At 43.6% G+C, this 71806-nt stretch overlaps 1 protein-coding gene across 4 annotated transcripts; it reads left to right on the top strand.

Moving 5' to 3' along the window:
• Positions 1-13631: 13631 nt before the first annotated feature.
• On the top strand, positions 13632-51958 carry SLC18A1 (solute carrier family 18 member A1). Of its 4 annotated transcripts, XM_054498846.2 has the most exons (17): positions 13632-13705; positions 14815-15018; positions 15679-15925; positions 17336-17699; positions 18325-18383; positions 22396-22479; positions 23725-23817; positions 25337-25426; positions 25685-25728; positions 31738-31798; positions 31881-31976; positions 46117-46195; positions 47135-47186; positions 48740-48803; positions 49087-49206; positions 49418-49551; positions 50947-51958. In XM_054498846.2, exons 3-17 carry the CDS (start codon positions 15802-15804, stop codon positions 51058-51060), a joined length of 1578 nt encoding a protein of 525 aa, XP_054354821.1. In that variant the 5' UTR covers positions 13632-13705; positions 14815-15018; positions 15679-15801; the 3' UTR covers positions 51061-51958. The 4 variants fall into 4 exon arrangements, with proteins under 4 accessions (XP_054354821.1, XP_054354820.1, XP_054354822.1 ...); XM_054498845.2 differs by lacking the exon at positions 14815-15018; XM_054498847.2 differs by lacking the exon at positions 31881-31976.
• The last annotated feature ends 19848 nt before the right edge of the window (positions 51959-71806 follow it).

Below are 71806 nucleotides of genomic sequence, written 5' to 3'. Positions count from 1 at the left end.
TGAAAAATAAGAGCAGATTTGGAAGCTGTCTAAGGAGTGGGACTAGTGCTGGATGACAGCCCAGGCTGTAGGCCGGAGCAACGGAATGGATTATTATTATTATTATTATTATTATCATTATTATTATTATTTTGAGAGGGAGTCTCATTCTGTCGTCCAGGCTGGAGTGCAGTGGCGTAATCACGGCTTACTGCAACTTCCGCCTCCCGGGTTCAAGCGATTCTCCTGCTTCAGCCTCATAAGTAGCTGGGATTACAGGTGCCCGCCACCACGCCCAGCTAATTTTTGTTTTTAGTAGAGACGGGGTTCTACCATGTTGGCCAGGCTGGTCGCGAACTCCTGACATCAAGTGATCCTGCCGTCTTGGCATCCCAAAATGTTGGGATTACAGGCGTTAGCCACTGCACCCAGAAGATTATAATTTTTAAGTTTAACTAATATCCAAAGTTGGCACGAGTAAAATTAAACAGGAATTGTAATACTTTACTGATAGGAGCACAATTGGTGTGATATTTAGAAGAACAATTTGGTGATATCTCATTCAAATATTTTGGTACTAGCAACTTATAATTCTCTCTCTCTGTAGATATATCTGTATCTATCTATCCACTCAGCATATATGACAAATATTTTCCATTATATATAATACATTACATCATACACCATATGGTATATATTATTATATATGGTCTACAGACTTATACATGTATATATACATACACAGATTTTTAAAAAAATTTTGTAATAGCATAAACCTAGAAACAGTCTAAATGCCCATTCATAAATTATAGCCTATTAAGTCAAAGGTATTTCTCAAACTTTTGAAAATAATTCAGTGGAGCCTCAAGTGTTGAGTTTTTTTTTAAAAAAAGTCCAGGACACATTATTAGGTTTAAAATAAAAAAGCAATTGCAAAATGCCATGTAAAGTAGATTAATATGTTAACGGTAGGAGAAATTTTATTTTTAATTTAATAATCTTTCTGTGTAGTTTCACTCCTTTAACATGTGTTTGTACTGATTTTTTCAAATACAATGCATGACAACTTTTTTAATAAAAATTACAAATCTAGTCTTCTCATGCCAGTTTTTCACAATGGTAGGTAAATTTCATAGGTGAATATCAGACTGTTATTACAATTTTTATGTTATTATTTTAGGAGTAGTTCATGGCTTTTACTTTAAAAAAAACTTTTTTTAACTTTTTACTCTGGTAATAGAAATTAGTTGTGGTCTAATGTGTATAAGGAGAGTGGTAACCCCAACATTTATTTAACAAACATCTGTTGAGAAAATGCACATGTGTATTGGGTGCTGATCTAAGTCCTGGAGATATATTTGTAAATAAACAAAGACTGTCATCATGATACCTGTTGCAGGGAGAAAGTCAGAAAACAAACATGTAAATAAAGTGCCTGGTAGTGACAAGTATGATGAAAAATAATAAAACAAGATAAAGAGAAAAGAGTGATCAAGATGAAGATAAGATTTTAGATGATGTGATCAGGGAATGCACTTCTCAGTCATCCGAGATCTGAATGGAGAGAGAAAGCATATCATGGGAAGCTCTAAGAGATGTGTGGCGCAGGCAGAGGGTTTTGCAAGCGCGAAGGTCCTGAGGCACAAGAAGGAAAGTGGGGCTAGAATGGACACAGCTAAGCAGAGAGCAGCAGGAGAGAGGGCAGAGCCAGGTCATGTACAGCTTTGGAGGCTATGCAGATAGGAGTTCGAATTATATTCTTAGAGTGATTGTAGAATTTTATGAAGGAGGAATATGATCTGATTAGGCTTTAAAGAGACATGTTCTACTGGGCAAAATATGAACTGGTGAAGAAGGCAAGAGAAAAATGGAGAGACCAGTTAGGAAGCTATTGTGATTGTCCGGGTGAGCAACACAGACTGAAACCAGATGATGGCTTTCCTACATAGCACTCTGGCCTTAGCTCTGTCACAGAACTCATCGCAATAATGATATCATTAAAAAGTGGCCATTTATATCTTTCTCCTCCACTTTTCCGTTCTGTAACCTCAGATATGGAATGGGGGATTGGCAAGGAGGATGTGGAGCACAGTGCAGCTGGGAGAAACATGTCAAATGAAAAAAACAATGATAGAAATAAGTCCAAGATTGCTGTAAAACAGGGATTATTAACTTGGCACCCTTGGAAGTCTGTGAAACCTTGTGCAAAATGTGTGCATATGGATATTTTCCTTGGAAATAACCCACAGATTTCTATCAGATTGTCAAAGGAGCCTGAAACTCTTAAAGAAAACCACCAAGTAAGCATCACTGACAAATTGGGAGAGTGGTATTGCCATTTATGGAATCACAAGTGTTTAATCAAATTGCCACATGGTTGTACCAGATAGTTGGTATTACTTGACACCGTCTCTAACTTCTCAGACAACTACATTTTTAAAAATTGTGTAATTTATTTGGATCTTATGATGGTACCTGTGCAAAGTGCAGGTAACCCAAAACTGTTAGTCAACTGAAATTGAGAGTTTCTTAGAATTATTTACAGCAATATTATATAAACGCTTTTCCTTGGGTTTAAAAAAATTATCCCCTTAATATGTAAGAAGGAAAAGGATAAATGAAGTGTTATATACATAGAAAAATACATTTAGGAAAATATAGAAAAGTTTTAGTTTCTCTAGTAATGAAGAAATTCAAACTAAGCATCACTGTTCCACCTTATCTGTTAAATTAAGAAAACTAAATGATTTTTTTAAGTGTTGGCAGGATTCAGGGCTAAGTGTTGCACCAGCTCATTTCTGATGGCTTTGGAAATTGGCCAGGCCTTCTGGAAAGCAACCTGGTATAGGTTAGGGATCATAAACTTGTTCACACAGTTTGGATCCAATAATTTGATTCCATGATCTCAATGATATGATTATTAACCAAAGGAATAAATGTTTATAGCTTGTTATGGCAATGCTATTCATCAGAGTGAAAATGAAATAGTAACCTCAACATCCCATAATAGTAAACTGCACCAGTAGTGTATATTTAATAGATACTGACATGAATATGATATATAGCTGGTGGAATTCAAGTATTTGAAACTATTTATATAAAATAATATTGAGTGAAAGCTTAGCACAGATATAGACCAGTTGCAATAGTGTAGAACATGTTTGTACATTGGCAAAAAGCAGGAAATTGTGCATTGATGTCAATGATTGGTGCTGCAATTTGGAGAGAAAAATCTTTTTCTCTTCTGAAATGTGTATTAAATATCCAAAAGTCACATATACTCACACAGAGAGAGTATCACCTGGAGGTGGGGCGGGGGGGGGGGGGGCTTGCACAATATTAAGGGTAAGAGGTGCTAAAACAAACTAAATATGGCCCGAGAAGGACTCTCTACTTCCATATTTGAGTCCTTGTGGATGAACTGCAACCTAACTTGATAGGTAGACAAAATTGAAAACGTAATGTAGGAGTTTGCGCCTGTAACAGTAGCTGAGTCTTGGCCAATCCCAGCAGTGGTACTTCAGCTACTCATACACTACTGAGTGTTCAAACTGTGTTCAAATAAGGCAAACACTGAGCTGTAACCAATCTAGCTCTATCTGTACCTCACTTCTGATTTCTGTAGGCCACTTCCCTATTTTATCTATAAATTTGTTCTGACGACGAGGCATCCCTGGAGTCTCTCTGAATCTGCAGTGATTCTGGGGGCTGCCTGATTCACAAATCGTTCACTGCTCAATTAAACACCTTTAAATTTAATTCAGCTGAAGTTTTTCTTCTGTCAGGGGCTTGGGGCATGGACTCTGAAGTCAGACAGACTTAGTTTAAGTCCTGAGTTGATTAGTTCTATGACTTTGAACAAAATTTATTCTCTCTAGGCCTCACTTTTCTAGTTTATAAAATGAGAATAATAATATCTTCATAAAATTGTTGTATTAAAAGAGATAATGCAAAGTATTTGGCAAATAGCAAAGGATAGATATGTCTTAGCTAACATTATTATTACATGCTTTGATTTATTGATTAGTAGAATATTTATGTGTTAATTAATATGTGTCAGGCTCTTCTTTTTTTTTTTTTTTAGACGTATTCTTGCTCTTGTCAGCCAGGATGGAGTACAATGGCACGATCTCGGCTCACTGCTACCTGCGCCTCCTGGGTTCAAGTGATTCTCCTGCCTCAGCCTGCCGAGTAGCTGGGATTACAGGTGCCTGCCACCGCCCAGCTAATTTTTGTATTTTTAGTAGAGATGGGGTTTCACCATGTTGGCCAGGCTGGCCTTGAACTCCTGACCTCTCGATCCGCTCACCTCAGCCTCCCAAAGTGCTGGGATTACAGGTGTGAGCTACCATGCCTGGCCGTGTGAGACTCTTTTCTAAGAAAGAAATGATATGTCTCCTGGACTAGTTGAGTAGTTTGTATTAAGCAGGGACTGTATCTTATCATTTTCTTGTCTTCTATCTAAAGTACCTAGCAAGGTAACTTACACATAGTACTTAGTAAATATCTATTAGATAAATGAAAATGTGTTGCTTTTTTCTTAAAAATGAACAGTTGTCCACCAATCTTATTCTTCCTTACAGAGGGTTCCCCGCCCCCACCAAGGAAGAGTCACCCTACGAGTATTGTATACTGACTATTACCCTCCTGTTATTTGCTGAAACCATATCCTTGTTTTACTCCCAAGGAATGCAAAAATCCCAGGAATTCCCCAGGAGTAGGGAATGTGGTCAAAACATGAGACTCAGAATCACCAGCCCAGTTTCAGTGCTGACTGTCTCCTTACGCACAGTGTAACCTTGGGCCAATCCTCAATTCCTTCTGTCTTTGAATCTCCATCTGTGAGTTGGGAAGATTTCATGTCATGCCTGCTTCTCAAGAACTTAAAAAGAAGCTTCCAGAAATCAACACCTTAGCTAGAAAGGCAAACTCTTATTCTTTTATTATAAATGATTATTGGGGAAGAAAAATAGAGAAGAGAGGGGTAAGAAAATCTCATGCCAGTGACTGATTTTTTCCCATATAATGTGTATCTCTCTGTATTTGCTGGAAAATTCTAATCAAGGAAAATACTGTGAAGACAAACCACAACAGATTAAATAAATAGACCTATGTGTTTCTATGTAACAAGGCATATGCCAATATAAAATCATCAATACAACATTTTCAGCATAAGATGGGAGAGGAAGCTAATTAATTATTTATATATTTTGTTGTTGGTTTTTTTTGTTTCTGTTTTTTGTTTTTTTTTTTTTTGAGTCAGAGTCTTGCTCTGTTGCCCAGGCTGGAGTGCAGTGGCATGATCTCGGCTCACTGCAACCTCTACCTCCCAGGTTGAAGCAATTTTCATGCCTCAGTCTCCTTAGTAGCTGGGATTACAGGTGCCCACCACCACACCCAGCTAATTTTTGTATTTTTAGTAGAGACAGGGTTTCTCCCTGTTGGCCGGGCTGGTCTCCAAATGCTGATCTCAGGTGATCCACCCACCTCAGCCTCCCAAAGTGCTAGGAATACAGACATCAGTCACTGCACCTGGCCGTGTTGGCTGTTTTAAATTCTGACCATCCAATGCAGAGTGAGGTGTATAGGCTGGAAACTGTACTTTGACCTCCTAAAACTGAGATCTCTGGTTTTCTTCCATATCCCATATTACTTTCCTTGTCACTGGGGTCACAGATGTGTTGTACAATAGAGAGGAAAGAGCAAAGGGTGCCCTATGATCAGAAGAATGGCTACTTAAGAAGGTGAGGCAAATGTTTAAATATACAGACCAAGAAAAAGCTGATGGATGGAAGGTCTCTTACTGAGTACTGCTTTCCTGTCGCCTGGCTGTCTGAAAAGGGGACACCTGTCCTTGAAACTCCAAGTATCCTTTGTCAAAGACCCTCTTTTGTTGCCAGATCATGAGAGTCTTTTCACATCCCAAATGTTCCAACAAAAAGGAATCAGATACTTTGATTTGATGAAAAATTATTCAGACATTAAGATGGAAGCCTGGGAAAATTTTCATAACACAGTACTGAGTAAAGCATTCTATATGAAGTGGCATACACTATATAATTTGTATTATCTATTTGTGTACACATACACTTGGAAAATATTGTAAAGAAATATATACTGATATTAACAGTGACTACTCTGAGTTATGAGATGTTTTGCTTTCTTTTTTAATTTGTCACATTTTGGCATGAACATTCATTATGCATTTGAATCAAAAGTACAAAGAGAAATAATAAGGTGCTTCTGTTTAAAATGGTATAATTTTCACTTTAACAGGGAGCAGGTTTTAATGGCTAGTGGTAAAACAAGCATGCAATCAGGTAAGTTAAAAGTTCTATATTAGAGAGACCTGATAGAAATCAGGTCAAAGGGGTTAGTAACAGATGACATAGAGTCAATGTTAGATAAGAATTCATTGTTCTACTTCTAAGACAAGAATGATTGTAAAACCTAGAATAGATCTTAGCACTCAGCTAGACTTAACTCCCTAATTTACAGATGAGGAAACTGAATCTTAGGGAAGTAAAGTGATTTTCCTAAGTTCTGGAAGTGAGATACTAGCAGTCTACGCTTTCTAGACAGTCATTCCTTTTTTACTCCCTGGCTTCTGAAGCCACCTAGTTTTGGCTCTGTTGCTTGTTTACAAATCTGGGTAAGTCTGAGAAATCCTTTCTGATGCAGAGTAATTGTAGAGGGTTTATTCCAACCCCATCTAAGGGAACTTCGGAAAGCCAAATTAGTTCTAAGACAATTGTGGGTGTCTGATCCTCTGAAATAAAAATCTAAGACCCAGGATCTGACCTGGCATCTGCCTGAAGCCTCTTTTCTGTGTCAAAGATGACCTGGGGATCAACTGGACTGATAACATCAGACAGTATCTGGAAAAATTTTAGGGACATATTCTAATTTGGATCATTTCCACCAGTTGTCATGGCAATGCGGCAGCACTGTCTCAAAGTCTGAATCTGACCATTGCCAGAAAAGGCCTTAATTCTTGGCTTATTTATGATGTGTTCATCAGAGAAGTCAAAGCACTTGAATGACATTTTCTATCAACAAGTACATACCGAGTGAGCACTGCTCATGAACTCAACATGATGCTGAAAACTGCAGAACCGCAGAAGGACCGTAGGACATGTTTCTGCTCTCATTGATGAGTACATTGGACTGAGAGTTGGAGGAGCAGCCTCAGGTTTGCTCCTAACTAGTTCTGTGCCTCTGGGCTTGGGTTGCATCTTTAAAGCAAAGGCGACATTACTATATAATACATTATTTCAAAGCAGCTAAAGGCTGAATTGTAGAGATAAGATTAACACACATGGTTTTTCATCCAAAACAGTGTGGAAGAGCATGCTGGGTTGTCTACCTGGTAAGAGAAAGGTCAGAGAGTAGTGGCTTAGGTCAGGTGGTTCTCCACGGGGGCGCCGGTGAGGGAAAGTGGGTTTTTTCAGTTAGACATACCTTGGGAAGGATTTGGTTTTGAGGAACAATGTTGGGTAGAAGTCAGTGTTGAGCAAGGTTTAAGCATTCTCATGGTTAGCATGAGATAAGAGTTCTGAAGCAGTTCATGGTGAATGCTGCATTTAGAAGAGGAATTTATTTTAGGGAACTTAATGTTTAGAAATTCCCGCAACAAAAAGAAGAGTTCAGTGAGAGCAGAGTTAGTGGTTTACTGTTTTTCTGATAAGTAAGTGCATAGGATAAATATTATGTGCCTACTGTGTGCCAGGCACTCTTCTAAGTGTTTATTGTTCATTTATTTTTTTGAATCTTCACAAGAATTCTCTAAGTCAGCAAGTGGAAGTATCAAGCAATCAGGTAGTTTGTCCAAAGTCTCACAGCTAAGTGAATGGCAGACCCAGGACTGAAAGTGATCATTCAGATGCTTCTCTTCTGTGTCCTAGTATTTCTAAAAAGATATTTGTAGAAAACATGGCATTTGTCTCTAAGAGACATTAACACTGGCCCTTCCTGCTCCATTGAAATTGTGGATATTTCCACAGACTCCCTGGTCACCCACAATGATTTTGGGGATGGTAGATTTTTTTCTATATCTTGCATATAAATTAAACTTAACAAGGAGCCATTGCCAAGGCTAAGATCTCAAGAATCTGTGGTGGGTTTTAAACGCGTCAGCTCTGCCTGTGAAATTCTGCTCACACAGTCAAGGACAGGTGGGGTCGACAGCTGAATTGCAAGTGAAAACTGGAATGTCCTTATTCCCATTCTGAAGCACCAGGGCTCTGGGAGGTGCATGTCTCCTTCAAAGCTTCCAATACCTTGCCAGTCTTATGTGATACTGAGAGAAGCGAAAATGACTCCTCCTCATCATTACCAACAACAACCATCAATAGTTATTGATCACCTCTACTGGGCCAGATGCCTGGTGCTGGGTGGAATACCAAGACGGGTAGGATAAAACCCCTGCTCTTAAAGTTTAGGCTCTAGAGACAGATAACTATAATCCAGGGCAACATCTCCCACGTGTCCCAGAACTTGATATCTTTGCTTCTGGATCTGGCCAGTCTGCTTCTTAAGCATCTCCTGCATAGTTCCAAGACGAAACAAAGGGAAGGAGGCAGAAGTTCTGGCCAGTCAATGTAACTGTGGCTGCATTTTCCATGCAAAGCAGGTTTGAGTCAAACTAGGCAGAGTTAATCCACCCTGACAATCGGGGAAAGTGGCCAGGCTGACACTGGATAGTTAAAGAGGGTTTCTGAAATGGGATATAATCATCTCTCAGTATCTGTGGGGTATTGGTTCCAGGACGTCCTGCAGAAACCAAAATCCATGAATGCTCAAATCTCTGATATAAAATGGTGTGGTATTTGCACATAACCTATGCACATCCTCCTGTATACTTTAAGTCATCTCTGGATTACTCTTAATACCTGATACAAGGTAAATGCTATAGAAGTAGTTATTGTACTTTGTTTTCTACTTGTGTTTTTTTTATGGCTGCATTGGTTTTGTTTGTTTGTTTGTTGGTTGGTTGATTGGACTTTTGTTGTTGTTGTTGTTTTCAGACATGGGTCTCGCTCTGTCACCCAGGAGTGCAGTGGCGCGATCATGGCTCACTGCAGCCTCGACCTCCTGGGTTCAAGCAGTCCTCCTGCTTTGGCCTCCCAAAGCACTGGGATTACAGATGTCAGCCACCACACCCAGCCTGTATTGTTATTTTTTATTGTTTTATTTTCCAAATATTTTTGATGTTGTGAAGGGATGCCAGTTTTGATGGTTGGTTGGGGGTAGGGCCTGAATTTTCCTAACTGAATTTTCCTATCACTTATTTATTGCTGAGCTTGCTACCACTGTCCCTACAATAGAACTGTTCAGTGGGGTTCCAGCTGATGTTGATTTTACTTTTTTAGAGCCTCCTATTCCCTTGGACCTGAAACCAGAACTTCCCTTGGTTTACAGACATGCAGTCCCCTATCTTTATGGACACATATCCACTCCTACAGGGTCCACAGTGCCCTGTAGATCATGGCCGTAAAGTATCAGCTCTTGGCTTTGTTTTCAGAAGCCTGTGACTTCTGAACCAAAGTCAGCCTCCAATCTGAGGCTGGGATAATGACATATGCTGAATGGAAGGAGCTGGAACTGATTGTTAAATATTTGAACAGCACAGGAAACAGGAAGCAATGAGAAACAAAAGCACTCTCCAGCTCTGAGTCACAGGACCGTCTCCTCTGCCAGGCCATGTCAGCCACAGCCAAGGGTACATGTAATTGAGTTATAGATATTATTTGGCCCGGAGAAAAAACTGTCTGTCTGAGGATGTTGTATGCCAACCACTTTAACTAGAAAGATAACAGAGCCACTATCAAAGAGCCTCAAACTTCAATTTCAGTCTCAGAGAGTTCTCAACAGGATGCTCTGGCTAGAAATTATTATTTCTTTGCAAGGGCTCGGAGTCCACTAGTATAGACTGAGCTGTTACTTTTTACTGGCAATGCTTCATTTTTAAGTTTTGCTCACTATTATTTAAATAATAAATTAAAAATCTTCCATAATTTTGCCATTGGGCCTAACCACTTATATAATCACAGTGTACATAAAGTATCGTTTTTATGTTTTTAATTGTGGCAAAATATACATGACATAAAATTTACCATTTTAACCATTTTTAAGTGTATGGCTCAGTCGTGTTAAGTATACCCACATTATTGTGCAACTGACCAGTCTCCAGAAGTTTTCATCTTGCAAAACTGAAACTCTGCACCCATTAAACAATCACTTCCCATTTCTCTCTTCCCTCGGACCCTGGAAACCACCATCGTATTTTCTATTTCTATGAAATTGACTGTTATACTTACGTCATATAAATGGAATTACATAGTATTTGTCCTGTGGTGACTGGCTTATTTCACTTAGCATAATGCCCTCAAGATTCATCCATGTTACAGCGTGGGTCATAATTTCCTTTATTCATCCATTGACGGACATGCAGGTTTCTTTCACCTTTTACCTATTGTGCATAATGCTACCCTGAATTTACATAAAGGTTTTTTTGTTTGTTTGTTTTTTGAGACAGAGTCTCACTCTATCGCCCAGGCTGGAGTGCAGTGGCGCGATCTTGGCTTACTGCAACCTCTGCCTCCGGGTTCAAATGATTCTTGTGCCTCAGCCCCTCAAGTAGTTGGGACTACAGGTGTGCAGCACCACGCCTGGCTAACTTTTGTATTTTTAGTAGAGACAAGGTTTTGTCATGTTGGCCAGGCTGGTCTTGAACTCCTGACCTCATGTAATCCACCTGACTCAGCCTCCCAAAGTGGTGGGATTACAGGCATGAGCCACCACGCCCAGCCCCAATTTACATAAAGTTTTATATTCTACCTTTTTACTTTCTGTCATAATATCTGTGTGTATATACATATAATATAAATTACATATATTATGTATAACATATTATAGAATATAAATTACATGTTATATGTGTAATCTATAAATATAAATTATAGATTTATTTTTATATATAAAATTTTTTCCAGCTTGATATATAGTCTTCATTATAACCTTTTTTAAATCTGTTTTAAGGGCAACATGACAGTCCTTCAAGGTCATGCACTTAAATAATTTCTACAGTTGGACATTTGAGATGTTTCTAGTTTTTCTCTAAATCCTGTGATAAAAATTTTGTACCTATGATTTCCCTCCCTTCCCCCATATTTTAGCATACCTTTTTAGATAGATTCCTAAGAAGTGAAATTACTGGGTCAAAAGCAACATGCATTTTATAACTTAAAAGACAAAAGATAGAAAGCCGCATTTCTTTCTAAAAGAATGGTATTTGCCTAGCTACTAATGGTGTATGTGAATTTCCATTCCACCATCCTCACAGCTTTTTTTTTAATTCTATGATTGAAGGGAGGAAGATGAGTGCTCATTCATTTTCAATGGACAACAATTTGATTATTAATAGTGATGGGCATTTGTGAGGAGACCCCAGACTTGGCCAGCCTGTGAACACTAGCATGGTTTCAGTAAACTGAAAAAATATATCTATTTGAACTAATACGTATTATCCATATAATATATGAGTATGTGTTATAAACATGCCCAAATAGTAGGTAATCCATAAATGATAGCTACTGTTATTGTTGCTGTTATTCTTATTATTGGCCAACATATGATGATTCTTAGTCTATACCTGCTTTCCCAGGCCCTCAGTTTCCCAAAATCATGATTTCCCAATTTTTGGGGGCATCCCCAGTTAGGTGGTGTCTCGGAACATCCCTGTGAGGCTGCTCTACCCAAGCCCTCTGCCTCTATCGCCCTCTATTGGACACAGCTATGCTATGCCGGAGGCTGTCAACCCTCAGAGTTCTAACACTGTACTTAGGGTAGACGGCATGGTGGCAGAATTGTCACCTGGACTCCAAAAAGGATGCTGCCTTATGCCCAGAGTCTTGCAATTATCTTTATTAATACAGCTCCTCCATCTTTTGGCCCTAACCCCCTTATTCCCTAGAGGTTCAGGCCACAGGCCCTGCATGTAAGTGGTGGGCAGTGTGTCATGCTCCCTGCAGGGAGTGGACAGTGGCACCCCAGAGATGTCCACCTCCTAATCCTGGAACCTGTGAGTATGTTGCCTTACATGGTAAAAGGGACTTTGCAGATATGACTAAGGATCTTGAGATGGAGAGGTGATCTTGGAATATCTGGGTGGGCCCAGGGTCATCCCGTGAGTCCTTACAAGTGAAAGAGGGAGGCAGAAGGCTCAGAGTCAGAGGGAGAGTTGAATATGCACTGCTACTAGCTTTGAGGGTAAAAGTGGCCAGGAGCCAAGAAACGCAGGAGACCTCTGGAAACTGGAAAAGGCAAGGAAACAACCCTCCCCCAGAATCTCCAGAAGGAATGCAGCCCTGCCGACACCTTCATTTTAACCCGGTATGACGTATTTTGGACTTCTGACCTCCAGAACTGCAAGATACTAAATACGTGTTGTTTTAAGCCACCAGATTGTAGTAATTTGTTACAGCAGCAAACTATAGCAATGAATACACTGTTGATGTCTTTGTTTCCTATCCCTATTTCTCGCTCTAGGTTTACATTTTAAAACTCTTTCCATCTAGGCCGGGCGCTGTGGCTCACGTCTGTAATTACAGCACTTTGAGAGGCCAAGGCATGAGGATCACTTGAGGTCAAGAGTTCGAGACCAGCCTGGCCAACATGGTGAAACCCTGTCTCTACTAAAAATACAAAAATTAGCTGAGCATGGTGGCATGCACCTGTAATCCCAGCTACTCAGGAGGCTGAGATTAGAGGATTGCTTGAATCCAGGTGGTGGAGGTTGCAGTGAGCCAAGATCATTCCACTGCACTCTAGCCTGGGTGACAGAGAGAGAATCTGTCTCAAAAATAAAAAAATAAAAAATTTAAAAACTATTTTCTTTTTTTTTAAGCGTTAAATCAAAAGTTCCCTAGTTAATTCCCACAATTAGGAGGGGCCCACCAGTTCCACAAATAGGAAACCTCTGCGCTGCTCTTGCTCATGAAGTGTATTTGCTTTCTCGTAAATTGTTTATGTTCTTTGAGCCACCAATGGTTTAATGTCAGAATAATATAGATCATTAGAGCCTCTCAAGATCCCACAGTGAACTGCACTTTCTCCTGTAGTTAACCATCCAGTCGTCCATGCAAGAAATATTTATTGGATGCTACCATGTATCAGGCACTGAGCCAGTATTGAGATGTGAAGACACAGTGCACAATCTAAGCCTTTACAGAGGCCATAGATGTTGGGTTTTTATGGCTTGAGAACAACATGCATTGTTTCTTTCCAGGAAGCTAATTGGGGTACGTGGAGCCACTTTGACTAGGTAGCAAGGAACAGGAACTGCACGCTGGTTCCATCTTGGCTTGCAGTTTGTATTCAGACCCAGGCAAGAGTTAAAGACTTCGATGATAGATAAAAGCACAGATGCAAAACAGTGCAGTCCAGTGCCTCTTTGCTTAGGATAATATCTGCCCTCTCTTTATCCTCTCCAGCCCTGCCTTCCTGCCTTTGACGCAGGGAGCTAAGGGTCTGAATGAACGCTGTTGGAGGTTGCAATTAAATCTTTGTGGACAAAGGCACACACACGCACACATACACAGCATCCTCAGATAACAGGAGGCAATAAATCCATCAGCACATCCACGTTCAGAGAACAGTGTCCCTGCTGTCTTGCTAACAGCTGCCAATACCTCACTGAGTGCCTCACACCAAGATGGGCTCCAAGGTAAGATTTTTCTCTCTCCGGACAAATTTAATCTTTCCTTGTGATTTGTGTCTCTGTCAGAGGATTTCGACTGTTGAGTAAAGTTTACTATTGATTTGTTGGCAAATTCCTGGTTTTGTTTGTTTTTGTTTTGGGAGTTTGGTGTGTGTGTTTCTCTCTCTTTGTAGTACTTACTTCATTCACTATGTTTTTTAATTTTCCATGGCTTGTCTTTTATTCTTATCCATACATATCCTAAGTCAATTTGTATTCAGAAATACCTCATTTATACAGAAAAATGAAGGATCTTAAGTAATTGCACGCATTTACTGGTTAAAACTTAACTGAGAATTTGGTTCACTTAGGACTTTGGTCACATTAATCTGTAGTAGTGAGAGGGTTCTTCTAGCCCTGGGCTTACAACACAGTAGCTCAGTGTTTGGGATACTCCCAACACCTGAGGCTGACTATTGAATTTCAGCGATCATCATTTAAAATTATTTACTTCTTTAATTACAAAAGTAGCTCATTATTGAATATTTAGAAATACACAGAAGATAACTGAAGTCATTGATTGTAAATAACTGGTACTTGAGTATCTCTCTACTCTTTCAAAAATGTACCCATATATTTACATTTAGACAATTGAGATAAAGCTGAAAATACAGTTTAATTTCCCTTTTTTACTTAACATTATAGTAATAGCATTTTCTATATCATTAAAATTATTTGAAAATATAATTTTTAAGAGCTGCTTAATAATCCACCATTAACATGTTTGACTTTTTTCACTAAGAAAAATAATTCTGCAATTGATCATTTTGAGTATAAGTCTCTGGCTGCATCTCTGACCTTTTTTTTTTTTAGGATGGGTTCCTTGAAGTAGAGTTACTAAGTCAAAGAGTATACAATTTTTAGGGCCCGATAGATTTCATGACGGTAATCTACTTTAAAATTTAAATGACTGATGCTGTTGATACCACAACAGAAGCCACGTCAAAGAAAATGAAATTCACCCCAGAAACTCTTATTACTTGAAGCTTAACAAGGTACTGTGACTTAATGCTGACTAATGATATGAAATCCTAAATAGAAAACTAATCATGAAAGTCAATATTTTATTTTCACAGATGAAGGCATCTTTCTGATCAGGGGTTTGTAGCTCAAACAAAAGAATGAGCATGCTTCTAGAACCACGGAGCAAGGGAACATGGTAGAGGATAAGCTTGCAAGTTGAAAAGCTTGGGGTTTCATCCCAGTTTGACACTAATTGTGCAACCCCAAACAAATCTCCTAATCTCTAGAGGCTCAGGTTTCTTGTCTATGAGATGAAGGTTGGTCTACACCAGTGTTTCTCAGTGGGCAGCCCAAGTGACACTGTGCCACATGAAATATTTTGGGGTAGCACCTAGAACATAGACCATACTTTTTTTGCATGCCACATAAAATAACTTTTTGAAACATGATATCAATATCTATGTTGGTTTTAAAATTTTTTTGAGAGTTAGGGGTCTTGCTATGTTGTCCAGGCTGGACTCAAGCTCCTGGGCTCAAGATATCCTCCCACCTCAGCCTCCCAAGTAACTGAGACTCCAGCCACATGCCACCATACCTGGCAGTATCTCAATATTTTAAAAGAGTAGATTTAGAGGAAAAGATGAAGTAAATGATAGTACACGTAGTCCTCAGATATGACATAAACTATCAAAGTGATAGGCAAATAAATGTCGGATGTTTGAAAAACACAAGGTTAAGTGATCTGTAGAGCATCTATTTTTATCTGGATTTATATCTAGCCATTAAATTCAAGGGAAATTAATGGCTAGATATAAATCCACACATAAATAGCTAGTAAGCAATGCTTACCAGGAAGGCATTCTGCGAACCAGGTAGAGTTATTGAGATTTATAAGAAGTGAACAGTGATACAGACATGGAGATGTTTCCAAATATCATCCTACTACTTGCAACCCTTTGCACTTTTCGTTTTAATAGTGAGTTTCATTCATCTGGGCGGACTCCCTCCCCTCTTCCATAAAGGCTGCAGGAGACCTGTAGCTGTCACAGGACCTTTCCTAAGAGCCCGCAGGGGAAGACTGCCCCAGCCCGGCCATCGCCATGCTCCGGACTGTTCTGGATGCTCCCCAGCGGTTGCTGAAGGAGGGGAGAGCATCCCGGCAGCTGGTGCTGGTGGTGGTATTCGTCGCTCTGCTCCTGGACAACATGCTGTTTACTGTGGTGGGTACGTTTGGGGGTCTTAGTGCTGAGGGTTAATTTGCCGTGGGCCCCAGCAGGCAGCGTACACCCTGCTTGAGTTCAACAGTGAATCCATCTGAGAATTTTCCTTTTTATGCTCAAAAACACACAGAGGTTGTTGGGGACTGGAAAAAAAGCCCTGCAGAAAATGGAGTCTGACACTTGTCAAACACGGCTAAAAGACTCAGGAGGTTGAAAGAGCAGGAGGTCCAGAGAGGGTCAGACTGGAGAAGAGGATGGCCCGGAGCCAGAACTGGCTGTGCTTTTCTTCCTCCCCAAACTGTCTTCTCAAGGTGCTAATGACTCCAAGTGCCTCTGAGGCAGCGACATCTTCTCACAGCGGTGCCTTTCTGGCCTGTGCTCCATAAAAATGGCATATTTTATTTGGATATCCGATTTCTTATCAAGACCTTGCCTTCCATGTGGTTCTTTCCCTCAGAATTCTGCTTTTTTTAGTTGATACTATCCTAATCATTACATTAAGTTATACCCGTGTATAAATGGGCACTAAAAGGTTTCTCCTCTTGGGTAAAACATATGTTTTTAAATAAGGATCTTTCTGAGACAAGTGGTTAATACAATACAATCACTTCTCATTATTCATAGTTCTGTAGTTATAGTTATACTCTGTAAAGTCGCTGCAAACACTGAATTAGTGAATACTGAATCATTGCTCCCAGGGGAGACACACACACACACACACACACACACACACACACACACACACACACACACACACACACACACACAATTATAATCTTAAATCTTAAACATTGTGGTCAATCCTATTTTCTTTATAAAATTTATATTTTCTTTATAAAAGAGAAAAAGAAGTTCAGAAGTGTTAAGTGACTTGCCCAAGGCCTCTCCACTAACAGGTGCCAGAGTTGGGATTCAAGCCCTGTCCAGGGGTCCCAGAGCTGAGGCTCCTCTGACCACCCTGCCCTGCCTCCTCCCATCCCCTCCTCTGGCCAGGTCTGTGTGAGAGCTGGACATATCTGTGAAATGTCGTGATAGTTCAGTGTGTGTTGGTTTGGGGGGTTACATGTCAATCTAAGTGAGTAGGAGAGTTAGCCAATGTGGAAACCATGAACAATGAGGACTAACTGTATAAGGTCGGAATTTAGCTACTTTAGCTAATAGGATAACTTGGGCAGACACAGTCTTTTAGTGGGTTTTAAACCATGCCACTCCAGACACCAGCCTTGGGCATAAGGCTGAACCTCATCATAGTGCCCCTGATCCTAGTAGTGGTAAGATGACATCTGTCCTTAGCCCCCATCACCTGTCCTCTTTGACTTTCAGTAGAATTGACATCTGTCCTTAGCCCCTTGAGTTTCAGTGGTAAGATGACATCTGTCCTTAGCCCCCATCACCTATCCTCTTTGACTTTCAGTGCCAGTTGTGCCCACCTTCCTATATGACATGGAGTTCAAAGAAGTCAACTCTTCTCTGCACCTCGGCCATGCCGGAAGTTCCCCACACGCCCTCGCCTCTCCTGCCTTTTCCACGGTCTTCTCCTTCTTCGATAACAGCACCACGGCTGTTGAAGAAAGCATGCCTAGTGGAATAGCATGGATGAATGACACTGCCAGCACCATCCTACCTCCAGCCACTGAAGCCATCTCAGCTCATAAAAACAACTGCTTGCAAGGCACAGAATTCTTGGAGGAAGAGAATACCCGGGTCGGGGTTCTGTTTGCTTCAAAGGCTGTGATGCAACTTCTGGTCAACCCATTTGTGGGCCCTCTCACCAACAGGTATCTCACTGGGTGCAGTGCCCCGCAGGGCACAGAGGAGTAGGAGGACTAGAAAAGCATAGAAAGGGGGTTGGAAGGGAAAAAGAAGAAATACTCACTTGTATGGTTCCCCAGGGGAGTCAGCTATTTGGAAAGCTCGTTACTCAAAGAATAACATGTTACTGATGAAATGTCATGGGATCAGATTTTCTTAGTGATATATTGAGTGTTGAGTACTGAGAAGAGAACCATGAACAGCAGTGTGCTGTGATGTTATATCAGTGACCTGGAGTATGGCTTGAATGGGAAAAGGGTATGAATGGGACAGTCCTTTTGTAATCTAGTGCACTGGCTTCCCAGGTGTTGTATTTAGGATTATTCTGATATTTTCAAGAGATATACACTCTACCTAGGCTATCCTTTCTGGAAATGAGAATTTTGGCCCTAATCTATGGTCATATCTGCATGTTTGTTTATTTGCTCATACTCATCCACATGCCCTATTTCATCTCCACACTACATTCAGAGGCATGCTTTACCATACACCCAAATAGCTGCATTTCTGCTCCCACTTACATTTAAAAATGTAGTCCAAGTATATGAGTGCCTGTTGGAATTGTATCTTGTTTTTTCAATTCCCTTTTAGGATTGGATATCATATCCCCATGTTTGCTGGCTTTGTTATCATGTTTCTCTCCACAGTTAGTAAGTAATTTGCTTCCTCTTTTCTTCCCTTCACTGATTACCTTTGATTTTATCAAGTGAATGCGGTGTAGATAGCAGGGTAACCTAGAAAGTAATTAGGCATCTGACTAAGCAGACTGGGATATTGATTTAAATGCTCTGCTGTTTTTGGTATGTGGACTAGAACAGTAGTGACAATTCAGTCTAGTTGGAATTGGTCTATTCTGCTATAGAAGAACAGATATTTTATTCACTTCACTTCAGCTGGACATAATGAGAGCTGTTTGAATACGTATGCTATGGGGTGTGTGTGTGTGTGTGCGTGTGTGTGTGTGTTATGTATGCATCAGTAATCCCTTGAGCAAGTTTAATACAAACTTTCCATCTATGAGAAGCAATGATATTATTTTGATATGCCATGGTAAAGGGCAACTCACAAAAAAATGGAAATTGGACAATAACATCTGGAAAATTCCAAAAAGCCTACTGCTTTTCAGTTAAGGACTTTAAAGGTTAAGCTTAGGAAAGTAAATTTGCTAAAGAAACAAGAAAGAGAAAGACAAATACTCTATCCAGGATCAGCTAAATGTTTCTAATAAAATGGAGATGGGATAAACACAGTACATGAGAAAAGTAAGTCTGGAAATTGATGATGAGAAGTAAAGGAAGAAGGAATGAAAAGGGTTAGCGTTAGCAGGTTAAGGCAGGGGAAGGCAGCCTGTGGATCCAGCCTTGGTTCCCGATGGCCCTGCTGATCCTCTGCTCTCCAACAACACACCTCCTTCTCCCTCGCGTTTTTCTTTCTTTTTTTTTTTTTTTATTATACTTTAAGTTCTAGGGTACATGTGCACAACGTGCAGGTTTGTTACGTATGTATACATGTGCCATGTTGGTGTGCTGCACCCATTAACTCATCATTTACATTAGGTATATCTCTTAATGCTATCCCTCCCCGCTCCCCCCACTCCATGAGAGGCCCCGGTGTGTGATGTTCCCCTTCCGGTGTCCATGTGTTCTCTGTTCAATTCCCACCTATGAGTGAGAACATGCCTCGCATTTTTCTTATTACCTTTCTGTTCCTTGTCTACTTTCTCTCTTTCTCTTCCTCAACTTTTCTTCTTTCCCAACACAGGACTTGATTCCTACTAACCCAATATTTAACAAGAATTTGTTGCATTCTGGGCTGGAAGCCTGCAAAGTGCAAGAACTTGAGATGTGAGGTTCTCTCTGAGAACTACATCTTGTATGTGAAATTTTAGTGGACTTGAAGAAATGAAGAAATTCAAATTAGCACTGTTCATGGAACTTCTAGAAGTTCAGCCTATGTTAGACAGCAAATTTAAAAATAATAAGATGCCAGATGCCCTATTTCATCAAATGAGCCTTAAGATTTACTCCACACAACTTTATGCAATTCCACACAACTTTATGCAGTGCATGTATAATGCCCAGATGGCCATAGTCACATAAAGAATGAAAAGACATGATTCCAGCTATCAGAAGTGTATATGATGGTTGCCTGGGGAGACATGAGACACACGCTGAGAAGTAAGACAATGTGGTGTGCTAGTGGATCTGAGACATTTTAGCATGATATCCTTGCCTGATTCTCTGCCAAGAACTCATGTGTTAAAAGCTTTACTTTTAAAGTAAACTGTATATGTTAAGTAATTATTGTTTAACTTATACCAAACTATATATGTTAAATAATTATTATTTCCATAGGATAGCTGTGTTGTTATATGGAGTTGGCCTAATTCTAACCAAAAGAAAATACATTTGATGTTTAGGGTATCCTTGTCCAATGTTCTAAAAAATACTTAAAAGAGATTGTTGATGCCCGTTACTACCCTTAACCCCTCCACCCCCCAGCTAGGAGCCATGCCTAATGTAATCAAGAGTGAAATGGTGGCCCATGTAAAGGGTACAAAGTGAAAAAAATAATTGCTTTGGTCTTCCTAAATAGAATGACCAACTCTCCTGGTTTGCCTACAATTGAGGGGTATCTTAGTCCATTTAGCATTGCTATAAAGGAATACCTGCAGCTGGGTCATTTATATTAGAAAGAGGTTTGTTGGCTCATGGTTCTGCAGGCTCTACAAGAAGCATGACACCAGCATCTGCTTCTGGTGTGGGCCTCAGGAAGCTTCCACTCATGGTGGAAGGTGAAGGGGAGCTGGCTGTGCAGAGACGAGAGAGGAAGCAAGAGAGAGGAGAGGGAGGTGCCAGCCTTTTTTTAACCACCAGCTCTTGAGAGAACTGTAGAGTGAGAACTCACTCACCACCTAAGGAAGGACATTAGAGTATTCATGAGGGATCCTTCCCCATAACCCAAACACCTTCCACTGGGCCCCATCTCCAACACCGGGGATCACATTTCAACATGAGATTTGGTGGGGACAAACAACCCATATCCACACCTTAGTGAGGGGCTTCCCAGGATGTAAGACTTTCTGTTTTTGTGGGGGTATTTTGAGTTTCAGTTTTAAAAACAAGGAAGTTCTGGGCAGACCAAGATGAGTGGGTCACTCTATTCTCAAAGGACATTGGAAGAGTAGACAGAAAAGATTGGAAATAACAAAGTCTGAGAAAAGATGCTGGTGGCCAGGAAAGGAGAGACCAAAAATGTGCATCTTTGGGAGACAAGGAGAAGTTCAGTGTGATCATGTCTGCTGGGAAGTAATGGGAGAAGTTTAAAAACACAACCAAAGACATCTGTAATGAATGGGCAAAGGGATTACAATTCTTCTGATTCAGACACTTCGAGGAGATTATTCTTACCCTAGGAGACATTATTCTGGAATTGGAGGTGAGACATGTCTGGACTTAACTACCGTGACCACCAGCACCCTCTGATTTAGTTTTGTGTTGCGGGAAGTCAGGGACCCTGAATGGAAGGACCTGCTGAAGCCGTGACAGAAGAATATAAATCATGAAGATTTCATGGACATTTATTAGTTCCCCAAATTAATACTTTTATAATTTCTCACACCTGTCTTTACTGCAATCTCTGAACATAAAATTGTGAAGATTTCATGGACATTTATCACTTCCCCAATTATCAATACTCTTATAATTTCCTATGCCTGTCTTTATTTTAATCTCTTAATCCCATCATCTTCCTAAACTGAGGATGTATATCGACTCAGGACCCTGTGAGGATTGCGTTAACTGCACATATTTTTCATAAAGCGTGTGTGTTTGAACAATATGAGATCTCGGCACCTTGAAAAAAGAATAGGATAATGGAGGTGTTCAGGGAACAAGGGAGATAACCATTAGGTCTGACTGCCTGGGAGCCTGGCAGGACAGAGCCATATTTCTCTTATTGTTTTGGATGACATATTCCTGTTGGTTCTCAGTTTCCTGGGTGTCCATCTTCAACAGACTGACTCTCTTCAAGGGCAATAACTAGATGTTATTTTTATTTTGCATTTGCTACAGAGTCTAGCAGAGCTGCGCATTCAGTATAATTTAATACATGCTGATTTTGTCTGGTTTAAAGATCGTTCAATATAAGATATAAAAAAGGATCTGATTGTATCACAAGATATTATTTTCTACCCGATTCCTATAATCCTCAAAGCACCTACTTACTGTCACTGTACTCCAGATGATCCTGTGGGACCCAGCAATGGTAAAGACCAGATCTGGGTGTTGCACATGGAGGATCCAGGAGTATGATCTAAGAACCAGTTTCCAGCCTAGGACACTGAGCTTCATGGACATCCCTCATTTCAGTGGACAGAATGTTGGGTTCTTGGCAAGAGATGTAGAGACTCAGCCTTCCATCTGCTGTGTGGTGACTTGGTTTATACTTCTGTGGTTTCTCAGTTTTCTTGCCATTTAAAAAGCAAAACTGAGGAGTGGGAGATTGAAAAGACAACTCAAAAAACAGGGAACAGTCATCATGCTTTATTAAAAACATATGCATCATGATTCATATCTGCAGTATCACGGGCATGTTCTCTGGCGGCTGGGGAAGCAAAAGCAATTTGCTAACTGCAGTTATCTTGCTATTCTCTCTGCCCAGTGTTTGCTTTTTCTGGGACCTATTCTCTACTCTTTGTGGCCCGAACCCTTCAAGGCATTGGATCTTCATTTTCATCTGTTGCAGGTAACACTGGCAACTCATCACGCACACACATACGCAGGCATGCTCACACACACATCTCTTACTACCTAAGATCCTATATTTACATGCAGAAATTAAGGAAAATGTCATCTGGATAGGTAGAAATTGTGATTCAGAAATAAGGGAATTGGGCTGGGCACAGTGGCTCACACCTGTAACCCCTGCACTTTGGGAGGCCAAGGCAGGAGGATAGCTTGATTCTAGGAGTTTGAGACCAACCCGGGCAACCTGGGCAACATAGTGAGAGCCCTATCTCTATTAAAAACAAGAGAGAATAAGTTAGCCAGGCATGGTGGTGTGCACCTGTGGTCCCAGCTACTTGGGAGGCTAAAGTGGGAGGACGGCTTGAGCCTGGGTGGTCAAGGCTGCAGTGAGCCATGATTGTGCCTCTGCACTTCAGCCTGCGTGACAGAGCTAGATCCTAACTCAAAAAAAAAAAAAAAAAAAAAAAAAAGAAAGAAAGGAATTATAGAGTTTCTAACAGGGTCCATAGATCTCTGAGCCTGACATAACTTCCTCTGCTAATATTCAGATGCAGCTAGCTCAGGTCAGAACAAGCCTCCAGTGAAACCATGAAGAAGGGCAGGCTTTTATTTAGTGCCACTCAATCGTCCTTTTTCTGTCTCCCTCTTAGTGCTTTATAAGAATAATCATGTTAATACTACCGGTAATAGCAGCACAGTTTTCAAAGTACTGGTGAATACAATATCTAATGCAATCCTATGAAGTTGGCATTTTATGCCATTTTACCCATGGCTATGAAGGCCGGAGAGTCCAGCTGCCGTACAGCACCAGCCCACACTCTCTTCCAGGTCTCCAGTGCTTTCCTGCTCTTCCCCGGGCACTCCTGTTAAATAGAATGGTCTCTGTGTGCCCAGATTTTCCTTTCCCTGACCTGCTCTGTAACGCCTCCTTTAGGGAAATGTGCTAGGAAATGAGAAAATGCTATGAAACATGGTATAATCAGACAATGGAGTTTCTGTGTTATCCTTCCCAGAGGACTTGCACTTTCAACAATATTTTGAACAGGAGTGGCCAATGTGGGGGCTTGGGGGACTAGGGAGGGCAGTACTTGAAAAATACTATGGGTTAAGTCTTGTAAAACCCCTCAAACTGAAACTCTAGCTAAGATTGTCACTAAAGAGATAACAGGGTCGGACTAAGGGCTCTGAGAGGCGGATAGAAGCCCCCCGGGGGGGCCAGCTGCGTCTGTCACTCTCTGCGCAGGTCTTGGAATGCTGGCCAGTGTCTACACTGATGACCATGAGAGAGGACGAGCCATGGGAACTGCTCTGGGGGGCCTGGCCTTGGGGTTGCTGGGTAAGTGGCACCAGCTGGAGCTCTGGGTTCAGGAGGGTGGGACTCCAGGAAGCAGGTGTTCCCGAGGTGTGGAAGACGAGTATTTTCCTTCCCTTGTTGGCCTCATCCTATTTCAACTCCTTCAGAAATGTCACTGAGAAAAGGTTAAATTTCCTTCTCATTAAGAAGCTGGGAAACACATAAACGTCGGAGAAAGGTCCGGAAGCCCAGCCTGTTGGAGGAAGTGGGCCTCCCCGAACTAGAGGCCACTGCCTCGCCTCGGTTCCCATGCACACAGCACCAGAGCATGGCTGCTGCCAGATGCTCTGCTAAATCCATTACAGGCATAATCTCTTTTATTCCTCACCACCAGGAATGAAAGTAGGAATGATTTTCCCCATTATAGAGATGAAAATTAGAATGGCGAAAACACCATCCAAGATCACACAGCTAGGAAACGCCACAGCCAGGATACAGACTCCGATTTTCTGGGCTTGGAAACCCAAGCTCCAAACGATAAAATTACCCTTTCTTTGAGGCTCCTCCCTCATACAACTTAATTGACAAGCTACATACTTTCACTTATTACATGCCAAGCACAGTGCCAGTACTGTAGGGTGGGAAGCCCCAGGCATAGTTCCTGCCCTCTAGGAGCTTACAAGCTCATCGAAAAGAAAACACCTGAAATTTCTTGCCCGGCCTATGCCCCACCCTCTAGCCCCATGGGAAGCAGAGAAAACAGAATCCCTGTTATTTGTTAGTATCCATCAACCCAAATGCCCAAGCTACAACCTGCACATCTTGAAGTCCTTTATCACGTCACAAATGAATAAGCTCCCAAATGAACAAGCTTGTTAGATCCTTAACAGCCACTCCTGGCTCCTTGTCACTTCTGGGTTAGAATCTGGCAGCAGCCTCCCTCTTGTGTACTCCCTCCTTCCACCACTATGCTGCCTGAAGAATCTTCCTGAGCCCAGAGCCGGTGGTGTTTCTCCCCAGTGTTTCTCCATGGGCCGCAAGGCCAAGTACGTGACTCATCTGCATATACAAGGTTCCTGCATATGCAAGGCTCTACTTTTCTCCTCTCAAATATTCATACTCTGCTAACACCCACTTTCTTCTTTTTCTTCTCCAACTACATACTCTTTTCTGACACCACTGTGTTCTTCACACAAGCTTCTTCCCCTCCAGATACTCTACACTTGGCAAAGCCCTCGTGGCTGCCTGAACTTCCTGAGACATTGACTGTGCTTTCACTGCATGCAACATTTTACTGTCAAACTTTCACCATGCTTTAATTATTTGGGTCCCTCCACACACACACGCGCGCACACACACACACACAGACACAAACATTTCCTCCACTAGAAAGTGGGCTTGTTGGGGACAGGGATCATATCTCCATCTCTGAATTCCCAGAGCCTCAGGTGGAGCTTAGCCCCTAGCAGGCCTGCAAATGCTCACGGGGTAAATGTGGACAATTCTCACTGGATAGGACTCACCCTCACCTCTGGAATCTGTGTCTCCTTTGCCTCTCCAGTGGGAGCTCCCTTTGGAAGTGTAATGTATGAGTTTGTTGGGAAGTCTGCACCCTTCCTCATCCTGGCCTTCCTGGCACTACTGGATGGAGGTAAGTCACCAACAGAGCCTTCAGCAGGTGACAGCCCAGGTGAGGTTGGTAATGCATTATGTTGTGGTGTCAGTCTTCACTAAGAAGGGGCGATGTGGACATATTTTGATGGATCAAGGACTGCCCCATTGTAGTAAAGAGAGAAGAAACTCAGGGAGTTAAATTTGTACATAATAGGGTGGTAGCACTACAGCTGTTATTGGAGCCCCCAGCTAATCAGTAGACACGCTGAACTGTCTCGCCTTCTTTCTTTCTTAGCACTCCAGCTTTGCATCCTACAGCCTTCCAAAGTCTCTCCTGAGGTAAGCAGACACAAAGCTCCATTTCTAACAGTTATACAGGATGGCTGAATGCCGGAACCCAGGCATGCCTGCTAATCCATAAGAAGAAAAGTGAAGAGGAATAGAGTCAGGGAAAGTGAGAACTGTGTTTGGATTCCAGGATAGGGTTACATTTCAGGTAGTGTGGGGGATAGTGATGTATTTGGCTTGATGTTGGACAAAGATGGTGGAAGAGCCTTGGTGAAGAATCAAAAAAGCCATACAGAATGTGTGTGTGTATATATATATATATATATGTATCCCACACATATATGGAGTGCTTATACATATATATTCATGTATATCTGGAGATCTCCATGTATATATATATATATATATATATATATGCACACCCACATATAATTATAGCTAGGAGATAATGACATTGGGGACTGAGTATTCGGAGCTGTAACATCATCTCAGAGATGAAGGCTTTGGGGGCCACCTAGACAACCTCTTCTCCAATAAAATACCTCCTCTGTGAATATCCCTAACTGTCATTCTGTCACAGTTAATAAATATCAGAGTTGGTACTTGTTTGACTCTAAGCCAAAAATGGCTCTGGAAAATCCATATCCCACCACGAAGGAAAAAAAGTAAGAAAGTGCATCAAGTGTAAAAATGTTTGATCTAAAGGCCTTGACTTTGCATTCCACAGTTCCTCAGGGTATTCTGGAAGTCATGACACTAACACCTCATCATTCTTCAGGGCTTTTCACGCGCCAGGAGTTCAGCTTAGTGTGCCATCTATGCTGCATCTTACACATTCCATGAAATAAGTACAATTTTTAGCCTCACTCTACAGATAATGAAATCGAGGGTGAACAGAGAAGCATCTGAAAGAATTTGAAACTATGACATAATCAATACTTTTAGAATGCCAATTCCCCCAGAGTGACTAGCAGTGTCCCGCAGTCTGCTGAGATTCTCTGCTCTTTACAAACTGGCTTTAGGAGTAGGATGTCTGGGTCCTGGGGAGGGAAGTCATAACCACCATCCATCCAGGACTCCTCAGGGCAAGGAGCACCAAATACCCTCTGCACAGGCTCCCAGGCCCGGAATATGCTTGGGCCCAGCACCCCTCCAACCCTGGCCCAGGCATAGGGACACTCATCCAGGTGGTTCAGCCACTGTTTATTATTAACTGTGCAGCAGTGGTGAATTACTCAGCAAGTAAATCCAGCTTGAGATTCCAGGAAAGTGAGGCTCCCACAAATATCTACTTTTTTGAGACAGAGTCTTGCTCTGTCACACAGGCTGGAGTACAGTGGGGTGATCTTGGCTCACTGCAACCTCTGCCTCCTGGGTTCAAGCGATTCTCCTTCCTCAGCCTCCCAAGTAGCTGGGATTACAAGCACACGCCACCATGCCCAGCTAATTTTTATATTTTTAGTAGAGACGGGATTTCACCATGTTGGCTAGGCTGGTCTGGAACTCCTGACCTTAAGTGATCCACCCGCCTCGGCCTCCCAAAGTGCTGGGATTATAGGCATGAGCCACTGCACCCGGCCCATTCTCTCTCTTTCTAACAAATATACATTATTATTATCACTAATGTTTTGAGCCAGTTGATAGTAGATTGATTGTATCATTCCTTTATCCCTTCATACTTTAGAGCATTTTCCCTAAGAACAGGATTATTTCCTTATTTAATGTCAATAGAGCTATCAAATTCAGGAAATTTAACATTGATATAATACTTTAGTCTAATTTGCCGTGCCAACTCTGATTGTGTCAATTATTCCGATAATGTCTTCCATGGAAGTCTTTTTTTCTCTAGTGCAGGGCCCAGTCCATGATTGTGTAAGACATTTATGCATCAAACCTCTCTAGCCTCTTTTAATCTGGAAAAGCTCTCAGCCTTTATCTTGCATGACACTGACATTTGTGAAAACTGCAATTATCTATAGGGTATTCCTAAATTTGGTTTGTCTGATGTTTCTTCATGATACCGTGGGCTTCTGAGTGTCATGTCTGGAGGTATTTAATGCCCGTCGCCTCTCAGTGGTGATGTCCATTTTGATCACTGGGTCAAGGTGTTGTCTGGGTCTTTTCTGTAGTTATTACTTCTTCACCTGTAAGTAATAAATAACCTGTGGGAGACATTGTAAAGTCATATAAATCTCCTACTCCTTCTTAAATTTCCTTTCTGCCTAGATTTGTTATCCATTGATGATTCTTGACTGACCCAATCTTTACTATAATGTTTACAAAATACTGGTTTTTCTAGTTCACCAATTCATCCAAATCATCAGTTGGCACTTTGCTGTAAGGAATAGCCATTCCTCCAAGGCAGGCGGATCACTTGAGACCAGGAGTTTGAGACCAGCCTGGCCAACATGGCAAAACCCTGTCTCTACTAAAAGTACAAAAAAATTAGCTGGGCATGGTGGTGCACACTGTAATCCCAGCTACTCAGGAGGCTGAGGCAGGAGAATCCCTTGAACCTGGGAGGTGGAGGTTGCAGTAAGCCACTGCACTCCAGCCTGGGTGACAAAGCAAGACTCTCTCAAAAAAAATACTCTAAAAAACAAAAAAGCAATAGCCATTCCTTTCTTACTCTCTTTATACGTATATATTTATAAATATTTATACCTAATAGGTATATAATAATTTTATGTACATGTGATTATGTTCACAAAAAACTTAAAAAAAAATTTTCTGATATTATCATTGTAGAATCATGGAGTCCTATTTTTGTAGTTCATCACTTTCTTTATTTATTTACTTATTTAATTTTTTTTTGGAGACAGGGCCTCTTTCTGTGACTCAGGCTGGAGTGTAGAGGTGTGATCATGGCTCACTGTAGCCTCCAACTCTTGGGTTCAAGTGACCCTCTTGCCTCAGCCTCTTGAGTAGCTGAGACTACATAGGCATGCCACCACACCCAGCTTAACTTTTTATAGAGATGGGGTCTGCCTGTGTTGCCCAGGCTGGCCTTGAACTCCTGGCCCCCAGTCCTTAATTATTTTGATGCTCAAATTGTCCTAGATTTGACAAGTCAAAGCCCATTAACTAGTTGCTGTGTCATTTTAGCATACCTTCATTGTTTTTTGAGTAAAGTTTTACTTTTTGATACAAAAATATGTCCTACGTTCATGTTGTACTTTCCCTGCCTCAGCCCTGAAATCATTTCTCCAAGGAGCCCAGGTTCTTGTTAGTAGGGAATGGTGTTTAGAGACCAAACCATGGGGCCGGGCGCGGTAGTTCATGCCTGTAATCCCAGCACTTTGGGATGCCGAGGCGGGCGGATCTCGAGGTCAGGAGATCGAGACCATCCTGGCTAACAGTGAAATCCCGTCTCTACTAAAAATACAACAACAACAAAAAAATGAGCTGGGCATGGTGGCGGGTGCCTGTAGTCCCAGCTACTCAGGAGGCTGAGGCAGGAGAATGGCATGAACCTGGGAGGAGGAGCTTGGAGTGAGCCAAGATCATGCCACTGCACTCCAGCCTGGGCTACAGAGCAAGACTCTGTCTCAAAAAAAAAAAAAAAAACAAAAAACAACTATGGGCACTCAATGTGCTCTTTGCCATTGGGGTCACCTTGTTTCCCTGCCATCTTGATGACAGAGCTAATACACACACACGAGTTTGTACTGAGACCTCCACTTCCAGCCCAACTCCACGGGATTTTTCCCTGCTTGCCCCATCCCATACATGTATTCTCCTTCTTTCAAAGTAAGAAATTTGTCTCCCCCTATTATACAAATAGGTAAAATACCTATTATACAAATAGATAAAAAAATTTACCTACTTGTATAATTCTGTAATACTTACCCATGCCATTAAAAAAAACAAAGCTACCAAGAAATATTCAAGACTTTTTCAGTTCTTTTTCCCTTAGACTTAATGAATATAGCCAAATACTGTATCTAGAAATTACCGTACTTGCATTAGTTCTTCTTTCTACATTTAGTGTGATTATATAATGCATGATACATTTGAAATTCATTTGCATCCATTTGTGGGTTTTTTTTGTTTTTTTTTTGCATTTAGTTTTAGTTTTTTTTCTCCATTCCGGCTAATTGTATTAGTCTGTTCAAGCTGCCAGAACAAAATACTACAGATTGGGTAGCTTAAACAACACATATTTATTTTCTCACGACTCTGGAGGCTGAGCGTTCATGGTCAAGGTACTGTTGAGGCTTGGTTTCTGGTGAGGCCTCTCTTCCTGGCTTGCAGACAGCCACCTTCTCGGTGTGTCCTCATATGGCCTTTACTCAGTGTGCATGCACAGAGGAAGAGAGCCCTGATGTCCCTTCCTCTTTTTATAAGGAAAACAGTTTTTCAGATTACAGCCCCCACTCTTATGACCTCATTTAACCTTAATTACCTCCCTAAAGATACTGTCTCCAAACACAGTCATATTAGGTTAGGACTTCAACATACTAATTTGACTAAGGTGGGGGGACTCCATTCAGCCCATAGCACTAAAATAATTTTATTTTTTTAATATATAGAACATTACTGCCTAAAAGTCAAAATTATTCAAAAAGGTGTACTCAAAAAGTGTCAATCCCTCCAGTCTTTCTAACCCTCCCCCTCCCTCATCCCTACCACTCGTAGGTAACCAATTTTAATGCTTTCTGGTTTGTCTTTCCTGTGTCTTAGTGTTTTTTCCTCAAAATAAATCACTTATGTGTTTTCTTATTTTTCACTTTTCTATTACATGAAAGGCAGCACACTGCGTATTCTTTTTTTGCATTCTCCTTTTTTTCTCAATAGTATGTCCTGAAGATTACTCCACTAGTTCACAGAATCTTTTCTTATTATTTACCACCTGTGTAGGTATATATAGATACACACACACACACACACAATTGTGTATGTGTACACAATGGTACACAATGTGTGTGCACCATATTTTATTCCATCTCCTATGTTTAGGTAGTTTTCAGTATTTTGTAGTTATAAATAGTGCTGTCATTTGCATGAGTGCATTTTTATAATGTTGGCATTAATCTTTAGAGTCAATTCCTAGAAGTGGGACTGTTGGGTCAAAGGGTTTATTGGACTTTTAAATGTATATTTTAATGATTTACATCAGTTTCTTTACTTTGAAAAATAATTGGGTAAGAGAATGATCTTTTTAGTTTTAGGATCCCTAAATTTATCAATCCACTATTGTGTGTATGCAGAGAGGATTATCATACCAAAATGATAAAATCTATTACAAGATAGAATGTAGTAAACACCATGAAGGATTAGGACATAGTGTTCAGGATGTTTGAAAGAGAGGGAAGCCCCAGCTACTGAGTCAGGGAGCACTCTGGAAAAGAAAGAGCCATTTAAGCTTGACTTTAAAGAGTGGGTAGAACATGGAACAATGGAGAAACTAAGGACGTGTAGTTTAGGCAAAGGCAATAATGATGGCTGAGGGACTGCTGGGATGCATGGAAAGAGGGTGGGGCAACCAAGTTTAGATGAGAGTGTGTCCTGATGAGAGTGGGTCCTGGATGTTTAGGCTGTATTTTAACCCTGCTTCTTCTACCTTAGTTCGGTGTGGCTCAAAATGATCAGAATGAAGAATTCAGAAAGCTTGAGAGGCTTTCTGAGTTATGGCTTCTGTGCTTGCTTTTGGGATTCGGTGCTCTGCCTGTGGTTCTCCCAGGACAAATATTAGCACCAGGGAGATCTAGTGGAAACCAGGAGTCCAGACATCTGTTGTCCAACCCTGACCTTGCTACCAATACACTCTGACCTTGCTGATGGTCACGTGAAGGCAGGAGTCATGGCTGGAATATGTTGCTTCTCTATCTGTGAATATTACAGTGCCTACCTTGCACACAGGAGGGGTCCTGCCTCCAGCTTCCTCTGTGGCATCAGACAAGTCACTTTCTCTCCCTGTACTGGGGTTCCTGGTCTCTGCAGTAAAGGACCTTCTGTAGATGGTCTCTAAGCCCATAATTGCACCTTCTCAGATTCTGTGAAAATAGGAGAGATGTATGCACTGTACAAATGGACATTTTTTGTTATCCACGTTCTCAGAGTGCCAAGGGGACTCCGCTCTTTATGCTTCTCAAAGACCCTTACATCCTGGTGGCTGCAGGTAAGCTGGCGATGACCTCCCATTGGGCGGGGAGTGTCTGGGCTTCAAGCAGCCACAGCTGCTCACAGAATGGTCTCCCCAGGGTCCATCTGCTTTGCCAACATGGGAGTGGCCATCCTGGAGCCCACACTGCCCATCTGGATGATGCAGACCATGTGCTCCCCCAAGTGGCAGCTGGGTAAGTGACCTCAGCCCCCCGCTCAGGGCCTGGCAGGAGAAGGTGGGTGCCATGAGTCCTTTCGTTCAGTGTCTCACAGGGACAACATGCTTCCTTTGTAGAATGACCTCCCATGTCCACACCCACGAATCAAGCCCAAGCAGGTGTGCGGTCCCTCAGAGAAGCAGTCTGAGAAAGGGGAGGGTGGGAGAGGATGAAAGGGGCTATGGAGAGATCACATACCTAGCTGTGTAGTAGGATGATTAGTGATTTCCAGTCCGAAGATTCATGTTTTGGTTTCAGCTCCTTTGATTTTCTATGAAAACTTGTGCAAATGCCTTAAACTCTCTGAGCATCACTTTTCTCATTGCTAAAATGAGCATCAAAATACTATCTAGTTCAAGAGAAATTGGATGAATAAATGACATATGAGGTGAAAATGCTTTGTACTCTGTACAATATTAATGTGCACCATTACCATCCATATTCTTCTCCCTTCAGCTCCTCATCCTCAAGACTACCCTTTGGTTATCTTTTTTACCTCTAAAAAGGGGCTTATGTAGCACTCATTTAGGAAAAGCTATGGGTCCAGGAGAGAGGGTTCCAGCTTCCTTTGTTCATGCAGAGACTTAGAGAGGAGCTTGGGGAGGAGGATCTAGCCCTTCCCAGGAACTCTGAGGAAAGAGGACAGGGAAGGCCACGTGCAAATTGCTCCATCACTGCAGGGAGGAGAGGCTTACGGGGCCAGAGGGGAAGCTGATAAGAACCTGATATAGTTCAGCATGCAATAAAAAGCACTAAATCTAATTTTGGGGGGCACAATTCTAAGCAAGACTCCCAGCTGCACTCCCAATGCCAAATTGAATTTTTATGGGTTGCAAGTGCTTTTTACCATGACGATTAATTGAGTTAGTCGGTGTTCAGTGCAGATAATTCATCGCTTGCCCTAAGGCTCTGGCCACTCAGAGTCTCGATACTGGTGAGCAGCTACAACACAGAGTAGCTCCTCCCCAGCAGCCTAGGGACCATTCTCAGTTGCCAGTTACCAATTACTCAGTTACCAGTCACTCAGTTACCACCATCATTTACAGCTTCCTCAATGCGATCTGGTCTGTAAATTCTGACCTCAAAGTTGTCCAACAATCACCTAGAGAGCTTGTTAAAACTCTGATTGCTGGGAGACAGTGGGCAATTCAGTCAAAACAAGTTTTCATCCCTAGTAAGTTTGCAGGTGATGCTAATATAGCTGGTCAGTGATCACACCTAGAAAATCCCTGCTGTACATGAAGAGCATCCCTCAAGGGTGTTGGGAGCAACAAAGGAGTCCATGCTTTTGAAAGTAATGTGTAGTCTGCCTCTGAGTGCTTGCTATGTGGCCCACCATACACTAGGTAGCATCGCCAAGGGGAGGAAATAGCCCAGGTCCACCTGGGTTTGAATCCTGACCACGTCACTTACTGATTGTGACCTTGGATAAGTTATTTAACCTCTTTGACCTCTGATATGGTGTGAATGTGTCCCCCAAAATTTATATGTTGCAAATTGAATCCCCAATACAACAGTCTTGAGAAGTGGGACCTTTGAGAAATGATGAGATCATGGGAGCACCCTCATGAATGGATTAAGGCCATTATCATGGGAGTGAGTTTGTTATAATAAAAGGGGAGTTCAGCTCCCTTTACCTCTCTCTTGTGTGTGCTCTCTCTCCATGTGACCCCCTTTGGCCATGTTATGATCCAGCAACCAGGCATTCCCCAGATGGCCAAACAGATGCTAGAGGCTTGCCCTTGAACTTCTTAGCCTCCAGAACCTTGAGCCAAATAACTCTCTTTTCTTTATAAATCGTGCACTCTGGTATTCTGTTATAGCAGCAGAAAATGGACTAAGACAGAAAATGGGTACTGAGAAACAGGGCTGCTGCTATAACAAATACTTGAAAATATGGAAGCAGCTTTGGAACTGGAAAATTGGTAGAGGCTGGAATAATTTGGAGGAGCAGGCTAGAAAGAGCCTGTATTGCTGTGGTTAAGGCATTAAGGGTGATGCTGGTGAGGGCTCAGAAGAAGAGGAGAGCTATATAGAAAGTCTGAATCTTTTTAGACATTGGTTAAGAGGTTGTGACCAGAATGTTGATAGAAATATGGACAGTAAAGGTCATTCTGACGAGGTCTCAGACAGAAATGAGGAACAAGGTATTGGACACTAGAGTAAAGGTCATCCTTGTTATACAGTTACAAAAAACTTGGCAGACTTGTATCCATAACCTAGGACTTTATGGAATAAAGAACTTAGAGGCAATAAACTAGGATATCTGGCAGAAGAAATAGCTAAGCAGCAAAGCTTCAGGCTGCTGTGTGGCTGTTTTAACTGCATGTATAGTGACATGTGAAAGCAAAGATATGACCTAAAGGTGAAATTTATGGTTAAAAGAGAAGCAAAACAGAAAGACTTGGAAAATTTGCTGCCTGGCCTTGGAAAGAAGGAAAAGGCATCTTTAGGAGAGCACACCAAGAGCATGGCCAAGCAACCTAAAGTGATTAGTATGGATAAAAGGGAGCCAGGCACCATTTATTAAGACTGTGGGAGAAAGACCACAAAGGCATTTTAGAGACCTTTGAAGCTGTGCCTCCCATTACTGGCCCAGAGATATAGGAGGGCAGAATGGTTTGGGAATAAGCCTGGGGCACCCTCCATGGGCTCACTGCCCAGGACCACCTTGGGACTCTGCTGTCTGCTTTTCAGTGCAGTGCCCCTCAACTGTGCCAGCCATGGCTCAAGTGGGCCCAGATGTGGCCTGGCCTCCCACTCTGGAGGGTGCAAGTGGTAAGCCTTGGTGGTGTCTATGTGGTGCAAATTTTGCATGTGCACAGAACGCAAGAGCTATGGGTGCATTACTTCCTCCACCTAAATTTGAAAAGATGTCATGCACAGCCACTTCCAAGATCACAGAACTGTAGGGGCACCAGCATGGTGGCCTGTAAGCACAAGACTCCAACCCATGATTGCTGCTGGGTGGACTGAGCCCAGAAAGACCATAGGGGTGGGGCTGCCTGATGCCTTAGGGGTCCAAACTCCACTCCAGTGTGCCCAGGATTTTGGACATGAAGTCAAAGGCAATTATTCTCCAGCTTTAAGACTTAATATTGTTTTCCATTTTGGGTTTTGGACTTTCACGGGACCTGTTACCCCTTTCTTCTTCCCAGTTGCTTGCTTTTGAAATGAGAACGTCTATTCTATCTTTGTTCCACCATTATTTTTGAAAGTAGATAAATTATCCCTTGGTATCCATAGGAGACTGGTTCTAGGAAGCCTCACAGATACCAAACTTCAAGGAAGTTCAAGTCCCTTACATAAAATGGCATCGTATTTGCATATAATCTACACACATCCTTCCATGTACTATAATCCTCTCTCGATGACTTGTAACACCTAATGCAATGGAAATGCCATGTAAATAGTTGTTATACTGTATTGTTTTCTTGTTTGTATTATTTTTATCTTTTATTTTTATTTTTATTTTTTTTCCTCAAATATTTTTGATCTGCGTTTGGTTGAATCCAAGGATGTGAAACCTGCAAATTCAAAGGGCGAAGTATAATTTGTTTTGATTTCACAGTCTCACAGCTGGAGGGAATTTGCCTCAGGATTAATCATACCTGGAATCTCCCCCATATCTAATTTAGACAAGACTCTGGATTTTGGACTTTTGAGTTTATACTGGAACCACTTAAGACTTCTGAAACTATTGGGATGGATTGAATGCATTTTGCATTGTGACAAGGACACGAATTTTGGAGGCCAGGGGTAGAATGCTATGTCCTCCAAAATTTGTGTGTTGGAAACTTAATCCCCAATGCAACAGTGTTGAGAAGTGGAACCTTTAGTAGGTGATGAAGTCCTAGGGGCACCGCCTTTATGAATAGATTAAAGCAATTATCATAGGAGTGGGTTAGTCACAAAAGCGGGGAGTTTGGCCCCTTTTTCCTTTCTCTCTCAAATGCCCTTTCTCCATGTGATACCCTTCGGCCGTATTATGACCCAACAAGAAGTCCCTCACCAGATGGCCAAGCAGATGCTGGTGCCATGCACTTGCACTTCCCAGCTTCCAGCATTGTGATCCAAATACATCTTTTTTCTTTATGAATTACCCAATCTGTGGTAATATGTTACAGCAGCAAAAATAGAACAGACTAAGACCAACTCCAGTTTTTTAATTTGTAAAAAAGTAGATATTTTTCGGAGTCATTTTCATCTGGAATCCTAAATGGATTAGCCCAGTGCATGGAACACAGGATACTATCAGTAAATAAAAAATTATTTGTACAATTTTAGTTTAAACCATTTTGATAGTCACAAAATGTGTAATCCCTCACCCCTTAGAGATTCACTGTGAAAAACAGGTGTTTTTCATGCAGGGGTCATGTATCTATAAATACATATTCTGGAGCACCTATTTTGCACAAAATACTGCTAAAATGTAAGCTATAATCAGCTCCTAAAGAACAAGCAACATGGATTAAAAAAATCTAATTAAGGAAATTTTACGCCATTTAAAATGATGTCAAGGAGGTGTATCTAGGAGGCCTTAGGCTTCCTAGAGGTGCTTACTTCCACATACTAGATAAACAATTGAGTAGTTTTAATTTTTTTAAGCAATTAAATATAAACGAATGGGTACAGTTTGCAACAGATTGCCACCTGTCCAGATAGCCTACACAAATACACTAAGGTGTGCTTACTTCTACTCCATAGAAGAGAATATTAAAAGCAAACAAGTTGTCAGCCAATAAATGGTCGATTGTTGACTTTTAATTTAATTGTAATTGCCATGGTATTTTTTGTCAGCCTGCACTGTTTTTTTCTAGGTACAGAGAGGGATTAAAAGGGCTGCTGAGATCCAGACAAACTCACTCTGCTGATCTCAAGCAATCCCTTATACCAGAGCCATCTGTGCTACCACACTGGGGATGTGGCATAGTGGAAACACCTGGAGTTAGAGTGAGATGGCCTGGACTCAAGTCCTGACATGTCACTCATGAGTTATGATGATAATAATCAAGACCAGTGCTTGTAGGGCCCTTACTCTGCGACAGGCATGAGCAAAATGCTTGATATGCACTATTTCCTTTAAACCTCACAACTGGCCTGTCTGGTAGAAATTACAATTATCCCCATGTTTCAGAGATTTCTTTTCTTTCTTTTTTTTTTCTTTTTTTTTTTTTTTGCAGCTGCAAGATTTAATAGAGTGAAAACAGAGCTATCATATAATGGGAGGGGGCCCAAAGGGGGTTGCCACGGCTGGCTGGAATGCTGGGGGTTTATATCCCAATCATTGTCCCTCCCTCTGTGCTCTCAGGTGATAGATGATTTGATTATTTCTTTACCTCCTGCTTTTAACCTAATTGGTATTTTAGTGATCTCTCTTTACTATGTGATTGGTCAGGTGTGAGTTGAGTTACTAGCCCCTTGTTTAAAGGTGGATATGGTCACCTTCCCCAGCTAGGCTTAGGAATTCTTAGTTGGCCTAGGAAATCCAGCTAGTCCTGTCTCTCAGTAACCCCTCTCAACAGGAAAACCCAAGTGCTGTTGCGGAGGTTGGCCGATGACCGCTCTAACTGCTTCCTGCCGAACTGGAGCATAGTAGGGGTCATGCAGTTGAGAGTTCCTTGGGAGGGTTGCTTTCAATGTCATCAACATTGGAGCATGGACTAGCAGGCCAGTACAGGAGTCTGTGGTAGATCTTAGTCACAGACTGCATCTGGGGGCTCCATTTGAAGAACCATTTACAGTTTTACAGCTTCAATTCTGGAAGAGACAAACTTAACGAGGAGGTTAAAGATACAGAGATTGAAATGTATAGCCTAAAGTGCAGTGGGAGGCATATCCAACAGTTAGTAGGATTTTGGCCAAGGTTTCATCGAGCCTAGTGAGGGTGGTATTAAATAGGCTTACCAGGCAAGTATGGGTACAGAGGGTCTTCAAAGGCATACAAGAATTGAGAGTCAGGATGTACAGGGATGTAGAAAAAGGCATCCTTATGGTCCAGGACTGTTAGCCACTCTGCTTCCTCTGGTATTTGGGAAAGTAGAGTGTAAGGGTTAGGTACAGCTTGGTATAGAGGGACAATAGCCTCATTGATAATCCTGAGATCTTGCACTAACCTCCACTGTCCATTGGGTTTCTGTACTCCTGAAATTGGAGTACTGCAGGGGCTGTTGCATAGTTTTACTAGGCCTTGGGCTTTTAGGTCCTTAACAATCTTTTGGAGTCCTTGTTGAGCCTCGGGTCTAAGGGGTACTGCCTTTGGTAGGGAAAGGAGGTGGGATCCTTTAGTTTAACTTGAACGGGATGGGCATTCTTCGCTAGTCCATATTGTCCTTCTGTTGCCCAGACTTCAGGATTAATTCCTTCCTCAAGCAGAGCACAACAAACAGGTGTTCCTTCTCTATGTTCAGGTGTATAATGGCCCCTGCTTTTGTGAGAATGTCTCTCCTTAATAAAGGAGTGGGGCTTTCAGGCATAATTAGAAAGGCATGTGAAAAGAGCAAAGTTCCCCAGTCACAACTTAGTGGCTGGGAGAAGTATCTAGTGACTGCCTGTCCTAGGACCTCTCGGATAGTGACAGATCTGGAGGACAGTTGTCAGGGACAGGAGAGTAAGACTGAGAAGGCTGCACCAGTGTCCAGGAGACAGTTAACCTCCTGGCCCTCAAAGGTCAAGCATACCCAGGGCTATGTGAGGGTGACGGCATGGGCTGGCTCTTGCCCCAGGCACCCTCAGTCCTGCTGCTGGATCATCTGGTTAGTGGCTTCTGACTCAGAGGACCTTTTTCCCCTGGGGCAGTGGGCCTTCCAGTGATTCCCTTGACATAAGGAGCATGGATGAGGGGGTGGCTTATTTCTATTCGGACAATCTTTTTTAAAGTGTCCTTGTAGACTGCACTAGAAGCAAGCCCTATTAGGCATTTGATTTGCCCAGGCTTCCTGTATTCCAGAACCTCCAAAGTCCACTTGCCTGAGGGCCATGGCTAAAGAGGTGGCCTTCTTTTTATCCCGTTTGTCCCATTCCACCTGCTCCTCCTGATCTCTATTATAAAAAAATGAGGTTGCCAAGTTCAATAGGGTTTCTAAGTTTTGCTCTGGGCCTAAGGTGGACTTTTGAAGTTTGTTTCTGATGTCTGCAGCTGACTGAGTGATAAACTTATCCTTTAAGATTAGTTGGCCTTCAATAGAGTCAGGAGACAGAGAGGTATGCTTCCTCAATGCCTCCCGTAGTCTCTCCAGAAAGGCAGTAAGATTTTCTTCCTTTCCCTGTGTTATAGTGGACATCATTGAGTAATTCATAGGCTTCTTCCTAGTTTTCCTTAGTCTTTCTAGCACGCAAGTTAGCAAATGTCTGTGGCACCAATCTCCATGTTCTGATTCTGTGTCCCACTGAGAGTCTACACTGGGAACTGCCTGCTGGCCTGTGGGGAATTGTTCTTTTTCCTCTGTTGTCATCCTATCATTGGCCTGACTGAGATACCAGAGATCACAAAACTCTCAGGCTGCAATTATGGCTGCACTTCTTTCATTTGGGGTTAGTGTTTGATCTAGCAGTAACATTAAATCTCTCCAGAACACATCTTAGGGGCGTTTTTGCCTTGGGGAAAACGTTTCCCATCTGAAAAAAGAACATGAGGATGCCAGCACCCCTAGTCATTTTCCGATGAGCGTTAGTCCTAGAGTGTCCTCTATGGTCTTAATGCTTATTCCTTTCCAGGGTGTGTAACCACCCATGGACCTCTGCTTACCGGATTAGTTACGCTTACTGATGTAGCAGTTCTGCACCTGATTTCCCGCCTTTCTTGACTACAAAGAAAGGAGTCCGGGCTGCTGGATTCTGGTGGTCCGTTACCAGCATGCCCAACATTGCATTTGCGATCAGGGGTGAGTTCTAGAGCTCGGCTGGGCAACCCAGTTGCTCCATCAAGAAGCGTTCCCATAAACAACAATTCTTATGCAAATTCATTTCAGAGAGGGTGTAGGTAACCCTTTGAGTCAGGATTGAGATAGAGCTTTTGCCCACTAGGGCCTTTGTCCTTCTTTTCCTTTGTAGGAATACGCCCTAATTATTGATCTTAAACTTTTCGTTGCCCCGGATTAAGTCCTTTTGGGTACGAAATATGAGAGATGGATCCTGTTTATCCTATGTGTCTTTTTCCTACAAGAAGGAGAGCGAGGAGAAAAAGATGGGCTTGCTGGTTTTGTAAGTACTTTAAGGCTTGGCTGAATGCAAACAGCTCGCACGTTTGAGCAGACGAATTATTAGGCAATTTTCCTAACTCTGCTTCTACAAGAGTTTCCTTATCAATTACTGAATACCCATTACGGTTTTTTCCCTCAATCACCCGGGAGGAACCATCTATCCTCCTGTCCTGAAGGGGGTACCTCCTAAGTCTGGTCGGACCTTTGTATGGTAATTAAGATTAAAATCCCCTGTTAGGAAATTGGCTGGGTTAAGGGGATTTTCAGTGGTTAATGTTAAGTCATCTTTTTTTTTTCTTAACAGAACAGCCCCATACTTTAAGATTTTTGAGTTAGTAAGCTAACTTTTTTTTTTTTTTTTTTTTTTTTTTTTGACTAAGGATAGTTCTGAACTGGTGAGGTGTGCTCACAATGAGGTTTCCCCTAAAAGTTATTTTTCTACTTTCTTCTGTTAGCAAAGCAGTTGCCACTACAGATTGAATGCATTTGGGCCATCCCTTTAATTTACTCAATTTGCTTTCTTACTCATCTATTATGTTGTCGCAGGCCCAGTTCCAGTTGTTAAAGTACTGGGTAACCAGTTCTAAGGCCCTTGCCAAGGAACTGAGGCTTGGAGATTGTATTGCACGGGGTGGGTAAGCTGGGTAGAAATTGAGGGAAGAGAGTACTTACACAATGGCAGAGCAATCCTCCTAGCCATTTACAAACTTGGGGCCCTGGCAAGGGTGGTGGGGAATGGGTCCCACATAACTGCCCATGTTGAGAGCTGTGTACCTAAATTGGGAGGGACACCAGGGGCAAGACTCCCTGGGTTCACAGCCTTGGTGCTTAAGGACACAGTGTAGAGCTTCCTTAGATCCCCTTTGGAGACACAACTTGCTCTAATACTTGGCAGAGGAAGTGAAAGTCTGAAGCATTAGTACCTAGGAGGCAGGGATCGGAGGAAGTAGATTCAGAGGTAAGGAGAATTCTGGGGCTACACTTTCAAGAAAGTCATGGTTGGGACCCAGGAGGTATGGGTCAGAAGAAGAGGTAGGGGCACACACATGGGCAACTATAGAGTAGAGACTTCTGGCTGCATCATGATCTCAATCGATCAATGCCCATAGTTCGGAATGACAGCTTCCTGCCTCTAGTTGGCCCTCGGCTTCCCGCAGGAAAATTGTGAAAGCAGAAGCTGGTTCCAGGCAGACCAATGCTCCCAACCTAGAAGGATTGGGAGTTGTTAGAAAGCCTTTTCCCAGAAAGCCTCACAGCTGAGTCTTTAGTCCAGCGGCCATGCTAATAGTTTTTAACTGGCCGACAGGTGCTCGGTATTTTCCTCTGACTCTAAGGAAGGATACGACAGAATAGCAAGCAAAAGTGATCCAATATTACTCACCACTTTGGAGAAGCCTCGTATTGGCCACCAGATGTTACTGGCAGGTCTTTGTTCTTAGAGCTCCCAAGATGGGGTGGGCCGCTCCCCAGATGGCGGCAAGCCTTTTGTTCTCTGACCTGGGGCTCTTGGCCTCATGGATTCCAAGGAATGGAACCTTGGGCCATGTGGTGAGTGTTATAGCTCTATCAGAAGCCGTGGGTCACAGAAGAGAACTGTGGAATGCAGTGAGTAGTGTTCAGCTGGATTAGGATGAACCCGGGCACTTAGGTGCGCAGGAACAATGGTGAGCCTCTACCCCATCAGGAGTGGCAATGGGTGCCTCACTGGATCAGAAGCACAGTGGACACCCTGCCAGATCCGGAGGGGTGGAAGTCAATGGAGGGTCTGTGATGGCAGCATTCAGCAGTGGTGGACGGTGAGTGAGAGCTCAGCTTGAGCCAGAACAAACACGGACCAGAAGAGTGTGCAGTTGCAAGATTTAATAGAGTGAAAACAGAGCTCCCAAAGGGGGTTGTCCTCAGAGATTTCTTGATCTGACCCAATTTCCCAATGCTCTTTCAAATCCTGGACTTGTCATCAGCAAGCATCCTATGCCCTCATCCTTTTCTCTGAACATGTATTTCATCTTCTTGCCCTACTGAGACCCAGATGTTTTCTGTGAATATTGTTTCCCTGCAGCATCTAGACGGAAGTTCATGTTCCACACCTTGCTCTCCTTTGCTGCTTCCAAGTCATTTCTTCTCTGTTCTCCTTCAAAGACCTCAGCTCCTTTGAATGTCACGTTGTTAGATTACACCACCCAACCCTTCTTTATTACAAACATCTAGTGACCTCTTAGTTGTCCCTCCTCATTCATTAAAGCTGTCAACATCTGGCCCATGTTCTTTTCACCTCTACTCCTGTCACCATTTTTGGTGACTTCAATATCCAGGTGGATAACTGTGGATCTTGGCCTCCTAATTTTTTAAACTACTCTTTTGCAATGATCCTTTCCTCCTTTTCACCTTAACCAATTTAATCCTATTTATGCCTTCACTTTGTGTATTAGTTCATTTTGCATGGCTATAAAGGAATATCTGAAGCTGGGTAATTTATAAAGAAAAGAGGTTTATTTGGCTTATGGTTCTACATGCTGTACAAGAAGCCTGGCACCAGCATCTGCCTCTGGTGAGGGCCTCAGTAGGCCCAGCTCTTTTAACAACCAGCTCTTGTGTGAACTTACAGAGCAAGAAGTCACTCATTACCGTGAGGATGGGGACAGCACCACACCACTCGTGAGGGATTCATTCCCATGATTCACACACCTCCCACTCAGCCCCACCTTTAACATTGGAGATGAAGTTATAATATGAGATTTCAAGGGGACAAATATCCAAGCAATATCACCTTGACATCAGTATTAATTATATTTCCTCTGAAATCTCAGTTCCAAACAATCCAGTTCTCATCTTACATATTCCCTTCTCAGGTGTTCTAATAGTCCCATATCAACAATTTTGGACCAAACTGGGATCACCAATTCACTGTCCTCAGTAATTTTTCTTCCATCACTACTCCTGTCCTCACTTCTTTTTTTTTTTTTTTGAGACAGAGTCTTGCTCTGTTGCCCAGGCTGGAGTGCAGTGGCTCACTGCAAGCTCTGCCTCCTGGGTTCATGCCATTCTCCTGCCTCAGCCTCCTGAGTAGCTGGGCTACAGGTGCCCGCCACAATGCCTGGCTAATTTTTTGTATTTTTAGTAGAGTTGGGGTTTCACCATGTTAGCTAGGATGGTCTCGATCTCCTGACCTTGTGATCCACCCCCCTCGGTCTCCCAAAGTGCTGGGATTACAGGCGTGAGCCACAGCGCCCAGCCTGTCCTCACTTCTTTCTTTCTTCAACTTGGATTCAATGGCCCATCATGGATGTCACTCTTCTGAAACTCGTCACTCCCTCTGGGCTTGTCACTTGCCAAAAACTTCACTCTGGCTAAGCTGTCTTGTTGCCTACTCCTTGTCTGTAACTGAGCCATGGCATGGGGCTGCAAAAAAACACAACCAGGCTGTTGGTCTCACCTTATACTTATGGCCACAAATCTGAAGTGGGTTTCACACTGTCCAGCAATCTTTCTATAAGTCCCTAGTTATGTCCTCCTTCTTCTTTTCCAAAATGACTATTTTATATTTCTTCATTTTAACCTCATATGCACTCCCGTCCCTTCACCATCATCATTCTCAGTTGTTGACTTTGCCTCCTAGTCATTGAGAAAACAGAAGCTATGAGAAAATGGAAGCAATGAGAAGGGAACTCTCATGTTTCCATCACTAAGTGTACCCAGTATCCTGCACCTGAACCCACATTCCCAGCCTTCTCTCTAATTATGGTTGGAGCATCCCAGCCCTGATCAAAGGCTAGACTCTTCTCGATTCTATCTCTCCTCACCTACTTCATTGGCTACTTCTCATCACCTGTGCTATCTCTGCGTTCTTTGCTAACATTTAAAGATAGGAGTCCCCCAAGACTCAGTCCTTGGATCTCTATTCTTTATTTGTTCTTTCATAAGCAATCCCATCCATTTGCATGGCTTTAAGAACCATGTGTAAACCAATGTCTCAAATTTCTCTCTCCTTGGAACTCTAGATTTGTGTATCTAACTGCCTGACAGCTCTGCTTGGATATCTACCAGTCACTTCAAACCTCTCACGTTCCCCCCACGCTCTTGCACTTCCACCAGTTTTCCCTATCTCCAGCTACCCAATTGATTAAGATAAAAACCTAGGTTATCCCTGATTTCTCACTTCCCCTCCTCACTCCCGCTATGTCTGTACCAATTCCAACAGAAAATGTCGCCAACTCTACCTCCAAAACCTCCCATTTTGTTCACTTCTCTCTACCATGACTTCTAATCTGAGACACCATCACTTTTCTCTTGGATTCTGCAAATAGTCTGGTTTCCACTCTTGTCTCATGAACCCATTCTTCTAAGGGATTTTAGACAATATAAATCCAATTATGTCATTTCCTTCCAAAACTTCCATTGCTCTTGGAATAACCAGATTCATTTCTAGGACCTTCATTTTCTCACCCTCCACTTTCCTCTTACGTTTCAGCCACACAGACATCCTTTCTACTCTTAAAGCAAACTAAATGATTTCTTTGAGACCTCTTAATTTGCATTAGATGCTTTTTATTTTCTGCTTGAAGTGCTCGCTTTGGTTATTAAGGTCTCAACTCGAGTGTCACTTCCCCAGAGGAGCCTTCCCCAACCCTGAAATCCCAGGTAGCCCTTCTGAGTTGCTCTGCCATATCACGACATTAAATTTCCTGCAGATAACTCAATACTTTTCAAAATTATCTTTTTTGTGTATTTGTTTACTTGTTTATTGTATGTCTCCCTCCCCTGGAGTATAAGCTAGCTGAGGGCTAGAATTTTGTTTGTCTTATTCACCGCTGTATTCCCAGCCCCCAGAATACCTGACACATGGTAAAAGTTTGTTAAAATGAATGAATGAATGAATGAATGAATGGATGAGACTCGGACAGGTTAAGTAAATTGTCCAAGGTCACAGAGCTAACAAGTCGTCAAGCCATGATTTGAATGCAAAATTTGGAGCTTTGTGTGGCTCCAAAACCCATGTTTCCTGAACACTTCCCTCCACTGTCACAAAAAGCCATGTGTTCAGGACTTCAATTTACAAAATATTTTTGCATGCATTACCTAATTTGCTCCACATTGTAACCTGGTATGATATAATCATAGCTTTGCTTTTTCCAGATGTGGAAACCAAGGCTCAGAAAGGTTTAGTAATTAATCCAAAATCCCTCTCAGAGAAATAGAAGGGCAGGTAAGTAGCAATGCAGGAATTCACTTCCCAGGAATTATGTATGGGTATGTGGCACCCAACCACGCCACCTCTGAAGCTCACATTCTCACGCTGATAATCAAGGGTATTTTATACATGAGAATGGCTCATCAGGGCCATTCATTGGGAATCTAAGTGGGGAGCTGGAAGCACATTAAATGTGCTGAGGCTAGGCCAGGTGTGGTGGCTCACATCTGTAATCCCAGCACTTTGGGAGGCCGAGGCAGGCAGGAGTTCGTGATCAGCCTGGGCAACATGAGGAGACTCCATCTCTACAAAAAAAAAGCAAACAAACAAACAAAAAACAACTAGGTATGGTGGTGTTCACCTGTAGTCCCAGCCACTTGGAGGCTGAGCTGGGAGGATCACTTGAGCCCAGGAGGTCGAGGCTGCAGTGGGCTGAGATTGTACCACTGCACTCCAGCCTGGGTGACAGAGTGAGGCCCTGTCTCAAAAAAAAAAAAAAAAAAACAAAAGCACTCAGGCTAAACAAAGGCCTGCTCCTGAAGAAAGGAGAGCTGTGGGGGTCCTATGGCAACTACTGTGGGTTTGCACAAAGGTCCCCAGGTAATAAAATAAAGTGGTTTGGGGATCTTGGAAGGTTACAGGGGTGGGCTTCACTGTCTCTTAGGAGACAAGGCATTTTAGAGTAAATTGGGCACGTCCTAAGGTAAGGATCTGTGTCCTTCCACAGGTCTAGCTTTCTTGCCTGCCAGTGTGTCCTACCTTATTGGCACCAACCTCTTTGGTGTGTTGGCCAACAAGATGGGTCGGTATGTAGCCTGGGGATCTGGGACGAACAATAGAAATGTAAGATGGAAGAGTGCCTGTTCCTGATCTTGGAATGATGAACAGCTTCCATATAGTTGAAAGTTTAGGACGAGTAAACACCGATAAAAACTTCCCACTGGGAGGATGGGTAGTGAGTGGGTGGTGAGGGTGGTATGGAGAATGGATAGTCCTGAGCTCTGAGCTGATTGGTATAGAAGAGGCAGTGGATACATGAGGGGCACCCCTTACTTTCCATCAATTTGCTGTCCAGTTGAAGAGATAAAATAACCACAACAGAGAACAGCTATGAAAAATGCAGTATTTTGGGAAAGTAATTTTCAAATTATGTTCTGTGGAACCCTAGGGAGTTCTACAGAGGCACCGCAGAAGCCACTGATGAGGAAGGGTTGGGGGCCAACAGCTATGAGTCTCGATTCTGTCCCTCCACTACAATAAGGACAGCTTTAATTTTATCTTTGGAGTTCAGCACCAAGATTTTAGAAGCACTGCCATAGGACATCAGAGAAGGAAAGAAGTTTGGTACTTTCTGTGTTTTGTGAGACAGACCTCAAGGACTAAATAAAATATGGACAGGTAGGAGGCAGTCTGAGCTGGGCAATGGCATGAGTTAAGTTTGAGGGCTACTTCTAAGGAGAAAATGCCTTCTGAGTCAGCTAATTCCTCCTGTAAGGGAAGGAAGAGTGTGTCCCATGGCACCTCCTCTGCCTTTCTATAGAAAGAGGTGTGGAGCCAGGGGGGACAAGGAAAGGGCAGGGAGAGAGCTCTTTTGGGTACAAACTGGTCAAGTACGGATGCCGTCCTCAGGTCCTAAGGGGTTGCTGGGATTAGGGCTGGTGGGACAGGTCAGCGTGGTGGTGATGGGGTGCAGGTAGGGGGGAGGTCTCCCCTAGCAGAGTTTGATGATGGCTCTTTTCTTCCAGGTGGCTGTGTTCCCTAATCGGGATGCTGGTAGTAGGTACCAGCTTGCTCTGTGTAAGTATAATAAGACCTGGGGGAGGGGTCGGAGGGAGGGAGGGAGGGGGAGAGAGAGAGAGAGAGACCCAGACATTTAAAGACCACTTTCCTTTAAAATGAGCAGAGTTGGCTTGGCAAGGACTGTCAGAAAGACTGCTTCTGAATAAGCAGGAATTTAGCAAGGGGGAAGACGCCACGAGCTGCAGTGGCTTTCCATTGAGGGGAAGTGGGAAAGGAGAGAGCCATAGGGCAGCTGGAACCAGAGGTCTGAGGCTGTATGTGTGGGCGTATGAAGTGATACATGTTGGTATCCATTTCTGGGGATGGCAAAATGGCGCATTTTATGACTTCATTTATTCATCCCACCCTGACATAGCCTCATAAATCCCCAGGGAACCATCATCTATGCCCCAGTCTCTGGCACCAGAGGCTTGATAGAAGAAGAAAGAAAGAAGGACTTTTTCATTTCCAAGAATCCCCCTCAAGCTCTCAAAGCCTTCATTTCCTGCTCTCCCAGTGGGGATGAGAAACACACAAACCTCCTAGGCTTGAGGGAGAGAAGAACAGGGCTACAAGGCACTGTACACTGTGGTCAAGACCAGCGGGAGGTCCTGAGCAGGAGCATGGGATCCGGGTTCCATGGCAGGTTTGCCACTTTCTATGCATGTGACTTGGAGCGGGTTACCTCATCTCTGTGCGCTCAGCATCCTCATCAATGTAGAGAGAGTTCTGATGGTGTCCACAGGGTTGTCAAGGTAATCCACATAAATCACAGCGTCTGGCACGTGGTGAGCCCATAGTGAATCTCAGCCAATACTATTGATAAATTATAAACATTTCTTGGGACATGTACCCTAAAAATTGTTATCAGCCAGTAGCATCTAAATGGTATGCTAAACCCTTAAGGGGTGAATGTCCTGGGGTAGCAGGTTTGAATGGCAGGTTCCCAGAGAGGGAGGTGAGGAACCTGAAAAAGAGGGAAGAAAGGGTTTTTGTTGGGGGACTGGGAGGGCAACAGGAATGAGTCTCACAAGCTTCCTGACAGGGGACCCAAGCCACACCACCTGCCCCCTCTAGCTTACAGCTAACTGGTTGTTGGGGCCTCTTCTCTATCTTCTTTCTCCAACAGCTACCAAGTTAGAAGTCTAAATGAAACCTCTCAGTGATGTCCATAATGGAAAACAGAGGCAACTTTATTCCATGAAGAATGAGACCAGGAGTGTATGTTTAGGTAGAGAGGAGTAGAGGAAGGGGAGAAAGTATCCATGCAACAAAGGAAGACCCTCGTTAGAGCATAATGGAGTCAAGTCTGAGGTCCAAACTTGATCTTGCCACTCATTAGATCTGCAACTTTGGATAGAGCAATAAACACAATAGTGCTGGTCAAGTTTTCATATCCTTAAAATGGAGGGATAGATTCTTTTCCGTGAGAAAGTGTGAGAGTGCAGGAGGATGATGTATGTGGCCAATAGTGCACTGTGAATAAACACATTTCATGTGAAAACTCTTTCAACCTTGCTCCCGCCTGACCCATATGGAGTCCTGATGACTCTTCCTCCTTCCCCTTGCAGGTTCCTCTGGCTCACAATATTTTTGGTCTCATTGGCCCCAATGCAGGGCTTGGCCTTGCCATAGGTAAGAAGTGCCCTCAAAGAAAACAAGAAGCCCCTGCATGTTGGCTTTGGGTCTGATGCCTTTCCTCCCGCTTTTCTCATCAGAGGAGGTAGGTGGAGAGGCAGAAGGATCAGGAGGGCAGCTGGCAGGGTTGTGGAGAGATGAGCTCGTAATTCCCACCTGGACAGGTGTTGGTCCAAGGGAGAAGACAGCAGGCAAAGCGAATGGACTAAATGGAGGAGCAGAGGCGGGATGGTACTGACTGTGGGTGGGGCTGACTGTGTCCTGTTTGCTCTGGCCACAGGCATGGTGGATTCTTCTATGATGCCCATCATGGGGCACCTGGTGGATCTACGCCACACCTCGGTATATGGGAGTGTCTACGCCATCGCTGATGTGGCTTTTTGCCTGGGCTTTGCTATAGGTATGTTGGCAGGATCTGGTGCCCCACTTTCCCCTATCTACTCTTTAGCAGCTGGAAGTGCAGCCAGGAAGCTATCCTCCTAGGGTTCTGGAGATCTTTGACCCTGAGACATCCTCTGGGTCACCCACTGCCCCTAGCATAGTGTCTTACGTGGAGGATGCTCCATATGGAGGCTCCATAGACACTTGTGACTTTGATATATCCCTCCCAGGTCCATCCACCGGGGGTGCCATTGTACAGGCCATCGGTTTTCCCTGGCTCATGGTCATCATTGGGGTCATCAACATCGTCTATGCTCCACTCTGCTACTACCTGCGGAGCCCCCCAGCCAAGGAGGAGAAACTTGTAAGGAGCGCCAACTGCTAAAAAAAATTCACTTCTGTTTCTTTCCATCATCTCTCTCATTCCCTTTCATCCTGGGCTGTCATTTCCTCCCTCTATTGCTCTGTTGATACTCTCTCTGCTTTGCCATGTTTCCCAATCCCCTTTCATCTTCATATTTATTTTGTGCACTTCCTTAATTTCCCTTCTCTAAGTAACCACTTCCCCTCTTTCTGGGGCTATCAGGAAGGGTCTTCAGTAGAGAAGGGAAATGGGGGCAGAGGACCATCAAAGACATATTGTAGTTACTGTTCTTAGCTTGCTAGTTACTAGCAAGATGTGAATTACCAAGTTAACTCCCTCATAAGTGGGCGGAATTCCACTGGCACATCCATTCATCCACTCATTCACTCTAGTGCACCATTATGCTTACCATGTCACTTTTTTTTTTTTTTTTTTGAAGGAGTTTCACTCTTGTTGCCCAGGCTGGAGTGTAATGGCGCAATGTCGGCTCACCACAACCTCCACCTCCCGGGTTCAAGAGATTCTCCTGCCTTGGCCTTCCAAGTAGCTGGGATTACAGGCATGCACCACCATGTCTGGCTAATTTTTTGTATTTTTAGTAGAGATGGGGTTTCTCCATGTTGGTCAGCAGGTCACCTTTTTAAAAGTACAAAAACCCCAGGGAAGAGATCCATATCATAGGATTTTCTTTAATAAAGCACTTTCCTCTTACTGCAGCACAAACATCCTGAGGGCCTGATGGGTTTGGGATGCTGACAGAGGCTGCTCAAGGGAACAAAAGAAGACATGAAGGTGTGATAGGGAGTGGTGGTGATTCCATTTGTCTTCCTGCTGTAACTTTCACTACCACTGTTAGATTCAGTTAAAAGCATATGAGATACTTGTCCTGACAAGGGTTGATATACTAGGTACCTCGGGAGGCCGGTGCATGTACATGCAGAGGGTCCTATGCATGTTTCTTGAGTACTTAGCAATGTCAGCCTTGGATGAACTAGTGGGAGAATGGAATGGGGAGATTGGTAAAAAAAAAAAGATGTGCGGTGGTTGGCCGGGCGCAGTGGCTCACGCCTGTAACCCCAGCACTTTGGGAGGCCGAGGCGGGTGGATCACGAGGTCAGGAGATCGAGACCATTCTGGCTAACACGGTGAAACCCCGTCTCTGCTAAAAATACAAAAAAATTAGCCTGGCGTGATGGCGGGCGCCTGTAGTCCCAGCTACTCTAGAGGCTGAGGCAGGAGAATGGCGTGAACCGGGGAGGCGGAGCTTGCAGTGAGCTGAGATCGCGCCACTGCACTCCAGCCTGGGCAACAGAGCGAGACTCCATCTCAAAAAAAAAAAAAAAAAAAAAAAAAAAGAAGATGTGCAGTGGCTTCTCTTCTTGCCTCTCTCTGCAGGCTATTCTGAGTCAGGACTGCCCCATGGAGACCCGGATGTATGCAACCCAGAAGCCCACGAAGGAATTTCCTCTGGGGGAGGACAGTGATGAGGAGCCTGACCATGAGGAGTAGCTGCAGAAGGTGCTCCCTGAATTCATGATGCCTCAGTGACCACCTCTTTCCCTGGGACCAGATCACCATGGCTGAGCCCACGGCTCAGTGGGCTTCACATACCTCTGCCTGGGAATCTTCTTTCCTCCCCTCCCATGGACACTGTCCCCAATACTCTTCTCACCTGTATAACTTGTAGCTCTTCCTCTATGTCTTGGTGCCACAGTGGCCCATCTTTTATGGGAAGACAGAGTGATGCACCTTCCCGCTGCTGTGAGGTTGATTAAACTTGAGCTGTGACGGGTTCTGCAAGGGGTGACTCATTGCATGGAGGCGGTAGTGAGCAATGTGCCCCTGAAACCAGTGGGGCGACTGACAAGCCTCGTTTATCTGTTGCCTGATTTTCTCTGGCATACTCCCAACAGATTGGAAGAGTGTAACCCTCTGTTCCTCAACATGTTCCTTCCCGGGTTTTCCCAGCTGAGTTGAGAAAATGTTCTCAGCATTGTCTTGCTGCCAAATGCCAGCTTGAAAAGTTTTTTTTTTTTTTTTTTTTTTTTTTTAATAAAGTGAGTGATTTTTCTTTGGCTAAATCTACAGCTGCTAAAAGGGCTTTACCCTCAGTGAAAAGTGTCTTCTATTTTCATTATCATTCGGAAACAGGAGCCCATTTCTCTTCTACTGGAGTTATTGACGTTCTCCTGACCTCCCCTGTGTGTTCCTACCTTTTCTGAACCTCTTAGACTCTTAGGAATAAAAGTAGAAGAAAGACAGAAAAAATAATTGATTAGACCCAAGATTTCATGGGAAGAAGTGAAAAGAAACTGCCTTGAAATCCCTCCCGATTGTAGATTTCCTAATAGGAGGGGTGTAATGAGACATTGTTCATACTTGCTAATAAATACATTATTGCCTAATTTAGACCTGGTAAACTAGATGTTGTTTTATAGCACAAGAGACTGTGTGGGCAAATATAGCAAATACTATAAATATTATCACACTTTTCTACCTTTTTGAAATACTTATTGGGTGATCGGATTTCAAAGAGGTGGGAGACATGGCATCCCCCTAAGTAGCTCCCCATCTGTTTGGGCAAACAGGGTGTGCACAGTATAAAAAATGATTAATGCTGTAAGTTAGTATACATTCTGTGTTCAAGTACGAACAGGTTGGTGCTTATAGGCTGGGTGGGAAATAATGGCAGAGATAGAGGTAAGAAGCAGGATGGAGAGACCCACACAGACAGGCTTTTGGGATGCCTGAATATCAGATTGGGGTTTTCAGACTTTATCTGGAATAACACCCGGCTCTGATTTTTGCACTGCTCTGTAGGAGTCGTCTGGCTCCAATGCAAACCCTGAATCAAAGAGCACATTCAAGCTGAACCTTTCAATGAATCTTCATCGTGCAAATGATAGATACCTGAATTACGGATATGTTTTTAGGGGGCTGGCATTAACTAGACTACCTGATTTCCAAAACTAGATGTGTTATAATCATCTTTGGTCAGGATGACATCTTTCTCAGATTTTGAAGGAGCTCAAAGGTGAAATTAGAAAATTATTTGTCAAAATATATAAACTGTAAGTACACATGCAGAGTGAATGAATGACCATTGGGATAGCTTACACAGGTGGCAGTGGGGTGGGCGGGATGCGGAGCTCTGGCAATGACAGCCCGCTGACTCTGACATCCACCTGGGGCAGGGCTTATAATAAAGACAGGGCTTGCTACAGAAATGAACACATTTAAAAAATGGGAGCAATTTATTTTCCAGAGAAACTGATTCCTGGCTTGACAGCTAACATTGTTTGAACGATATGCAAAATGTGGATAAAGGGAAGCCAGTGGACACAATTTGAGACTTTTAAAACAATTATTGTCAAGGGTCAACACCAGGCCGGGCACAGTGGCTCACGCCCGTAATCCCAGCACTTTGGGAGGCCGAGGCAAGAGGGTCGCTCGAGCTCAGGAGTTCGAGACCAGCCTGGGCAGCATGGCGAAACTCCTTCTCTACAAAAAATTAAAAAATTGGCCAGGTATGGTGGTATGTTCCTGTGGTCTCAGCTTCTCAAAGGGCTGAGGCAGGAGAATCACTTGAGCCTGGGAGGTGGAGGCTGCACTGGGCCATGATCATGTGACTGCACTTCAACCTGGGCAATAGAGTGAGACCCTGTCTCAAAAAATAAAGAGTCAACACCAAACACTGTAAAGTAAGTCAGGACACTTTTTAAAATAATAGATCAGAGGTAGGTTAATGATCATAAATGTAGCCTATATATGGAAGAGTGTAAAAAGAAGAATTCCACAAAAATAGGAAATGGAATTGGTCATTATTAGTGGCCTTATAAAGAAGGCCACTAATATAAAGAAAAGAATGCATGGTAAATTTCCCATATTCACAGGTCAGATGAATTTCTTCTAACAATGAAATGCCACCCAGCAAGGATGAGCCACAAGAAGTTTTCTATGAAAGTATCATAAAATGGCACTCCACTCCACTGTGGGCCAGTTGAAGAGATGCATTTTTCCCTCATGAATGGGAGGAGGTGCAGATACTATAAAAATCTTTATAGAAAGATGGGCTTTCAACCACCAATTACCATGTAGCAAAGAAGACAGTGCAACTAACGAGCTATGGTGCTCGATAGGCCAGGAAAATGTTGGAGTTTATCAGAGCATTAGAAACAAACCAGAAGACACATCCTTTCCAAAGTGCAAAAGCAGGAAAACTGTGGCAGTTCCACACTGGGGTGGGAGCTACAGCACCTTAAATTAAGGAGGTAACTACGGAGGCTGAAGGAATGCAGAAATCACACAGGACGATGAATGGGTGGCAGGAACAGCAGTGTGGCAAGTGACAGGAAAGTTCTTATGGGGAGGGACCCAAATTCAAGGGGATATTATTAAAGTAGCCTACACCTTTAAGGAGGCCCATCTGTGATGGCCACAGTCTCAGAACACCACTGGAGGAACTCTAAAATCACTAGAGGGCTAACTCTAGGGTGAATATTAGGAAATACATCCCCCGCCCCCCCCAGCACTGTGTTGTCTTACGTATGGAATTGATTTTTCCAAGATAAAGCCTTAGCTACATAAAATAATTTTTTAAAAAATTTTAGAGACAAGGTCTCGCTCTGTCACCCAGACTGGACTGCAATGGTGCAATCATGGCTCACTGCAGCCTCCACCTCCTGGGCTCAAACAATCCTCCCACGTCAGCCTTCTGAGTAGCTGGGACTACAGCTGCATGCCATCACACTCAGTTTATTTATTTATTTTTAAAATTATTATTATTATTATTATTTTGTAGAGACAGGGTCTTGCTTTGTTGCCCAGGCTTAAAATAAATTTCCTAGTAACATTGCTCCCTATTCCTGGAGGCAGCTCTGTAATGCTTGTACGAGTCAGTCCTCTGAGGCTTACTTGAAGAAAGGGCGGTGCAGCCCTTCCACACACCTTCCCTGGATGTGTGGTTGATTCTCGGCAGGCTTTGACACCCCAGGGCTGCTGCGTTACACAATTCAGCTCTGCTGAGCTCACCCCTACAATTTCGTGTATGGGACAGGAGAACTTTCTCTGCAACAAGGCAGGATTGCAGCATGGTGGCTTTGGTACAAAGCGCTCTCTGCTGTTGCTGGGAGGTGCTGAAGAGAGAAATAGTCAAGTCACAAGCTGGTTGAGGGAGGACCAAATCAGGAATAAACAGACCTAATCCTGAGGTACTAGCCTAGCTCTTACATTAACTAGCTGTGTGAGCTGGGACAAGTCATTTCACGTCTCAGGGCTTTGGCATCAACTTCTGTAGCTCTGGCTTTCTGTGGCTCCATCTGCTACTGGATCATTTTGGGGTGGCTTTCCGTGAGCTCAGGGGCAGGACCTGAGCAAGGAGCCAAAGACAAAGCTGAAAGGTCAGACAAAGGTGAGAGCCAGCATCACCCCAGAAACACAAACGTCATTTCAGGTTTCATTTGTTGCTTTCAAGAAATTATTAGAAGTAAAGTGTGTTGCGTTCCCCTCCCCTCCTCCTTGCCCTCCATGTTGTCCTCCTTCTCCTTATCTTCTTCCTCCTCCTCTCCTCGCTCCTCTCCTCCCCTGCTGTCCCTCCTCCCCCTCCGCCTCCCCCTCCTCCCCCTCTTCTTCCTCCTCCTCCTGCCCCCCCTTGTCCTCCTCTCCTCCTCCCTGCTTCTTCTTCCCCTTTTTTGTTTCTTCTTCTGGAGAATGACGAGTACAGTGTTAGCAGAGGCATGAGCGTGGTCAAGGTCTTTTAGGATTTGTCATCCAAATCGAGTCATTATGTGGTCTCTGGAAATCATAAGGGAGAAGAGTGCAGTTTGGGGATCATACTTTGCTTGTTTTGGCTATTGACCCCAGGTCAGTAATGGACAATTTTTCTTCTTTTCTTTTCCCTTCCCTTCCCTTCCCTTCCCTTCCCCTTCCCCTCCCCTCCCCTCCCCTCCCCTCCCCTCCCCTTCCCTTCCCTTCCCTCTCCTTTTTTTTTTGAGACAGGGTCTTGCTCTGTTGCCCAGGCTGGGGTGCAATGGTACGATCTCGGCTCACTGCAACCTCTGCCTCTCAGGTTCAAGCAATTCTCCTGCATCAGTGTCCCAAGGGGTAGCTGGGATTACAGGCATGTGCCACCATGCCTGGCTGATTTTTTGTATTTTTAATAGAGACAGGGTTTCACCATATTGGCCGGGCTGGTCTCAAACACCTGAGCTCAGTCAATCCACCCGCCTTGGCCTCCCAAAATGCTGGGATTACAGGCGTGATCCACTGCACCCAGCCAGCAATTATACCTGTTAGGTAGAATTAGGGTGTGCTGAGGGGCAGTCGACCGGGGTGCAGGTCACAACAGGTTGCTGAGCAAATAATCACAGGAAAGCAGGAAGTTTTGTGTGTTTAGGTGTGACTCATCGTGCAGGTGGCCTGGTGCTCAAAGTAGATCTGCCCTGATATTCATGGAATGACGGGGGTGGGGGTGGGGCGGGGGGGTGGGGGAGGTGGGGGGAGTGTTACAATGTTGCGAAGCAAAGCCCTCTGGGGAATCTCCACCACACAGAAACAATGTGACAGTGAAAACTTTCTTATTTGTAACGTGAGAATAACAATGACACAGTTGTAACAGGAGTGTAATTAAGATGAATGAGGTAATAAGAAGTAGAGAAAGAACATACTTTATCAACCATAAACCCCTATTTAAGGCCAGGTGCAGTGGCTCACATCTGTAATCCCAACACTTTGGGAGGCTGAGGAGGGCGGATCACCTGAGCTCAGGAGTTCGAGACCAGCCTGGCCAACATGCAAGAAACCCCATCTCTACTAAAAATACAAAAAAATTACCTGAGTGTGGTGGCACACATCAGTAATCCCAGCTACTCAGGTGGCTGAGGCAGGAGAATCACTTGAACCTGGGAGGTGGAGGTTGCAGGGATCCAAGATCACACCACTGAACTCCAACCTTGGCGACAGAGCGAGACTGTAGCAAAAAAAAAAAAAAAAAGAACAAACAAAAAAAAAACTTATTTAAGTGCTGCTTTCTATTATCAGTGAGTTCAATTCTCTTATCCTACAGAAGAGGAAACTGATGAGATGGGTCTCACTATGTTGCCCAGGCTGGTGTTGATCTCCTGGGCTCGAGAGATCCTCCCATCTTGGCCTCTCAAAGTAATGGGATTACAGGAATGAGCCACTGCCACCAGCCAAAATCCATTTTTTTTTTTTGGTAACAGCTTTATTGAGATACAATTCACATGCCATACAATTCATCCATTTAAAGTGTACTATTCAGTGGCTTTTAGTATATTCACAGGACTATGCAACCATTACCACCATAAATTTTATATTTTCGTCAGCCCAGAAAGAAATTCTGTGCCCATTAATCATCCCTGAATTTTCTTTCAACAACACCCTCCAGTCCCAGGCAACCACTAATCTTCCTTTCTCTATAGATCTGCCTATTCCAGACGCTTGACATAAATGGAATCATAAAATATGTGGTCTTTTGAGACTGGCTTGTTTCACTAAGCATGTTTTCATGGTTTATCTGTATGCTATCACATCTGGGATTAAGTAAAAATTAAAAAAAAATTAAAGGTTCATCTATGTTGTGGTATGTATCAGTACCTCATTTCTTTTTCTAACTAAATGATGTCCCATTATATGAATATATTACACCTTATTTATTCATCTTATTTCATTCATCAGCTCACGGGCATTTGGATCATGTTCACCTTCCAGCTATTATGAATAATGCTGCTCTAAACATTTATGTACAAGTTTTTGTGTGGGAATATGTTCTCATTTCTCCTGGGTATATACCTAGGAGTAAAATTGTTGGGTCCTGTGATAACTTGATGTTAAAACTCTGAGGAACTGCCAGACTGTTTTCCAAAGTAGCTTTCATATTTCCACAGTAGGTGGATTTTATATTTCCACAGTCGGTCGATGAAGGTTCCAATTTCTCCACATCCTTGCCAACATTTGTTATTGTGTGTCTTTTTAATTGTACCCATCCTAGGAGGTGTGAAATGGTTGCTTGTGGTTTTGATTGGAATTTTTCTGATGACCAATAATGTTGAGCATCTTTTCATGCGCTTGTTGACCATATATACATTTTCTTTGTGGAAATGTCTATTCAGAGCCTTTGTCCATTTTTAAAAAAATGGTTGTCTTGGCTAGGCTTGGTGGCTCACGCCTGTAATCCCAGCACTTTGGGAGGCTGAGGTGGGTGGATCACAAGGTCAGGAGTTCAAGACCAGCCTGGCCAACAAGGTGAAACCCCCCTCTCTACTAATAATACAAATATTAGCCACGCGTGGTGACGCGTGCCTGTAGTCTCAGCTACTCTGGAGGCTGAGAAAGGACAATCACTTGAATCTAGGAGGTGGAGTTTGCAGTGAGCTGAGATTGTGCCACTGCACCCCAGCCTGGGCAACAGAGTGAGATTCCATCTCCAAAAAAAAAAAGGTTGTCTTTTTATTATTGAATTGTAAGAATTTAAAAATACATATTCTACATACAAATTCCTTACCAGATATGTGGTTTACAAATATTTTCTCCCATTCTGTGTGTTGTCTGTTTACTTTCTTGATGGTGTCCTTTGGAGTACACACGGTTTTAATTTTGATGAAGTCCATGTATCTATTTTTTCTTAATGCTTATGCTTCTGGCATGACGTCTAACAACCCATTGCCTACCCCACGGTCATGAATACGTACACTTACGCTTTCCTCTAAGAGTTTTTAGGTTTTCATATTTGATCGATTTGTATTAGTTTTTTTAGATGGTGGGAGGTAGAGACCCAATTTCATTCTTTTACGCATAGATATCCAGTTGTTGCAGAACCACTTATTGAAAAGACAATTCTTTCCCCATTGCATTTACTTGCATCCTTTCTGAAAGTCAATTGACTGTAAATGTGAAAATTTATTTCTGGATTCTCCATTCAGTTCTATTCATCTGTCAGTCTTTCTGCTACTATCTCATGTTTTAATGTAACTTTCTAGTAAGTGTTAAAATTACATCATTAAAAAGTAATAATACCTCAAGTATATGACAGAAAACAGCAGGCTTTTGTGTCATCTTTTCCCACTCCTGATTCCTGTCCTCCACTTTCACACTTTTAACTATTTTATTATTTTTACTTTTTTACATCTACAAAATCTGCTTACTCAGTTCTTTCTTGATTTGCCTCTTTTTTTTGACATAACCTACTGTCTTAATTTAATGGTAGATGGAGATTGAATATCTTTACTCGCCTCTTCCTGTCCTTCAACCTTCAAACTTAATTATTTCATGATTTAGTCACTTAATAAGTATTTGCATTATAATGACCACATTAGCAATGCTTGCTGCAGAGTGTGGTGTCTGCAGGGATTGTGTCTGATTTCACTTCCTTGCTCTATATTTTGCTGTTGGTGAACCTGATGATGTCTGCTTTGTTGTTTCTGGAGTTACTGTTTACTTCATTTTCCAGATTGCTCTCACCCATTCTTCTCAAGTCTGCTAACTGATTTATGAAGCCCCCTGACTATTTGTCTCTGAGCATAGCAGGTCATCTGTCAGTTCGTTTTGTTTCCAGCCCTGCATCCTCTGGATTCATTCTCAGAGCCACCTGCATGGGCTTTGGGCTGGGTTTTCCTGTGTTGCTCTCCTAAACTGGACTCCAGTTTCCTGAATTTGGTTTCTTGTTCTTGGTGCATTTTCATCTTCTCTTGGAGTATGTCCTCCAATAATTCCTCAGATAGGTGCAAGGGCGGCATACAATTTGAGACATCAGATGTGTGTGAAAATGTCCTGCTTGATTGATAATTGCCTGGGTGCAGAATTCTGAGCTGAATATTATTTTCCCTCATATTTCCAATGCTGTTCTTCCATCCGGTCTCAGCATTGCTGTTGAGAAGCCCTGTGCCATTTGATTCTCTGTGTTTTGAATGAGATCTCTGGTTGCTTTAGCTACTGGGATCTTATTCCAGGTCTTTAGAAATTTCACAATAATCAGTATTTGTTGGGGTCTTTTTTATTCACTGTGCTGCACACCCAGTGGGCCCTCTCAATCTGGAAACTCATATTGTCTGTTCTGGGAATTTTACTGTGCTATATCTTTGAGTGTGCTATATCTTTGCTTTCTTTCAGAAATCCTATTGGTTGGATGTTGGATTGATTGACTAATCTTCCCTTTTCCTCCTATTCAATCATTTTAACTTATTTTATTCCACTCTCCAAGAGACTTTCTCAATTCTACATTCAGTTGTTCTTCAGAATTTTTTTTCAGCTATCGTAATTTAATTTACAACAGCTCTCTGAATTTTCTCTGGCCTCCTAATCTCATTTTATGGTTGAGATATTTTTTCTGTCTCTGAGGGCGGGTCAAGCTATTTTTTCTCCCTGCATTTATGTTTCCTCAGTTCTAATCTTTTTTTTTTTTTTTGAGATGGAGTCTCGCTCTGTCACCCAGGCTGGAATGCAGTGGCGTGATCTCGGCTCACTGCAACCTCTGCCTCCAAATTCAAGCAACTCTCTGCCTCAGCCTCCCGAGTGGCTGGGAGTACAGGTGCCCACCACCAGGCCTGGCTAATTTTTGCATTTTTTTTTTTTTAGTAGACACGGGGTTTCATCATGTTGGCCAGGCTGGTCCTGAACTTGTAACCTTGTGACCCACCCGCCTTGGCCTCCCAAAGTGCTGGGATTACAGGTGTGAGCCACTGCATCCGGCCCTCAGTCCAATCTTTGCTTGTTTTGAGCTGTTTCACTATGGAGACTTTCTTCAAATATCTTGCGCGCATTCTAAGGCTTCTGGAAGTCTACATGCAAGACTGGGGCTTGTGAACTCTTAGGGTGACTCGTAGGTGCTGGCTCTTTTATTGGAGAACTCCCCGATATCAGTGTCTGTAGGACTTTTCTCATAATTCCTCCAATGGAGACTCTTCCTCCTGGTGGTGAGGATGGGTAGAGTCAACCTTCTTGGAACAAAGTGGCTAATGGGGGCTCAGGGTGGGGAGCAGACTCTCAGCCGGGTCACTCTCATGGTGCTAAGTGTGGCCCCGCTTCCCTGCCTCTGTGGCGAGTCCTCACTTTGTACCCTCTGTGCTTTAAGTTTTCCACATAATAAATCCTTCCACCTGGGTCGTGATGGGGCTATTGGCTGGCTTCAGGGCATGGTGGATGGGACTGAGGTGTCCTTCCTTTCACTTTTTCTTTTTTCTCATGAATCTGCCTTTTTTCCCCCAGCCCCACATCTTACCTCACCTTCAATTCCTATGTCTTGCGTTCTGTGGTACAAGTTGACTATTTTTATTGACATCTCCTTGTGTGTAATTTGTTATTCAAACAGCTTACTTTTGCTAACGTTCTTACCAGTTTTCGCCCAACATTTTCATTCTAACAATGTCGAAAAAGTATTTCTATCTTTCATGGGCTATTGTTTACTTCTCCAAGTTATTTCCTTTTAAACCTTTTCATACAGTAGTTACCAGAGCTTACAAGAGTCTTTATTCAAATCTTTCCAGCTCATTTAAAGGAAAATGGGGGGAAATGCCTTGTAGTTTTAATTTGCTCATAAGGACATTGGAAGGAGCCAGTTTTGAGCTCCTTCACTGCAGAAGAGAGTTTGGCCTATGGGCCTGTGGGCCTGTGTTTGTCATGCTTGCAGGAAGAGGCTAGAGTTAAGGCCTCTCTTTCTGTAACTGGCATGACAACTCTTCTTAGCAAGCAGCTGCGGCGGAGCCCTGGCTGAACTGCTCGTGGCATGCGTAGTATGCTTGGCATACAAAGGTGTGGGAGCTGATGTGGGAATTCCCACTCTTGTTGACGCCCCACACCTGAAGCACTTTCCAGAAATTATGGTAGTGAAACCTACGCACCCCTCAACTCGACTCTGGCTGCCTCTCAGTCCATCCTGGTCTCTAGCCCCTGCCACTGTGAGCCAAGGGGTTTCTTTTGGAAATCACGTCCACCCACTCACTGCGCACAGGCTTTGCCTTCACCTGGGTTGAATCACAGATTAGTTCACCTTCACTCTACCTGCTCACAGCTGTGGCGGCAGAAATTCTTCATAATCAGCATGTGGATGTCTCCTCCCATAATTTTGAGAACCAACACAGGTTTTGTAATGAGCAGGTAGAAGAGATGGGGCCGACTTTAAAAAGCTGAAATAACTATTCTGACTTAAGTTCTAGGATCTCCCCCACTCCACCACTGTTTTCAGTCTTTTTCTTGGGTCGGGCATGGTGGCTCACGTCTGTAATCCCAGCACTTTGGGAGGCCGAGGCAGGTGGATCACCTGAGGTCAGGAGTTGGAGACAGACCTGGCCAACATGGTGAAACCCCGTCTCCACTGAAAATACAAAAATTAGCTGGGCATGGTGGCGCATGCCTGTAGTCCCAGCTACTCAGGAGGCTGAGGCAGGAGAAGGCTTGAACTCAGGAGGCAGAGGTTGCAGTGAGCCAAGATTGTGTCACTGCACTCCAGCATCTCAAAAAAAGTCTTTTTCTTTATTTTCTGCTTCTCCTTTTCCTCCTCCTCCTTCTTCTTCCTCCTCCTCTCCCCTCTTTTTAAAGGTTATGTATGTAAAGTGCATAAATTTTAAGTGTGTGCTTGATAAGTTTATGTGTTTGTGTAACTACCACTCAGAACAAAATATAGAGCACTCTCAGCACTCCAGAAGGCTCCTTCCATCCCTCCTCTGCCAATACCCACCCACCTCCAGAGGTAACCACTGTTCTGACTTCTCTCCCCATCAACTACTTTTGCCTATTCCTGACCTTAATAAATGCTTCTCCACTTACTCGGGCCTCTCCTTATTTTTTCATTAGGATTGTATAATTTTCTCTACCTGAATTTCTTAAAGGGGTGTCTGTGACCTGTTGGTCCTCTTAAATGCATCGTTTCACTTCATTCTCCTGGGGTGGGCATTGTGGTCCCCAATTTACAGATGAGAACAGCCTGGGAGGTTAAATAATCAGCTTGAGGTCACAAAGTCACTTACACAACAAGCAGCAGAGCCCAGATTTGAACTCAGGTGGGTCTGACTCCAAAGTCTGAGGCCTTTCCTTAACAAATCAATCTTTCAACACCTTTTGCTCATGAACAAAATTTAACACAAGGCTTTTTTTTTTTTTTTTCCAACAGTGAGTTTTATTACTAATGTTTGGGCTGTAGAAACTTTTCTGCATATTTTAAGAAATGTGCTATGTTACCTTCACCTTCTTCCACCTTGATTCTCCTTCCTCCTGAGCCACCTACCAAATTCTGTCTCAACCCTCGCAATGAAATTGGCCTCCGATTTCTAGTATTTGTGACTGACTTGAAAAACCACAAGTAAAGACCAATTCCCAGTATTTCCAGAAGAGGGCAGTAGAGCCCACACTAAATTGCTCAGACACCAAACTAGTAAATTGGATCTGCCTGGACCAAATTCTGAGACTTGAGACTTGACGTACTTTACTTTCTATTAAACAAAGTAGTGCCTTACACACACTGGCTTTGGCTTACACATTTTAAGTAAGGTTTATGATATGGTTAGGCTCTGTGTCCCCACCCAAATTTCATCTTGAATTGGAATTCCCAAGTTTTGAGGGAGGAGCCTGGTGGGAGGTGATTGGATCGGGGGTCGGTTTCCCCCACGCTGTTCTCGTGATTTGAGGGAGCTCTCATGAGACCTGATGGTTTTATAAAAGTGTTTGGCAAGTTCCTCCTTTGCTCACTCTTCTCTCTCCTGCCGCTGTGTGAAGAGGATCCTTGCTTCCCTTCATCTTACGTCATGACTGTAAGTTTCCTGAGGCTTTCCCAGCCACGCAGAACTCTGAGTCAATTAAATCTCTTTTCTTTATGAATTGCCCAGTCTTTGGTATGTCTTTACAGCAGTGTGAAAACGAATTCATGCAGTTTATTTTCTGTATTCCCTTCTCCCTTGCCTGCTTTTTTCCTTGTCTACATCCTTGTCTTCCTTTCCAACTCCAGCCTTCCTGAGCCAAAGGTAGTTTCCTTTCACTCTGTCTTGCCTCTGAACTTCTCCCAGCTCTCAAAATAAGTGGGTGAAAATTCTGTTTTCTTCAGGCTCTGTTTTTTTCCCCCCCAAGGATAATCCTAAAAAGTAGCTTACTGGATGTGTCAATGACTTACCTCAAAGTGACGACATTCTAATGGCTGACTTCAGTGCAACAAGCATTGCCTACCATCTGGCTGGTACTAATCAGATCTATATGGGATTCTGTAAAGAAAAAAAAAATTAAAAATAATAATAAGCACTTACTCTGTGGTATGATGTGCTTCTTCTAGCTACTCAGGAGGCTGAGGCAGGAGGATCACTCAAGTCCAGCAGTTAGAGGCTACAGTGAACTACGATGGTACTATTGCACTCCAACCTGGCCAATAGAGTGAGACCCTGCCTTCTAAAACAAAAACCAAAAAGGACCCCAGAGTCACTTACCCAGATAACCATAGCCACTGCCAGTGTCGTTCTTACTATTCAGGGTGTAGGAATGGTATCTCCCAAGGCCAGACTGGGCTCAAGGGTACCTCTGTGCCACATACTTCTCTTGCCCTCCTCAAAACTTTCCACAATATGTGAGCTGGAAAATCTTGGTTGATTGGAACTTGGAGAGGGAATCCCACTTGGAGTACTCACTAGTTGTCATTTCTGTAATATGGGTTTAGTGTCTTAACCTATGAAACAGGGAGGTTGGTCTTTACCAGCCCAACTATTCTAGGATTCTGCAAATCCTGCTTTTACCTTTTATTAGGACCTTGGAGAGAAACACCAAGCTGGAATCACCCAGAGTTCCTTAGGTGGACCAGTGGAATGTTTTACTCACCTGTGACTGGCAAGTCTGTTCACTTCCTGTTTTCTAAGACTTTTGAATATTGACATTTTTTCATGGGACTCCTCAGATCAGTGCTCAGTAGTGAAAGAGAGACAGAGTTTGGGCTGCCGAGATCCCTGGGAAGTTTCCACCACAGATAAAGCTTTAGTTCCCTGATGGCACCAGGCTTAAGCCTCTGTCTGCCTCTTCAGAAACAAAAGAAGTGTTGCAAATAGCATCCCTGCAAGGCTGCAGAGAAGGAGAGAACGTGCCTTCTACATTCTTTGAGAGTCAGAAACTGGCAGGGCTTTCCTTGGCATAGGACTGAATTAAAGAAAAAACTCCGAGCCCGGCACGGTGGCTCACGCCTGTAATCCCAGCACTTTGGGAGGCCGAGGCAGGTGGATCATGAGGTCAGGAGATCGAGACCATCCTGGCTAACACGGTGAAGCCCCGTCTCTACTAAAAAAAATACAAAAAATTAGGCGGGCATGGTGGCGGGCACCTGTAGTCCCAGCTCTCGGGAGGCTGAGGCAGGAGAATGATGTAAACCTGGGAGGTGGAGCTTGCAGTGAGCCAAGATCGCGCCACTGCACTCCAGCCTGGGCAACAGAGAGAGACTCTGTCTCAAGAAAAAAGAAAAAATTCTGTGTTCAAATGAATGACTTGAGTAACTCTGTTGATGAAATACAATGATATCCTGTAAATCCTATGTGAAATGTTATCTTACACTTGATTCAATTCCTTCACATCAGTTTCATTCCATTACAAAACCTAACTTTTCATCGTTGATCAGACCTGAAATGAGGCTTAATGTTGGGCGTGGAAGACCATTAAAAGACATGAGGGTCAGAGATTAGGCATTAAGAGCACTGGGCACACGTCATGGGTATTAAACACCTGAAAAAATAATTAGTTCTGGCATGTTCATTTTCTAAAATAACCATGTCATACTGGATGGAGGTCTGGCTTCAAAATCAAAGACGTGGTTTGGATTTTGCCTGCCCTGGGAGGCCCTGGGAAGACATCTTCTCCGCTCTGAATCTTATTTCATGGAGTGTAGTAAGACTTGGTAACTATATTTACCTTGCCTTCCCCAGGATTGCTGCGAGGATCAGAGGAGGGGAAGTGTGTGCTCATAATTGTAAAAACCAGACAATATGCCAGTTATGAATGCTAGTCTGCAGGTCACTGCACCCGTGGAGTGAATGGCAAGACAACTGTTTTGCTGGTTTTCTGCTTATCCTGGTGTAGAATTCAGACGGAGCCCTCATGAGATGATAGAACAGAGAACATCAGTGTCTGCTGTGGGTCTTAGGCGCTCCCTGTGGTGCTTCTTTCTCCTACAAAGGCTACTATAGTTGTAGCTCGAAGCCGTCAATCAAATGGACCACAGATATTTACCGCCAAGCTATTAAGCCTAGTTTAGATGGGAGGCATAGACAAGGCACAGCCAGCCCATCCTCTAGAGGCTGGGAGGACCTAGGCAGGCAGTGCAGGAGAAGCACAGTATATAGTGGGGCCAGGCAAGCCCTAGAGGGATTAGAGAGAGTAATGATCAGAGTGAGGGGCCAGGGAGGTCTTTATAGACAACCGCGGTCCCAAAAAGTGGGTCCTCAAGGATGGGAGGGAATCAAATGACTGAATGACAGGTGGAGTCATTCGGAGTGAGGGGCCGCAGTGATCAAAGGCCAGGAGGTGGGGCAGTGAGTGAGGAGCTGGTGCAGGAGCAGGCAGCAGGGCTGGGAGGGTGGAGTGGGCTGGATTCTAGAAGCAGGTGGCCTTCAGGCCAGGGTCTGTGAACTGTCTCCTAAGGCATCAAAACCAAAGAAAGAAAGACAGGCCTGAAAGACTGGCGTGGCTGTCACACAGGATGAACGGGGAGCAGGGAGGCCCATGTGGGACCCAGTGGTAATCCTGGCAGGCTTCCTCCCTTTTCAGAGCCCCAGCCATGGGTTCTCGGTGTCTGTCTGCTACAAGGCACCATCAGTTTTTGGGGTTGTAAGCTCTCGTCCATTCCCTTGGTTTCAGCCTCCTACTGTCCTTCACCAGGAAGCCACTCATTGTTCCTGTAGCTGCCCTGTGGCCCTTTCTGTCTTCCTGACAGCCTCACAGAGGTTGGCCCTGGGGCCACGGCTCAACCCTGGTGGCCTCTGAGCTGTGTGTGTCAGGCAGACACACAGACACCAGATCGAGGGCAGAGCAGGCCAGTTAGTGCCTGGTCCTCCTGCCTGGATGGGACCCGGCCTGCGTTGAACTGTGATCTTCAACACTCACAACCACAAGCCTCCACCTCAGCCCAGCACCCACTTGTGGCCACAGCGAGCTCTAAAGACTGATTTTGGTGCCTGTGGCATGCTCACATTCCGGCTGGAGCTATGAGTCCTGGAAAGTCCTCAGCCCACTTCAACTCACCCTGGATCCCAGCCCTGCTCACCTCTTGCCAAGGAATACCCAAGCCTTGCTCAACAGGCCATCTGGTGTATGCAGAAGAGAACCCAGGCTTCAGGGTCAGAAAACTAAGCTGCGATTTCTTGCTGCTCCACTTATTCTCTCTGTGACTTCAAGAGGGCATCACCCCTGTGCCTCGCTTTGCTACGTGTGTGCAGGAGAAGGTTTGGATGACATCTGTACCAGAGCCCTGGGTCCGAATGGAGTGAGGTGTGTGAAGCCACGTTGCATACTCTAGAGTTGTGCGCAAACGGCACATCCCAGGCTCTCAAGAACTTTGGGAAGATTGCCTTCCTTCCCAGAACATCTTTGTAAATTGAGCTGGGACTTCTGGAGGCAGGATTGTAGCCCGGAGGTGTGATGGATGCTGGGAAGGAGAACAGAGTGAAGAGAATATCAGCTTCTCAGTATCACTGGTGTTGATAGATCCAATGTTTGCTTTAGGATGCCAGGACCTGCAGGAGGTAAAGTGACATGTTCACTACAAACCCCTCAATTAGTCACAACAAATCCCGCTTGCAGAGGGAAGCGGCACAGACTGACCCATCTGATTAGCATGTGTTGATATGGGCCAAGGTACGAGATTAACATTTTATTTGCAAAGCTTCTGTGACCTCCTGCTTGCAGTTGTGAAGTCAGGACTCAACTCACAGTGTCTTGCTCAAGGTCCACATAAACATACTATGCTCACATTTGGGCATGGCCCTGCTTGGCAGAACTGAAGCTGTGTATGTGAGGCATATGTATGTATGATCCAGCTGCTGTCTGATGCTTGCAAAGTTGGTAAAGAGGATGCAGAGAGACAAGAGCCAGCATCTGTTCTCAGCTGTCTAAAAGTCCACTTGAGATCAGATCGTAGCAAGTGAAATGTTTGGACAATGATTCGGATAACTTTCTGTGTAGCCTGGGGCAAGTCACTTAACCTCTCTAGACATGTTTTTCCATTCCTCATAGGATAGCAGGAACTTCCACCTTCAAAGGGAATCATGGCCTCTTAGCTCTGGAAGAAAACTGAGGGAGGCATGTTAGGCCAACCTTCTTTGGTCCCAAACCTCCCTTCTACCACAGCCTGGAAAACAAGGCCTATCCTATCACTTTTACTTACATACCTCCTCTCACAGGGACCTCACTACCACTCCTGAAGCCCATTCTTATGAGAGAAAGCTCAATAGTTAACAAGCTACTTCTCATTTTCAGAAGAAGTTTTGGTAGCCAGGTTGATCAGGGAATTTTCAGCACTGGTTTGGGTAGTCGAGATGCCCCTGAGCTGGCCTGCCTCTCAGCAGTCAGGGCCAAACTACTGCCAAGGAGGGTGATACAGTAGCAGCAACCCCTGTTCTCCGTGGTTCTGTTGTCTGCCTGGACGAGCTGCCATCATCTCTCATCCTCCACACCCCAGCTTACACTGTTTCTGCAGACTGAAACGAGTTTCCCTTACACTAGACAGAAAGCTTGCTATCGTCCTTCAAGATCTAGCTCAAATGCGTCATCTTCCATGAAGTCTTCCTAGATTTATCCAGGCTACACAACTCCCCGCCTGCATCCCCAGAACACTGAGCTCTTGCCTCTGTTATAGCAGGAGAACATAACGTATCAGTTGTGTTGCTACAAGGCATCTCCCTCAGTAGATCTGTGCTCTTCCAGGCTAATTACTGGGTCTCATATCCATGCTGGCATCCTCAGTATCTGTTGCAGGCCACAGCGTATAGTTTGAATTCAATATTTGTGCTGACTCATCTAGACATAGACATAAATAAAAGTATATACATACATATCTTACTTCCTCCCTCCCTTCCCTCCCTCCCTCCCTCTCTCCCTCCCTCCTTCTCTCTTTTCCCTCCCTTCCTCCCTCCCCTCTCCTCCCCTCCCCTCCTCTCCCTTCCTCCGTCCCCTCTCCTCCCCTCCCCTCCTCTCCCTTCCTCCCTCCCTCCCTCTCTTCCTTCCTTCTCTCTCTCTTTTCTCTTTTCTTTCTCTCTCTTTCTCATTTTATTTTTTTCCTGCTACAAGCTCTTGCATGTAGAAGACAGAGTGAAATGCCCTTGGAATAACTAGTTTGTAGGAGAAGGGTTGTTGTCTACTGGAGGTTCAGAATTTCCCTAAAACACTTTAAAATGATGTGTGTTGGATGCGTTTAAACGTAGCACAGTTAGTGCATTTATACTAAGCATATCAATGTACTAAGTAAAAGCAAATTAGAAAATTTAATTTGCTAAAAAGAACATCTGGATATCTAAGTAAAAGAGGTAAGGCTGTTATTTGAGTCTGACCTGCGTTCTTACTTCCATCGTCCTGCCCCAGTCAATAAACTCTTTTGGCAGGGTGCGGTAGCTCACGCCTGAAATCCCAACACTTTGGGCATTTGGCAGGCAGGTGGATCACCTGAGGTCAGAAGTTCAAGACCAGCCTGACTGACATGGTGAAACTCCGTCTCCACTAAAAATACTCAAAAATTAGCCAGGCATGGTGGCAGGCACCGATACTCCCAGCTACTTGGGGGGCTGAGGCAGGAGAATCACTTGAACCTGGGAGGCAGAGGTTGCTTTGAGCCGAGATCGTACCATTGCACTCCAGCCTGGGCGACAAGAGCAAAAATCCACCTCAAAAAAAAATTAAATTTAAAAATAAATAAAAACCCTGTTGATTTCTAGCATCTGCATGACTTTCCACTGAGAATGAATGATGGATGCCCTAAACTGTATAATACCCAGAGGTGTCTGCCCAGGTAGGATTTCTGAGGTGAGCCAGAGAGGGCTGCCTTTGAAACCCTTCACCCACAGCCCCGCCTTTGCACCTCTGGACCCAGAGGCATGTGAGGCCTAGTCTTTGAGGGATAGCTTGTAGTTTCAAGGCCCTAAGGGCCCCTAAACTTCATCACCTTTAGCTCCCTGCCTGTTCCTGGAAACCTGGGGTGTGCTGTGGTGACACAGCCAGTGGGGCGCCCCGTCTTCTCCACAGCCCTGGGCCCTGAGGACTGAGTGCTCCTCCTGCTCCTAAGAGGACTTCAATGCAGCTTTCACCCTTCCTGGATGGTGTGTATCTTGAACTTTTCTAGAGCTTCGGGTAGGGGAATTTCATTAGTCTCTACATATGGGAACCTGATGGGCAGAAACTGCCACCATGGTTCATTTAACAGTGACGTCTGGAATAAGTTCTCTGCGTCTCTTTAACATTGACATGTGGAATAAGTTCTCTGCATCTCTTTTGTTTCAGGATTGTTATATGATCCATAGCGTGTCTCTTGGGGCTCTCTCTCATGCGTGCTGGAGCCTCAAGTGTGGGGAAGCATGCATGTGACAGGTTGTCCTCTCTGTCACCCCGCCCATATTAGCTGTGGCTGCTCTCTGGGTCTGGTTAAGATCTTTGGTTGGTCTAGGTCAGAGATGCTCACCCAGGCCTCCAGAGCTCTAGACTGTCCCTGGAGATAGGTGGGCAGAGTTTGGGGTTACCCCACTTCACATGTTCACCTAAAATGTTTAAAGGAATGATTATGCTGCTTGAAGAGCAAAGACAAAACACTGGGAACCATTGCCACAGAGGGTCTCTGGTGTCCTCCACATTTCCGGCAGCCAAAGCCTCCTTCACACTCAGTCAGTGAAGCCCCAGTGTAATCATTATTTTCATTTGTTTTACTTGTTGGACATCCAGGTAAGATTGCATTTGAACCAAGTTTTCTAAGGATAAAAATCATTAAAAAACATTTAAAGCTACATTTGACACAGCTCTCAGCCCCCTTAGGAACCATTTCTGTATGTAGTTATGCATCTCTGTTCTTTTCATACAGTTCCCTCCCTCCTGGAAGCCAAGTAGTAAAACAGCCCCTAAATAGTGGGTGGAGGAGCTTCTAGTTGGAGATAAGGCATGTGTATTCGTCCGTTTTCTGCTGCTTATAGCAGAATGCCTGAAAGTGGGTTGTTTATAAGGAATTTATTTCTTACAGCTCTGGAGGCTGAGAAATCCAAGGTGCCGCATCTGGTGAGAGGCTTCTTGCTGGTGGGGACTAAACAGTGTCCTGCGGTGGTGTAGGGTGTCACATGGAGAGGGACTGAGTGTGCTAATGTGCTAGCTCAGGTCTTAGTTCCTCTTTATACCCCACTGATCCCTTAACCCATTAGTCCATGAATGGATTAATCTACTCCTGAGGGCAGAGCTTTCATGATCCCATTACCTCTTAAAGGACGCTGCCACACTAGGGATGAAGTTTCAATGTGAGTTTGGGAGGGGACATTGAAACCACAGCAGCATCCAGTCAATGCTGTTCTTAACTCATCTCTCGGCTGAGGAAGCCTCCCTGCTGGGAACCTGTCTCTAATGTCTCCAGGCAGAGCTAGTGATATGGTTTGGCCCTGTGTTCATGTTCAGTTGTAATTCCCCATGTTGGAGGTGGGTTCTGGTGGGAGGTGGTTGGATTACGGGAGTGGTTAGCACCATCCTCCTTCATCACCATAGTGAGTGGGTTCTCACGAGACCTTTCATCCTGCTCTGGACATGTGAGATGTGCCTGCTTCCTCTTTGCCTTCTGCCATGACTGTGTTTCCTGAGGCCTCCTTAGAGGCAGAAGCCACTATGCTTTCTGTCCAGCCTGCAGAACCATGAGCCAATTAAACCTCTTTTCTTATAAATTACCCAGTCTCGGATATTTCTTTTTCTTTTTTCTTTTCTTTTTTTTTTTTTTTTTTTTTGAGACAGAGTCTCACTCCGTTGGTCAGTCTGGAGTGCAGTGGCACAATCTCAACTCACTGCTACCTCCGCCTCCCAGGTTCAAGGGATTCTCCTGCCTCAGCCTCCTGAGTGGCTGGGATTACAGAGGTGTGCCACCACACTGGGCTAATTTTTGTATGTTAAGTAGAGATGAGGTTTCACCATGTTGGCCACGCTGGTCTTGAAATCCCGACCTCAAGTGACCCACCAGCCTCAGGCTCCCAAAGTGCTGAGATTACAGGCATGAGCCACTGTGCCCAGCCTCAGATATTTCTTTATAGCAGTGAGAGAACTAATACAGATAGTGCTTCTC

Source organism: Pongo pygmaeus, chromosome 7, assembly GCF_028885625.2.
Source record: "Pongo pygmaeus isolate AG05252 chromosome 7, NHGRI_mPonPyg2-v2.0_pri, whole genome shotgun sequence".
NCBI classification, from domain to species: domain Eukaryota; kingdom Metazoa; phylum Chordata; class Mammalia; order Primates; family Hominidae; genus Pongo; species Pongo pygmaeus.
This window is presented reverse-complemented; position numbering and strand designations above follow the sequence as displayed.

Bases quoted from the DNA above. Each gene is read 5' to 3' on its own strand.
- SLC18A1 (XM_054498845.2), top strand. From the start codon at position 15,802: ATGCTCCGGACTGTTCTGGATGCTCCCCAGCGGTTGCTGAAGGAGGGG. The intron at 25,729-31,737 runs GTAAGCAGACAC...CCACGTTCTCAG, and splicing joins CTTCCAAAGTCTCTCCTGAG to AGTGCCAAGGGGACTCCGCT. The intron at 49,552-50,946 runs GTAAGGAGCGCC...CTCTCTCTGCAG, and splicing joins CAGCCAAGGAGGAGAAACTT to GCTATTCTGAGTCAGGACTG.